The sequence below is a fragment of the Malus sylvestris genome, chromosome 2, assembly GCF_916048215.2.
Source record: "Malus sylvestris chromosome 2, drMalSylv7.2, whole genome shotgun sequence".
NCBI classification, from domain to species: Eukaryota; Viridiplantae; Streptophyta; class Magnoliopsida; order Rosales; family Rosaceae; genus Malus; species Malus sylvestris.
Window position 1 is genome coordinate 29,559,239 of NC_062261.1, and position 72,089 is coordinate 29,631,327.

The 72,089-nt window shown below is 38.7% G+C and overlaps 2 protein-coding genes, 1 long non-coding RNA gene, 1 other non-coding gene and 1 pseudogene across 5 annotated transcripts; 2 read left to right on the forward strand and 3 right to left on the reverse strand.

Annotated features, from left to right (window-relative positions):
* The first annotated feature begins 2,134 nt into the window (after positions 1-2,134).
* Positions 2,135-11,321, forward strand: LOC126589744 (uncharacterized). Its single transcript, XR_007611908.1, has 2 exons — positions 2,135-2,940; positions 11,199-11,321. It is a non-coding gene; the product is annotated as an uncharacterized LOC126589744 (long non-coding RNA).
* A 16,846-nt stretch (positions 11,322-28,167) lies between these two features.
* LOC126589718 (uncharacterized) lies at positions 28,168-30,478 on the reverse strand. Its single transcript, XM_050255103.1, has 2 exons — positions 29,480-30,478; positions 28,168-29,398 (listed from the first exon to the last, which is right to left on the reverse strand). Exons 1-2 carry the CDS (start codon positions 30,258-30,260, stop codon positions 28,746-28,748), a joined length of 1,434 nt encoding a protein of 477 aa, XP_050111060.1. The 5' UTR covers positions 30,261-30,478; the 3' UTR covers positions 28,168-28,745.
* A 4,602-nt stretch (positions 30,479-35,080) lies between these two features.
* LOC126589736 (transcriptional activator DEMETER-like) lies at positions 35,081-50,176 on the forward strand (annotated as a pseudogene).
* Positions 50,177-63,825: 13,649 nt separating this feature from the next.
* On the reverse strand, positions 63,826-63,930 carry LOC126614129 (small nucleolar RNA R71). Its single transcript, XR_007620288.1, has one exon. It is a non-coding gene; the product is annotated as a small nucleolar RNA R71 (small nucleolar RNA).
* A 2,180-nt stretch (positions 63,931-66,110) lies between these two features.
* Positions 66,111-67,878, reverse strand: LOC126585440 (uncharacterized). Of its 2 annotated transcripts, XR_007610501.1 has the most exons (4): positions 67,566-67,878; positions 67,376-67,450; positions 66,733-67,268; positions 66,111-66,641 (listed from the first exon to the last, which is right to left on the reverse strand). XR_007610501.1 is itself a non-coding variant. In XM_050249885.1 (3 exons), exons 1-3 carry the CDS (start codon positions 67,795-67,797, stop codon positions 67,261-67,263), a joined length of 315 nt encoding a protein of 104 aa, XP_050105842.1. In that variant the 5' UTR covers positions 67,798-67,878; the 3' UTR covers positions 66,111-67,260. The 2 variants fall into 2 exon arrangements, 1 of the variants encoding a protein (XP_050105842.1); XM_050249885.1 differs by having other exon boundaries at positions 66,111-67,268.
* Between the last annotated feature and the right edge of the window lie 4,211 nt (positions 67,879-72,089).

Below are 72,089 nucleotides of genomic sequence, written 5' to 3' on the forward strand. Positions count from 1 at the left end.
GAAAATTATTCGAGAAGGGCTGTGACATTACTAGCCTTTTGCAGCGTTATACCAAAAGAGAGCCTTTTGCAACCATGGAAAGAGGAGAAGAAGACTTAGCAAAACAGGAAAAAAAGAAGAAACCAAAGGATTCCTTAGTTGGAACTTGGAGAAATCCTTGCACCTAAATTAAAGAGTTTAGTATGTTAAAGAAGAAAAAAGATGAGTGGATGAGCTAGGCCAAAAACACCAAGCAGAACAAGCTTCCTCTAAGTCAGGAAACCCTGCTTCTTAAAGTGATAAACTTTCCTTTCATTTGAGCTTTCCCATAAGTTTTCCTAGCCTCTACAAAACTACGAAAACACTAGAAACCCTAGATTACCCATCCTTAACCATGCAAGCAAGCACAAGTTCTCGCTCACGCTGAACTAGTGAACTTTTAGCTTTGACCCCACAATTCACTCAGGCAAGTTAGTATTTATTGTAATTATTCAATCATTGCTAAATTGGAGTCATTCACTCTTTCAAAGTATTTCAGGATTGGGTGTCGGAAATGAACTAGGAGAGATGGGTGTCTCCATTGAGGCCAAAATCCCACTCAATCAAAAAGGTCCCCAATATGAATTCAAACCATCTCATTTCCCCTTAACATGGATTAGTTTAGAATATCGCTTTGTAATATAAAAGGATAATGCTTGTGTTCCCTCTGCGTTGGAACCTACTTTGTCCCACCATGTATGATTAATGCATCTTCTTCGAACAAACATCATAATATGAATGTTCATTCTCTTCATCATTATCTAAAGATCCTACATGCAAAAAAACTATCTTTTTTTTTAATACATTAAATTAAAGTACATTCCCTAAATCAACCACCAAATTCAATGATTTTTTTCGTAAATATGGTCTTTAGATGCTACTTGTTACTAAAATCGTCGATTGGTTTGACATGTATAGAAATCGTTTACATCTCCAAATTGAATGATTTTTTTTGCAGATATAGCCTTTAGATGATTAAGGGCTAGTTTGGTATTGCTGTGCTTTTTGAAAAAAAAAATTGTTTCTGCTGTGCTATGAGAATAAACAACTATAAAATAAAGTTAAGTGTTTCGTAAACTTTTTTTGTAAAATTTCTTTAAAAAAAAAAAAAACAGTGTCTGAAGCTTGGTAAGCTTTTATATAAATTGTTGTGAATATGTTAAATGACTAAAAAAGATATGGTATTTAATGTGATATAATAATTGTCAAAGATAATAATGTAGGAGCAAAAGTTATAATTTTGTAAAAGATGTAGGGGTATACTAGCCAGTTGAATATTTCATTAAATAAGCATTGATTACTATGCTTTCGAATTTTTTTTTTAAAAGCATGGTAAAACCCTACTTCTGCTTTTCAATTCTTTGTTGCTGTTATTGACAGTAGTTAAAAAAAAAACTTTTTTTTAGTTTTACCAAACACATTTGATGTTCCAAATTTTTTAATAAGCTGCTTTAAAAATAGCACAATCCCAAACCAGCTCTAAAAAAAGAATGAACGGTTCGATTATGATGTTTGTACAATAAAGATACAATCATAAGTGGGAATAAAATAGACTCCCACATAAAAGAAAAACAAGCATTGTCCATAAAATATTAGTACCTTAGATTTTTTTTTCTTTTGTTTTTTAACATAGGAAATAAAGAAAGATTTGAGTCTTTTCAAATAAGGATATATACCTGGGTACAAATTGGGGAGGTTCATTATATTAGTTAGATTAATATCGATATAGGACTCGTTTGAATGTAATTTTAAAATGATTAAAAATGTTTTTAGAGAAAATGTTTTTTGATTTCAAAAGCACTTAAAGTGATTTCTGCAAGAAGCACTAATTATGTGCTTCTTCCAGGAAGCACTTTAAGTGCTTTTTCATAATTTACTTACATTTTTACTAAGGATTGGTTCCAAGAATATTTTCACCAAAAGCGCTTTCATTCATTTTAAAAGCATATTCTTACAAGTACATAGTTATTTATTTACTTTTTATGGAAGAAGTGGTATTATAATTTAATAGACAAGAAGGAGAACTCAAAATTAAGCGTACAAGCTCAATTTTTTTTTTTTTAACACAACGATATATAACATTAAAGAGTGAGAAAAATAATTAATAATGAATTCGTTACAAGAACTCGAACTTAAATTAAAACGAAACTCAATCTTATAGAAGAAACGTACCAATAATGTGATGAAATGACAAAAGAGGGGGACGAAAGTTGAATATACCAACTACAACAATTAGGCATTCCACGTGTGTGCTTCTCCTACCACATCTAAGAAGCCGTGCATGTTCTCCTTATTCGATACCTAATCTATACGTTTGCACAAGATTTTTCAAACACACTGCCAGATAGTTGGCTTATTCATCAAAACTTCCTTACGAGTTTGAATGGGTTCTAGATATTACACATGGTACACATAAAACTCTCGTATTTAGTTAGCAAATCTCTCTCTCTCTCTCTCTCTCTCTCTCTCTCTCTCTCTCTCTCTCCACTTCCAGAGGATAAAGGTACTATACACCAGCTCGATTATGGCAATCAATCATCATCTGTCTCATAAAACTCTCATATTTAGTTAGCAAATTGTTCGTGGCAGAAATTTCCGTGGGGGATGCTTCCTGGCCGACGAGCACACAGCTCCCCGAGAGGTTGGCGCCGGTTGATGCTTTCTGTCGGGCTCCTGCTTTACTGGCAGGCTTGTCGGGCAAAGCCTGTCGAGCAAGGTTTGTCGGGCAAGTCTGAAAGAGAAGGACATAGTTAACTTTGAAAGGTGCCTTTGTGAGGCCTTAGGTGTAGGCCTTGAGGCTCATAATCAAGATTAACTTTTACGTGCTCAGGCGTGCCACTACCATTTTCAGCATGGCAGATGTAGAACGGATGTTTGAGTTGTAATTATATATATTCGAGAGACTATGTTAGTTATTGACAGGTGTCTTTGTGGGGCCTTAGGTGTAGGCTTTGAGGCTTCCCATTAATAACTAACTTAGTACTCGAATACATAAGGTTCATTTTCTTGATTCTATGAGTTTTATGACCATCATACTTCTGATTACCTGAGCCCGAAGAGCAGAAAGAATCCAAATAGATGCATTTGTAGGGCCTTGAATAGGCCTTGAGGCTTCCCATCAGAACTCCTTCTATACTCCACGTTCTAACCCGAGGAACATGATGAATCCAAATAGGTGCCTTTGTAGGGCCTTGAATAGGCCTTGAGGCTTCCCATCAAAATTCATTCCGTACTCGAACGTTCTATGGCAACCATAATATAACGGAAATAAAACTAAGTGATAGGTCGATTACTTGCGCCCCAAGTAACTTCGGACTTCTTGTTATCAAAGCTTGTCGTGGATGGGTTAAGTCCATATCAGGTTCTTTTTTTTATGCCTTGAGGCCAAGGACTTTTAGAGTAATCAAATCTTGTATGCCCGAGGGCTTAGAACTTAGATCTGACTTGAACTGTGAAGACATATTCAAATCGGATTCAAGCGCTGAGAGAGTCTTTTAATAGTCATATTACTAGAAATAACTTGGATACAACTTGTAGTATACAACATATTGCTAGGCTAATGAATGCAAAGACAAAAACAAAGAGGGTCGGGCAAAGCTGATCGTTTTGCAACTTCCTATCTTTGTGGTTTATCATGAGGTTTGAAAGCTTAGAAAAGGGGTTGGGAGGTGAGTTTACAGAAAGAAATCAATACTACATCAAGAGTTGAACAGGGTAGTAAAGCTATTACAAAGGGTTTATCCCGAAAGGGATGAAGGCTTGGGCTGACTACAGCTTCGTTTTGAAGGCAAATCTGGTTTTGAGCAGAGTTTGTGCTTTTGTTTGTTTGTTTGAGTGTCCTTGACTCTGATTTCTATTTCTCCTTTTATAGACATTTTGGCTTGGCCTCATGTAGCAATAATCTTGCCCGAATGCAGTTTTGAAGGATAGTGACTCATCAGCTATTTACTTGTACTGCCATCATAAAGTACTTTTGGGCTGATTAGCTGGCTGGTCTATACCACTTGGCCCTTGGGTAGGTGAGCAAATGGTACAAATGATCTACACCTAGTCGGGAAAGGCCTTTTCTGCTTTCTGGGCTTGGGCTGAGCTTTGGGCTTTCCTTCTTCTTTTTTTTTGGGCCAACTCCCTTCTAAGCCCAAAGTTTAAGTTTTAACCCAAACAGTGCCCCCTTCAATCAATATTCAGACTGGAATTCCAGGCGCCAATTTTGATTGAATATCCGCATGCTTGTATACCCGTTCTTGGAACTTGCGTTTTTTTAGACAGGATGCCTATGACCCTGCGTCTTTTGCTCTTCTCATGACCTTTGGTTTATCCTATGAGTTTTCTATAAATTCAGGCTTGATTTTGCTTTTTGCTCAGCCAACAAACCTCCTCCAGCCTTCACTTCAATTAACCCTGAGTACTTTTGCCTTCTTAGTTTTCTTCCCAAGACTGAGAAATGAGTTCTTCAAGACTCAAGCAGGGTTTCCTAAAACTCCATTTTCGTGAAAAAAAGAGTTTTCATCAGATAAACACTATCCCCAACACCCTTGGTCAGGCACCCCGCTATCTCCAACACCCTTGGTCAGGCGGTTCCTTTATGAAGACTTGCCTTCCCGCTTGTCACCATGACAAGTCAGACTTCACCATCATACATGGTGATGACTCTGCCTGAGGATCCTCTACCAGGCGCGTCTTGGCCGCACAACCCGATCACCTGATCGGATTCTATCCATGAATGTACCAGAAAACAAGTTGAGACACCATTGCACCTGGAAGGAGTCGAACGTAGCACATCGGAATTAAATTGAATTTGTTGTAAATTTCACCAGTTTGTCGAAAATGAAATAAACATTATCTTAACAATCTTGTGTCTTTCTGTCTTCTTGAATGACTGATGAATATACACTGCACTTTAGCATCCCGAAACCTGCTTTACTTTGCACCTTCTTCAATATAACAATCTCTAACATCCCATAATGTAGGACAATATTTTTTTAAGAATTTAACATTGATGGGATGTTTCTGCCAATTCCCTTCGAGGTCCGCCAAGTAATATCCCCATTTGTCTAATACTTGACTAATTATGAAAGGACCTTCCCACGTCGGGCTCCACTTTCCAAAGCCCCTAAGCTGAGTTCCTAGAGGAAGGAGTGTCTTCCACACCAAATCTCATTTTTTTAAAAGACTTTGCTTTTACCCTTTTGTTATACGCTCGGGCAACAACTCTTTTCCCTTCCTGAATCTGGTTCAGGGCTTCAATTCGGGCTACATCTAAGTCTTCAATCCCTTGACACATGGCTTCGATGTATTCTTCGCTGTGTAACCTAAACTGATTTTGAATTCTGACAGAACTTACATTGATCTCCATGGGAAGCACTGCATCTTGCCCGAAAGTTAGAGCATAAGGAGTTGTCCCTGTTCTCGCCCTCTTGGAAGTTCTGTATGCCCACAAAGTATTCCCCAGCTTTTCATGCCATTTTCTGAACTATCTGTCACCATTCTTTTGATAATGTTTACCAAAATCTTGTTGCTGGATTCTGCCTGGCCATTTGACTGCGGGTAGTAAGGATTGGATTGGATCATCTTTATTTTGTATTTGCTTGCAAATTCTTCAACTTCTTTTGAAATAAAAGATGGCCCTCGATCCGTCACTATGGTTTCGAGCACCCCAAATCTATGCAGAATCTTGGTTTCAATAAAATTTTGGACTGCAGCTGAGGTTATGGATTTTACAATCGAAGCCTCTACCAATTTGGTAAAGTAATTCGTTGCTACAATGATGAAAGTGTGCCCCTTGCTAGAAGCCGGGTAAATCTGCCTGATGAAGTCCATTGCCCATCCTCTGAAGGGCCAAGGCTTGACTACTGGATTTAAAGGCACAGAGGGTACATGTTGGAGAGGACCGTACCTTTGACATTCCTCACACCCTCGGGCATAGGACTTGCAATCTTTTTCCATGTTGGGCCAAAAATAACCATACCGCCTAAGTAACCACCTCATCTTTGTTCCCGCCTGATGTGTTCCACATACTCCTTCATGTACTTCGGCCATTACTCTCATGGATTCCTCTTGGCCTAAGCATTTCAATAATAACCCGTCTGGAGTCTTCCTTAGCAGGTCTTTCGCCCATAAGACATACTTAGTTGCTTGCTATTTATTCTTTTTGCTGGTGGATGAAGAGGGATCTTTCAAATGATGGATGATGGGCGACCTCCAATCTTCTATCTCAGTTTCCTAAACCATTACATCCAAGCTGAATCCCCTTTCCAGAATAGAAGGATGATTTCTCCTTTGAATCTCGACATCCAACCTATATCTTCTTTCCTGTATTGGCATGCCTGAGGCTAATTGTGCCATCTCGTTAGCTGCTAGGTTGGTTCACCTGGGAACATGACTCACCGATATCTCATAATCCCAATAACTCAGCAATTGCGTGGCCGCCAAGTAATATCCTGCCATGGTGATATGTCTACACTTAAACTCCCCATTTAGCTGGTTTATTACCAATTCTGAATCACCAAACACCTCAACTTCCATTGCCCCTAGATCCATCAAGATTTCCAAACCAATTATTAAGGCCTCATACTCTGCCTGATTGTTGGTATTCCCTTGATAATCCAAGAGGAATGAGTAGTAATGATAAATCCCTTGAGGGTTGATAATTACAATCCCAGCTCCTGAAGCCTTATGAGTATAGGAACCATCGAAATAGAGCTTCTAAAGAGTAATCCACAAACCAGTCACTCTTCTTATCTCCTGCTAGACCCACTCCTCTTTGCCCAAAATCCCTTTGCCTGGCGGGATCCAAACATTAGTAACTTCCAGGGTTCCTGGTATATTGATTATCTCATCTTGAGATTCCTGATGCTCCGCCAAGAAGTCAGCAATTGCTTGGCCTTTTACTGCCCTTTAGGGGACCTACTTAAAGCTGAATTCTGATAATGCTAGAATCCACTTCCCAATCCTTCCTGTTAACATCGCATTTGACAACATGTACTTTATCACATTTGTCTTGGCGATGATGTGCACGTGACAAGGTAACATGTAATGTCTCAGCTTATTGGCAGTAAAATACAGAGCTAAGCACAATCTCTCTACCGGGGAATACCTTGTTTCTACCTCGGTCAGAATTCTACTGAGGTAGTACACTGCCTGCTCCTTCCCGCCTTCATTATTTTGAGCTAGCCAACTCCCAATTGATTTATCTGAAGTGGAGATATATAGCTTTAAGGGTTTTCCCCTCTGAGGTGGTACCAACACTGGCAGAGAAGTTAAATAAGCTTTGATACTATCGAAAGCCTCTTGGTGCGGTGGTCCCCACTCGAAATTCTCCTTATCCTTCAGTCTTAATAAATGAGTCAGCAGTTGGATCTTGCCCGCTAGATTGGTAATGAATCTTCTTAAGAAATTAATTTTGCCCAGCAGCCTCTGGAGTTACACTTTGTTGGTGGGTGAAGGCGACTCCATTATCGCCTGTGCTTTGTTCTTGTCCACTTCTACCCCTCTTTGATGAACCAGGAATCCCAAGAAATTGCCCGCTCTCACTCCAAACACACACTTCTTTGGATTCATCTTCAATTTGTGGATCCTCGTTCTTGTCAATGCCTGCCTGAGGTCTATCAGGTGCTGCTCTTCTGTCTTGGATTTCACCACGATGTCATCAATATACACCTCTATATTATGGCCAATCAGATCATGAAAGATGGCATTCATCGCCCTTTGGTAGGTTGCACCAGCATTCTTGAGTCCGAAGGGCATGACCAGATATTCATATGCCCCCACATGCCCAGGGCACCTAAAAGCTGTTTTATGTATATCATCCGGAGCCATCCTTATCTGATTATACCTGGCATTTCCATCCATAAAAAGATAAGACTTTGTGTTTTGCTACTGCATCTATGGATAGATCTGCCATGGGCATGGGATACTCATCTTTAGGTGTAGCGCCATTAATATTTCTGTAATCAACACAACATCGTACTGCTTTTGTTACGGCTTTTAAAACGGGTACAATGTTGGCTAATCACTCCACATATTTGGATGGCCTGATAAATCCGGCTTTTATGAGCCTCTCAATCTCTTCTTTGACCTTCTATTCTATCTCATTCGACATCCTTCGTAGTGTTTGCTTAACCGGCTTATATCCTTCCTTAATGGGCATTATGTGTTCCACCAAGGTTGCATCTAAACCTGGCATCTCAGTGTAATGCCAAGCAAAACAATCTCTGAATTCTTGCAATAGACAGATAATCTATGCCCGATCCTCACTCTCCAACAAACCACTGATTTGTATTGGTCTTGGATCCTCCTTTGTTCCTAGCTCAATAACTTCCAAAGGATCTTGGACCTCTGGTGGTGGCTTATTAGGTTCTGCACACAAAAATTCGACTAGCTTCGGGCTCTCGGGCAATTCGTCTGGCTCATCTAGTTCATATATACACTCGGCCATTTGAATGGCCCTTTCCAATTCTTCTTGACAAGATTCCTCCTTGCTTTTATCCTGGCTGGTTGAAGCTCCTTCCTGCCATTCCTGCTCTTCTCTGTCTAAGAGCTCTTTTTCTTGTCTTCTTCCTTTCCCATACACCAACAGTCGTTTTATCAGGGATCTGACTGCCATTACCTGATCTTTCCTTTTTTGTTCTATCATTGATGGTGTAGGGGTGTTGGGATGATACAAGGTCTATCCCCTTCCTTTCTAGTAAGGAGCATTCCTTGTTCTAGAAGCTTGTGGGCCGTCACCTTGGTAGGGCGGCCGTTCTCATCTGCTCCCGAACATTTCAAGATTCCTACGTTGGGATTGTAGAAACTTGCTTCCGCTACATTGGCTGTGGGAAGAAATGGCCGTGATTCGGCCTCCACCATCTCCCAAAAGTCTGGCCCTTCTGTGTTTACCTCATGATAAACAGCCACTTGCTAATGTAGGGTGGAAGGTATAGCAAGACTTTGGTGGATCCAATCTCTTCCGAGTAAGGCTCCATAGGTGGAGGTGCAGTCCACCACAAAGAACGACAGCATGATCTGTTTAGACCCCAAATCTACTTCTAAAGGCAATATCCCAAGAGTCTTGATGATAGCTTCCGAGAAACTAGAAACTGTGAGGTCTGTAGGAATAAGATCCTCTGTGCCTCCCCAATTTTTTTATCTGCTTGGCCGGTAGTACATTAACAGCTGCCCCTTCATCAATCAAAATCTTCTTGAAGAGCACCCCCTCCAAATGAGCTGTCACATATATGGGCTTCAGATGATTGGCAAGCGAAATGTTCAGGCGGTTGAACAGTTGCCCCTCCATCAATCAAAATCCTCTTGAAGGGCACCCTCTCCAAATGAGCTGTCACATATATAGGCTTCAGATGATTGGAAAGTGAAATGTTCGGGCGGTTGAACACCATCTTGTCTGTATGGATCCTTAAAGGACCCTCTTTGGATGCTTCAGATGATGCAGCTTTTCCCGACTCTCCTTCTTCCGCCATCTCTACATTGACATGAGCCATCATCAGCTTAGTTGTTACGTAATCTCCTTCTATGTCGGCGGGCTGATTTGGTTGGGCAACAAACATGGCAGATAGCACATACGCCATGTTTATGTGAAAGTTGCTAGGCTCTGGTAGTTCCTCTTTTTTGCTTCCAATCTAGTCCATGAACTCATCCAACCAAGCCATCGCATCTGGTGGAAGCAGTGGTTTTGGTGCCTCCTTTAGTTGATTCACACCTGAACATGGTGTTTGTTTTGGAACTTCCCCGAAGGAATCCTCTAATGATAGAGAAGGTTGTTTTCTCTCAAGTGAGACCGTTCCAAAACAAATAGGCTACTCTATCTTCCATCCAGGAGTTGGCACCATAACCATATCTTCTTGAGCTCTCCTCAAGATTCTATATTTCCCAAGGTGTAGGCTTTATGGCACATGGTTTCCTTCGCCTTCAGTCTTGCTATTAGCCTTTTCCACCTCATTCTTACTTATCCAGCGGAGCTGACTACTCCCCCCAGATGACGTTTTCTCCAACTTTTGATTTTTGGATGCTTCTGACGTCGCAGGGGTTTTTAAGGAATTCATGTACACTTTGTGTTGCCTCTGAACCCTTCTGACCATGGCGGCTCCCATTTGCTTAACAGGCTGTCCATTCTTCCCGACCACATACCATTTTCGCCCGAGGCGGGCAGGATTATCTTTTGTGACAGGGTTTGTTATCCTATCATTCCTCTTGACCTCTCTTCCCATATGGCCGTACTGAGAGTGCCCTGCACTTCTCTCTTTCAGCTTCTTGGCATCTTTATCCTTTGCCTTCTCAGAAACTTCATGGTTACGAAATATCTCTGATAAAGCCCTTGGTTGGGAATCGTCTCCCAACCGCTGAAAGACACTTCGGGAGGTATCCTTTCCTGCAGTTCGCCGAGCTTTCTCTTGTGCCTCTTTTCTCTTTTGTTCTTCATTCCTCCTGATCAATTCATGATCTATGAGGGCTCCTGTGGGCGGTATTTCGAGCTCACACTTACATTGGTACTTACTGCACAACACCCTCCCTTTGATTATTGCAGCTCTTGGATATTCGGGCAAGTTAACCACCATTTTTATGGGTTTGTCAACCAGTCTTCTTTCTTCTTCTCTTGTGACCTTCTCTTTTCCCTTCTCCACCCAGGCCATACTGATCATATTTATAGGGGCTTCTGAGAAGGGATCCATATGTTTATCCGTCACCGCAGCTTCTTCTAGTTAGTTGGTCTTAACTCCCCTTTTCTCCCTATCGTCTTTCTCCCTAAGGTGAGGTAAAGACATAGGAATAGGTGGCTTTAGAACCAGATCATCTTATTTTCTGGAGCCTGCGGAGGCGTTCTCCAGTCTTTGTAGCATGTGCAACAAAGCAGTTTGCAAATCTTCTGATCCCTTTGACATACTTCTTTGATCAAAGATCCCACCGGGCGTGCCAAAACTATGTTCGTGGCTGAAATTTCTGTGGGGGATGCTTCCTGGCCGATGAGCACACAGCTCCCCGAGAGGTTGGCGCCGGTTGATGCTTTATGTCGGGCTCCTGCTTTACTGGCAGGCTTGTCGGGCAAAGCCTGTCGCGCAAGGCTGAAAGAGAAGGACATAGTTAACTTTGAAAGGTGCCTTTGTGATGCCTTAGGTGTAGGCCTTGGCGCCGGATGTTTGAGTTGTAATTATATATATTCGAGAGACTATGTTAGTTATTGACAGGTGTCTTTGTGGGGCCTTAGGTGTAGGCCTTGAGGCTTCCCATTAATAACTAACTTAGTACTCGAATACATAAGGTTCATTTTCTTGATTCTATGAGTTTTATGACCATCATACTTCTGATTACCTGAGCCCGAAGAGCAGAAAGAATCCAAATAGGTGCCTTTGTAGGGCCTTGAATAGGCCTTGAGGCTTCCCATCAGAACTTCTTCTATACTCCACGTTCTAGCCCGAGGAACAGGATGAATCCAAATAGGTGCCTTTGTAGGGCCTTGAATAGGCCTTGAGGCTTCCCATCAAAATTCATTCCGTACTCGAATGTTCTATGGCAACCATAATATAACGGAAATAAAACTAAATGATAGGTTGATTACTTGCGCCCCAAGTAACTTCGGACTTCTTGTTATCAAAGCTTGTTGTGAATGAGTTAAGTCCACATTAGGTTCTTTTTTTATGCCTTGAGGCCAAGGACTTTTAGAGTAATCAAATCTTGTATGCCCGAGGGCTTAGAACTTAGATCTGGCTTGAACTGTGAAGACATATTCAAATCGGATTCAAGCTCTGAGAAAGTCTTTTAATAGCCATATTACTAGAAATAACTTGGATACAACTTGTAGTATACAACATATTGCTAGGCTAATGAATGAAAAGAAAAAAACAAAGAGGGTCGGGCAGGGCTGATCGTCTTGCAACTTTCTATCTTTGTGGTTTATCAGGAGGTTTGAAAGCTTAGAAAAGGGGTTGGGAGGTCAGTTTACAGAAAGAAATCGATACTACAGTAAGAGTTGAATAGGGTAGCAGAGTTATTACAAAGGGTTTATCCCGAAAGGGATGAAGGCTTGGGCTGACTACAGCTTCGTTTTGAAGGCAAATCTGGCTTTGAGCAGAATTTATGCTTTTGTTTATTTGTTTGAGTGTCCTTGACTCTGATTTTGTTTGTTTGAGCAGAGTTTGTGCTTTTGTTTGTTTGTTTGTTTGAGTTTGTGCTTGTGTTTTTTTTTTGGGCCAACTCCCTTCTAAGCCAAAAGTTTAAGTTTTAACCCAAACACAAATGTTGCTCTCTCTCTCTCTCTCTCTTTCTCTCTCTCTCTCTCTCGAGAGGATAAAGGTAATATACACCAGCTCGATTATGGCAATCAATCATTATCCGTCTCAAGGCAACCAGTTGCCTTTAGTAGAAGTTGGGGGAATAGGATCCTATCTGAATTCTCTTTGTGAGGATTCCAAATATCACTTCATCGTGTCCTTTCATCTAGTGCAAGTGGGAGATTGTTGGAAATGTGCCCTAAAACTAATCATATGATGATACTTTACGAACATTTCACATATTAAACTAATCTAGTTTAATATCAAGGGCAAAGATTATGGTTTTAAGTTGTCTCATATAAATGTTATATGCTTAAAGGATAAGTCCAAGGAATATGTAATTAGGAGAATGTAATTTAAACAAGTTAGATTAATGAGACCATTCTCTTTCGTATACATATCCTAAACGTTCCTGATCATAGAATTGCCAATTGGGCATTGACAGTCCGTTAAGATCAGTACATGCTATGTCTTCTCACAGGGAGAGTGACTAGTCTCGAGTCATTGGTGTGATTGACACCAAGACAAGCATGTAGGTGCTCAATAACGAATGAGTCCACTGAACACGATCAACGAGGAGTTCTCATACTCATGTCACATGAGAACTCATGGTTGGGATAATGCAAAGTAGTCATTTGACTTGAGGCATCATAGTTGTCTTGTGGTTAGGTCCTTGATCTTTCACTATGTCAAAGTCACCCCGTCAGAGGGTGTCCACGGCATAGTTAGGGTTAAGCCACTTAGCCATGGAGGCAAGTGAATGCGCAACAAGGGATCTCTGACCTTCAAATCGTTTGAGGGAGAATACTCTATGATATGATTAAGAATCTCTGGCCAGAGTATGAATGAGATTTAGGAAGTCATTCCAAATCACATTCAAGGTAATCATATAAGTAAACGAATCACACTTGATAGTCGACATGAATAAACTATCAAACTAAACAATGTGGTCAAAAGTATTGTATTAGAGAAAAACCGTATTGCATTGTAATCCTAAACTGAATAGGTTCTCCACCTCTTCTGATTAGCTTGGGTAACCATGACATACTGCTAGGTGTCACTCATGGTTTGTGGAAGCCCTAAACGTGTATAATCACTAAAGGGAGAATTGAAAGTAAGTTTCAATTCACTATCGATTTGAAAGAGTTCTAATCGCCCACTGCCTCGCTAAAAGGAACCTAATGGATCGTACACCGTGTAAGGCAGAGATTGAAGAAACAACGGAGATGAGTAAGGATAATTAAATGGTTTAATTATTCATGGCAAGGATTAATTAATATGATTAATTAATCAAACGAATAAAGTTCGTTAAAGACCTCGGGTTAGTTTTGGGCCTTAAGGCCCAATGGGCTTCGAACGTCAAGCCCATTGACTTAAGTTGTATGACAACTTAATGACTAAATATTCACAAAGGCCCAAATAGCCCAATAACACCCTATGGCCGGCCATATTGTTAAAGGAGTGGGTTTTGGACTTAATTACAAGTTTGCCACTCAAATGAATGTAGGTATAAATATGACTTTATAGCCAAAATTCATTTAGGGTTTCTTTTAGAGAATTGGAGAGAACATATCTCTCCCTTTTCTCTCTAAGAGGCCGGCCCCCTTGGAGGAGATTAGCTAGCAATCTCTCATCCTTCAAGGTCACTCATTTCTTCTTAAAGTCTCTCCTTGGTGTGGAAAGTTAGAGGTTCTCAAATTTGGGAACTTGGAGAATTTTTTCTACCATCCTCCTCCAAGAAATCGATGGATCTAAGAAGCAAGGAATGAAGGCCCTATCTCTTGGGTGATTATCCTTTGCTTATGCAAAGAGGAATCAACAAAGGTATAAATTTCTCAACTCACTTTGTTTTGAGTTGAGTCTTGGTTCACCTAACTACTAGGCTTTGAATTTCATGGGTAATGTTTTGTTTTTAAGTGTATACAAGCATGATTCCGCCTTTTAATTGTTAATTGCATGCTATAAATGTTGCTTAAATGAACATATTTTTCACAAAATTTCTTTCAGATGAGCCCATCAAGCTCCATGAAATCTCAACCGCACTTTAAGATAACCGACCCGCTAGAAAAACTCAGACTAGTTGACTAAAAAGTCAACTGTCAATCAAAGTCGAAATCAGGGTCCATAACCCTAGAAATCTAAACCGGAAGATCTGCCAATCGGATCTCTGATCCATAACTTATTTAATAACATACTAAAATCCCACTACGATCCGACGGTCGGATCTCTACCAATCACAATTTTTTAGTGGCGGTCAATGTTTTATTTTACGAACTTACAAATCCATTTCGGGAAGATCTGTAAGTTCCAACTATCCTCAAATATTACGTTCTATAACACATTAAAGTTTAGTATCGGTCCAACAGTCAGATCGTCGATTGAAATATTGATCAAGTAATGTATCGTAATGAAACTAAGTTCAAACAATCAAACTATGTCATACATATATCAATTATGAAATAAGGGCATCTAATTGAACTTAGAAAGGCACCATCGGCCCACTGGCCCCGAGCCGCCACGGGTGGGAGTCAGCAGCCTCGACTTGCCGGAAAATTTAACTATTTTAAAAAATTACCAAATGTTACATAAATGTAGATCTCAATGAGTAGAGAAAGTTTCATACCTGTGACCAAGGCCAATTTGGCCAAGAAAGACCCCAATTTCACTCAAACCCGCATGAAACCCTATAATGGATGAGCTTTGATCTGTCATCTCTGGTGTTCCACCGCCCCTACAACTGATTGGGCTTTGCTCCAGGGATTAAGGAAAGTCTACCAATGGTGGTCGTTGACGGTGTTGCTTTCCCTACTGGCAAAATCGCTGTTTTTGTGCACCCACCAGTGCAGTTTCACCCAAAATCAAGCCAATTTTCACAATTTTTTGGGCGGAAATGGGAGGGAGAACGACTGGGTTTGAAGTAAGGATCATTTTGGCACCGGTCCTCTCGTCAACGGTGGCCAAAAATGAAAAATATGGTCGGATCGGGTCAAAAATGCAACTGGGTCGAAAGGGGTCTAGGTTCCCCTCCTTCTCCTTCCCTCATTTCCCCTCCTTTCTTCTGATTCTGATTGGTCATCTCCTCGATCATTTTCCTCCTTTCTCTCATTTCTCTTCTTGTCTTTTTATCTCAGCTGTCCACGTGTCATCACAAATAATGGCTTCAACAATCTGGAGCCTTCTAGATCAAGCCAAAATTACAAAAATGTCTCTAACCTTAAACGTTAATAACTTTTTCGTTATACCTCCGTTTCACGAACAGTTTGCGCCTATGCGTAAGATGGATCTCTATTCGAAAATATAAATTATGAACTTGAAAGGTCTATGGATTTTAAATAATTAATTTCCAAACTTCAAACTTCGTAACTAGTTTATTTAAAATCTAAATTCAAATAAATAAATCTAAATTCTTGAAAAATAATATAAAATCTTAATAATTCAATTACGTAGATTATAACAGTGAAATCTAGGAATGGAATTTCACGCTTCGTCATCTCATACTTTTAACACAATAGTGTATAATATTGATACAAAAATTGTGCAAAAAAATGAGGTAACGAATAGTCCATAAAGAATTTCATTTTTTTAAATCTCCTTACCATTTCTCTCTCAAGTTTTAATAGATGAGCCTCTGTGCCTTTGAGTGTGGGGGTACTATTCCATATCACGGTCACATGGGCAGGACATCCAAAAAATATTAACTAACAATTATAACCCAACAGAGCTACTCATAAAGAAGTGGATTGTCAAACTTTTTTTAAGACAACTAAAGGTAGTTTAGAGCTCCACTTTGTCCCATCAAACTTGTCACTTAATACTACGGTTTATTGGTATTATTTTTATTTGTAAGTGAATAGTCTTATGTTTGATTTTTACCAAAGGCGAATTTGAACCACATTATTGTTAGCCCATTGTGAGGCTCACTCTTACTCCTTAGTGTAGATAATATCGTTTATTAAAAAAAAAAAATATATATATATATAGTATTTACAAAAAAAATTATTGTGTCAAAGGTTCAATTCTTGCCATATGCGAATTTGAATCACATTATTAGCCCATTGTCAGGCTAAGCCCACTCATTCCTCCTTAGTGTAGATAATATCGTTTGTTTGCAAAAATAAAAAATTATTGTATCAAGTTTAATATGTGTCGTTTTTAAGATCTTTAATTATTCAGAGATCATTCTTACAAAGTTTCGTCCCAACTGAAAAGCATTTCGTTATCTAATTACAACAAAGAAAAATAGACTAACAGAATGTGGCTGAAAAATGAATGAAATTTTCATGGTAAAAATCAAGCAAATGGCTAAATGATTTTCAATATGGAAGAAAATTTGTAAGGATGATTATGATTGTGAAGTGGACCCAAACGCTTGGTTAACAATGTATATATTAAGTAATTAACTAGTTAGTACTTGAGCATGTGTGTGTAAATTACGAGAAACAAGAATAGACATGGTTGGGGGCTGGGCCATGAGCTTACAAGCTGTAGAAGTACTGCAACCCATTGCAATTCAACATTCATTTGTATAGGCCCAATTATAAGCTATCAGATGTTTTCTTTTAAGTGGATAACTTGAAATTTTTTACATTGAAGTAAGGGCCTAACATCATCTCTAACAGTCTCTACAAATGTGTTTTATTGTTTTTCTAATACATACGATATTACTTACATTAAGAGGTAGGGGAGGGAACAAAACTTCCAAATAATTTGGTTCGGGTTGTTTTTTATAAGAATCAAACATAAGATCTTTTATTTATAAATAAAGAAGAATACCACTAGACTGTAGTACTAAATGAAGAAGTTAAGGTTCCACCATAAAACTAAGAGGTATTTGTTGATTTGCCATATGAACTTGTATCGAGCTGCGAATTTCCCCTTGAGCTTTAATTTTAGCTGATTACACCCTTGAACTTTTATAATTAGCCAATTTCCCCATTGAACTTTCATTTTAACCGATTATCCCCCTGAACTTTTATAAATAGCCAATTCTTCTCCTGGCGTTAGATTCTAAAAACTTTTATTCAATTTTTCATCCATCCAATTTTCCATCATTTTTTCCCTTATACAGTTGTCATGTGTTGTTTTCGTGATCAAGATAGGTAGAAAATTGGATGAATTTTTTTAAAATCTAGCGCCAGGGGGAATTGGCTATTTATAAAAGTTTGGGGGGGGGGGGTAATCGGCTAAAATAAAAGTTCAAGGGGTAAATTGGCTAATTATAAAAATTCAAGGGGGTAATCCGCTAAAATTAAAGTTCAAGGGGGAAATTGGTAGCTCCATACAAGTTCAGGGGGCAAATCGACAAATATGCCTAAAACTAATTAGCAATATGGCGAGTAGCCTAATTACTTATAAGCACATGTAAGATCTCTTCTTTCTCTGATTTGGGATTGATACTTTCAACACTAAGTGACTCTTTCTTGTTTTTTTTATTCATTGATATATTTACATTATGTGTGTGTGGGAATAAATTGATTACGAAGTTGCCATTTACAAGTGAAAAGGAAAACCACTAGATTGTAGTACTTAGAGTATCTATAATCATGCTCTCTATTTCTTAGTTAAATTTTAGCAAAAGAGGCTATAAAGTTATTACTTTGGGAGATCCCTAAAAGATTCGGATAATACTTGTGTACTTACTTTCTGATTTGGTCCATGAAAAAAATGTCGCATGTTCCTTGTTTTTAAAGTCTAAGAAAAATTAAATAACATATCCGTTTTTTTTAACAATTAAACATGTGTTATAATATTATTGGATAAAATCAAAATGTGAGTTCTCCTCGCGAGTACTCAAGTATTATCAAAAAATTTCTACTCTAATTATCTTATCTGGTTTAAGAAATCATAATTGACACACCCCGACCAAAGTTGAGACGTGATGGCCGTCACGTGAGGGTGACGTAGCCAAGTGTACAATAGAAGTGCATACGATAATAAGAAAATGTGAATAAATAAAAACCAACTAAAACTTAGCTATACTAAAGATAATACTAAGTGTGAGGAAGCAACCCAGTCAAACTACAAACGTTTCAGAGAATAGGTATCACAAGTGCAGTCAAACTGAACAAGTACTAATTATACAAACTAGGGAGAAAATCCCTACACTTATTTATGGAAATATTAGACCACCGGGAAGTTCTTGTGAGCAACCAAAGATGATCAGCTACCTAGAACCTGGTGATGCGAAAATAACTTAACACACAAATTAAACCCTCTTGTTGTCAATTGTAGTAAAGAATGTAAGTAGGGATCGTTCTAGGCCGGGGATTAGGAGGGATTGCTAAAACACTTGAAACTGACTTAAATATGTGAAAACAAACTTAAAAGCATGAAATTAAACTTACAAGACTCAAAACAAAGTCACAAGACTCAAAACAGATTATAGAGACTCAAAATTGCCTAAAAACAACTCTAAGGCAGTTTCTGCCACTAACACAAAGTTTGGACGAAAATTGATGTTATCTTGACTTAAAACACTTAAAAACACAATCTAAAACAAGTACTAACTAATATGACTTAATAAAATAAAGGGGATTTTGGTTTTGGACAAAAATAAGGAAAACAAAGCAAGAACAATTTAAACAGATTCTTAGACAAATTTAGGTGAATTGATGGGTGATGGGTTAAACTATGGATGATGGGCTAGCTAGAGGGTTCTTCTCCACACATGACATACTTGCACATAAACCAATTTTTAGTTGTTCTTTCGATCAATCATGAAACTCAACACCCCAGGTTAATTAAGTCCGCTTAAATTAACCTTCAAGTTCTCCTTAAGTTATTGAATTGGATGGGAAAGCGCATACAACAATTCAAGCATTCTTCAAAAGTCCTTTACGTGAATAGCACAATAAAGATACAATCAAAGATCATTAAGCATCATGAAAACTATAAGTATTGACGAGACATTCGTTACTATGATGAGCATGAAACTCCTGCCAAGAATTCATTTAACGCGATCGTTTATAAGCGACCTCCACTACTTATGAATATAAATTTGTAACTATTAGGTGAAACTCCTTTATACTCTAGCATCATATTCATGCATGCAAACTAAGTGTGCACTCTTAATAAACATACACGAATAAGTTATCAATCAAGCAGTTAAACAAATTGAATTCACAACTTATGAAATCACAACTGAAGGTGATCAAATCATATTGCAAGTATGAACATGGTTTCAAATTCCCCCCTAGCTAAGGGGGGTTTAGTTCCTCATACTTACAAAGCAAAGATAAACAAATTTAGACATTGAAAACAAAAGAAAGAAAACACCTAAATGCTCCAACGATCCAAGTTGGACAACATGCACGTCCAAGCACTTTCCTTCCCTTCCTTTGCTACGGCACAAGGTGTTGGTGAGTGTTTGAAGGTTTGGTTGTATGAAGGAATGGATGTGAAGATGAACGGATGTGTTTGGATGAAAGTTGTATTGAATTGGGGATGAATTATCAAGCAAAAATTGAATGTAATGGCTGCCACACACACTTCCTTTTATAGAGGAAGTGCACGGCATGGAGGGATGGATGGTGGTGTGAGCAATGATTCGAAGGTGAAAGTGAAGTAATGATGCAAAGCATGAGGGGTGAAATGGAGTGGTGTTGCAGCTATGAATGCAAGTGGGGAATATGAATGATTGTGCACATCGTAGATAAAGGAAAGGGAGGTGGAATGGTGCAGAAATTAGTCATAGGTGCAGGTGGCTTCATGATGCACGGCATGGGCGAGGAAAGTGAAGGAGTGGTGCATCAATGAGTGCATGTAGTGGAGGTGAAAGTGAATGAAATATGATGGGTGAAGGGGACAAGGGATGTGCACCACTTGAGTGCAATGATTAAATGTAATGATGCATGAAAACAGAAATAATGAAGGGGACAAGGGTGAGTGTTGTGGTAATGAGTGAATGTAGTGGTGTATTTTATGCCCATGCCGTGCCTTTCCTTTGCCCATATGTGTGTGTTTCCTTTGCCCATTTGCACACACATGTTCCTCATCATTTCAACCACAAAACAAACATATTTTCTGTCCTCCAACCTATCCATGCAGTTTGCATGTGTATGAATGTCATCCTTGCATGTGTGTGAGCTGTTTGATGTCTCCTCCCTTTGCATGTGTTTGTGCCTTCTCTTTCTAGCGATGCATTTCCACTTGCTCCAAAGCCAAATGAGTGCAATCATAACCCCATTTGTTGCTAAGTGTTGATGACAAAGCAAAACACAAAACAAGTGCCTTTACTTTCTCATTTTATTAGCCAAATCTGCTTAGCCCTTTTCTGAACCTTTCAGTGTTACAATGCCCGTAACTTCTTCTAGAAAAAGGATATTAACAATCTGTAAATTGCTCCAGAAAATAGACATCCGTAGCTTTCCAAGCATATAGGGCTCATTCTCTCATTCATTCTGAGCTGTTCGTAACATGCTTCCAAAGTCAGCTAATCTGCACAGGCAGTTTTGACAAATTTGTTACTTAATATCTCACTTGTGCTATTTTTCTTTTCTTTGCTTGATAAATCACACAAAACACAAAAACATAGTAAATAGCTCAAAAATATAAGGAACTAACTAAGAAAAGACAAATGAATTTTATGTAAAATATATATAAATATGAGCTTATCACCTGGAGGCGCACAAAATAGAAGGATGAGTGAGCCAAAACAAAGCGTTTGAAACACATTTATCTTTTATGAACATAGTAACCCCTCACTGTAAAACCCATATAGTTTCCAAAAAATAATACTACACACACACACACACACATATATATATAACAATGCACAAGGGCAATGAAACCCAAAATATGCCATGTCATAACATTTCAGCTCTAAATCATGTAAGCCAGGTGTAGAATCAATATAAAATAACATGCCAACTGGAGTCACCTAATGTGACCTAGATGATTGGAATTATAACTTATCAACCTAGGCTAGCACACAAGTTAGAGTCGCCTATGTGACATGTACGACATGCTGCGTATAAATATGTATGCTCAAGTGCTACGATCACGTGAAGGCTGTGCGATAAATTGCGGGTCACCTACAAGTCGGAGGCTAACACTAGATGTCACATCCCGGCCCGGGGCGGACCACTTCCTGGGCCTACTCTACCACTGTAGCACGATGTTGTCCGCTTTGGGCCCCGACCACGCTCTCATGGTTTTGTTTCTGGGAACTCATGAGCAACTTCCCAATGGGTTACCCATCATGGGAGTGCTCTGGCCACCTTCTCACTTAACTTCGGAGTTCCGACGGAACCCTAAGCCAGTGTGCTCCCAAAAGGCCTTGTGCTAGGTAGGGATGAGAATATACATTTAAGGATCACTCCCCTGGGCGATGTGAGATGTTACACCAGACTTGGATCCAAGGTGAGCGTGCGGTGCGGGAGGTGAACGATCACGTGAAGGCTGGCTCTAGCCCCAGGCGGGAATACTAATACCGAGGTGCAGCCCCGATGAGCTATAATTAAATATAAGGAAAACTAATGAAAATGGCTTGAAAACTTTGAGTTTTAATGATAAGGACAAAATAAAGGGTAAAGTGAATAGTACCAGGATTGACTTTTTAGTGTAAAAATGTGGTTTTTCGTTAAAGTGAACAGTACCGGGTGCTTTTCGTTAAAGTTCCCTTAAATATATGCATACCAATGCAATACAATCCATTCAATCATATCATACTCACTTGAAGCTTACTTGAATCTCCGCAGCATCACACAATATAATTCACAAGTAAAGTAGTTCAATACTCAAAAGGCAACTCATTTATGACATGGCATTCAAAGCATAAATCATTTAAGAAAAACATTCTGGAAACCGTAACACACACACACACACACACACACACACACACACACATATATATAGAAAGCAAATGCCCACTCACTGATAGGTAGCAGGATCGTAGCCCCCTAGCTTTGCTTGTCCACGCTCATCCTCAGGGTACGACTCACCTATATACGAAATAACTAATTTAACGTTAATTCGATAGCACATAAACAAAACCTAGTATTCATTCCTTATACGTTGCTCAAGTGAGGTGTTTGAATATACCAACATGATCTACTCGACAACACGAACACCCCCATATTTTTAGAAAAAAATTTTGAATGTCACATGCGCCCTCACGCGCCGGCCATGCGCAGGCACATACTTGGCACACTGACGGAATCCCTAACAGCATTAGGGAATATTCTATTAAAATAGTAGAATATTTGGTTAAAAACTAATCGGGTGTTACCTGACGCCATTAGAATATTCCGTTAAAGTTAATGGAATATTCTCATTCTTCTCAGTGGAACTCATAGGAGCTGTCGTCTGTACTCGCCGATTTCTGGAAAAATTTTAAAACTTAATATCTACTTCAATTCTCAACCAAAATCTATGAAATTTATATGGCTTTGAAGGTCTTGAAGAGTAGAACATAATCGTACCTATTAAGAGTCCAAAAACCAAAGGAAAATGGTTGGAAAACCCTTGAAAAAAACCAGTCAAAACTAGAATCCTTTGAACTCGTGTGTCCCGACGTCCAACTACTCCAAACTAGCCTAGGGTCCATATAGAGTCGATTAGGAACCTCCTTGAGCCTTAAAATCTTGGAAAAAAGCCACGATCATGTCGGAGTTAAAAAACACCTCACCGAAGGTTATGGTTCCTCATGTTAAAACACGTTAACTCACCTAATGAATGGTATCATGAGATTCCAGAGCTCGAGAGGAGTGTGAAAATGGAAATCTTGAGTTCGATCTGTGAAGTTTTGGTATAGTTTGAGTGTGGGTGCTCTCGGGTGTACGTACGAAGGAGAAGGATCGAGAAGAGGTGAGAGGGTAAGGATATGCACACGTGTGTGTGTGTGTGTGTGTGTGGGATTGACTAGAATAAAATGATAATAAGCCCTGATTGGGATGCCGTGAGAAAGAAGGAGAGAGAGTTAGGTTTCAATTGGCCCAAAGGAAAAATAAAACAAACCCAAAGTCTGATTGGGCCCAATAAAGTAGGAGTTAAGGTGATTAGTGGACAAAGTATAGTCAACCCTAAAATATAATCCTACCCATTATTCGGCCCTAACTCGCATCAACGCACTTGTGACATCGAGTACGATTTAATTACGTTAGCGAGAAAATTGATTTAAAATTGTATACGTACATCCACATCACTAAGCCAACGAGGGCAATATCATCACTTTACACCCTAGGGGAGGAAATATATATAATAATTTGGGACGGATCGTCACAATAATGATTGTGGATTAATAGAATAGTATCTTTATTTAAAATATTATTATAATATTGATAATTAATGCTAATCTTCAATAATTTACAAAGTTGCATAAAATACATGAAATTATCTATGTTTCACCACTCTACAAAAGTCACATGTGAACACACCTCTCTTTGATAAGTATTTGATAAATTATCCGTTATTGCTCGCTGGTCGGGCCAACCCGAACCTGGCTCCTAGTACATTTTATGTTTTTTTAATTATTTATTATTTATAATATAATTCTTACTACACAGTGCTTAGTCAGATTAGTAGTGATCATTTAATTAGGGAATTCTTATTGACACACTAAAAATCTCATTTTGTATTCCAAACTTTCTATAACTAAAAAGAAAAATACACTTGTAAGAAGTGTAGAATGAGGTTTTTTGAGTGCTAATAACATTTTTCTTTAATTAACTCCAAAAGATGCACTAATATTGTCTCAACTAACCACCTAGTCGAAGACCTTGGGTTATAGGAGGACCGATACGTGAGGTTTTATCTTAAAATGCCTCAATAAGATTGGTAGTGACCATTTAATTTTAAACTAAGATTCTTGTTGTACTCCTTCGATGTGAGATTTTGAACATCATTCCTTTAGCTTATAAGAAGCCAAATACACCAACCATCTCCACCACGGTGACATGGTCCCTCCAACCCTTACATTTGAAAACTAGGATAAATCACAAACGAACACATGTATTTGTTGCCTGGAAAACCCACCATTTGGTAAAACTCGAAGGTCAGCAATCCGACCACGCATCCACGATCTCTCTCTCTTTTTTTTTTTTTTTTTTTTTTAATAAAAAGATGGACAACTGGTGACAAGTCACTGTTATCCACCCATTCTAGACCCGAAGAGACTAAGAAAAATTTCACCCTACCCGTGACCACAATTAAGCAAACATATCCGAGCTTGTGCAACTTGTTCTTCATACATCTCCAAGCTCAGTCTTGGCAAAAGCATGGCAGCTCCTTCATGAAATTTTCATCTGTGCAGCACAAAACACTCGAGAAAGATGGTTTGAAATGACGTGACAATGAATGTAATGCATGATCATCCCTTTGTCGAGAGGTATTTTCTTTTGATTTGAAATTTGAAATTTCATATGTCAAATTTCTCTTCAAAATATTTGAGAACTTTGAATGTGCTGAATAATTTGAAAAATACAATCGAAAGCCAAAATAAACTCTTTCCACAGATGTTATCTATACAAGCGATATTAAAATACAAAAGATTGATACTTTGTCAAGACCCCTCTAATATTCCTACAGTCCCTGGTATAACTCATTTAGAGTATGATCATTCTATTTCTATGCTTGAGAGTGTTGATCCCATAAGTTTCCCGACTATGGTTGTTGTTCCTGTTCAGTCTGATTTGAACAATTCCGCATCAGTAGTTGATGTGGGTAATATGACTTTGACTACCGAGGTGACCCCAGTTGTCGATGTGAGTACTCCGGTATTGGACCAAGTTGTGAATAATGCGACATTGGTTACAAATGTCAATTTTTTTACATCGGGTGCAGATAATATGACTCTAGTTGCAAGTCCATTAGCTGATGAAGTTGATGTTGTGGTTGCTCACATAAGGTCTAATGATGATGATGGTTTTACCCCAGTTGTCTCTAAAAGAAAGAAAAAACAATCTGGTCCTATACGTAATGAACCTCATGGCACCAGGGCCTTAATGGCTAAAACTAAGCCTTATTTATGAAGTTATTATATTGGAATGCCCGCGGGGTAGCAAAGGCTTCCACTTGTCGGGTTATAATGCGAATGGTGCGTTCTCACCATCCTGTTATGCTTTGTTTATCAAAGCCCTTTGTCTCTTTATTTTCCATTAAAGCCTGGTTTGGTACTGAGGTGATTCTGAAAAAAACTAGTATAAAAAAAAGCTGGGAGGTTTTTCGTGTTTGGTAAACATTCAGCTTCAGCTTTTTCACAGTTTTGGGTGAAAAAAGCCAAAAACAAGAAGCTGCAACACCCAGTTTTGAAAAACCGGTTTTTTTTCACATCTGTTTTACATAAAAGTTTACCAAACACTATAATACTGTTTTTTTTTTTCAAACGCATTTTTACAAAAAAACGTTTACCAAACACTCTGCTGCTTTATTTCACAGCTGCTTATTCTCACAGCACAGCAGAAACAACTTTTTTTTCAAAGCACAACAATACCAAACCAGCCCTAAGCCTTCCGTGTGGAGAACTTTGAGATTGTTTCGTGTGGCTACCAATGATCGTGGATCTCAAAAACCCAATCTTTGGTTACTTTGTCATGCTGATGTCACTTTAACTGTGCTTTCCGCAACTGCTCAACAGCTTACAGTTTCTTGTATCTTAGACTCAGTATTTTGTATTATTACTTGTGTTTATGCTAAAACAACGGTGTTTGCACGACGTCAGTTATGGTATGATCTTACTTATGTGAAGTCTTCCTTTGTTAATGGTCCATGGGATGTCATTGGTGATTTCAACTGTGTTTTGGGTGCTCATGAGAAGCGCGGGGGTGTACTGCCAAATGCTAACTCGTGCTCTGAATTTCAGATGATGTCTTCTGTTTGTGAATTGGTCCACCTTCCTACGAAAGGGTTAGCATACACTTGGGGTCATGGGGTTCACAGGAAAGTTGAGATGTGTTTAGATCGGTGCCTATGCAATTTTTCTTGGATCGATATGTGATCTATTTCAGAATGTTCTACTCTCACGCTCTTATGTTCAGATCATTATCCTTTATTATTGTCTTTTTCAAAGGTGGAGGTGGTTGCTCGATCTCCATTTCGTTTTCAAAGAGCTTGGTTCAAGCATCTTGATTTTATTACATTTGTGGCCACTGTTTGGCATGACTCCAATGTTTGTGTTATCCGCTAAGCTCTGCAACTTGAAACAAAATTTGAAAACATGGAACCAGTCATATTTTGGTAATATTCATGTGAATGTGGATTCTGCCATGAGTGATCTTGATCATATTCAAAATGAAATTGATACTTTGGGCCCTACATATGATAGATTGTCCAAGGAGGAGGAATTGCGTTTAAAGGCTCATGACGCCCTTCGGATTCAAGGTATTTTTTTAAGGGACAAATCTCGTGTTCGTTGGCTATCTGATGGTGATCGCAATACTTCTTTTTTTTCACTCCATGATTCGCTATAGGAAGCATCATCATTCTTTTTCACACATTCGTAACGGGGATGTGATGTTGGAGGATCAAAATGCTATTAAGGATCATATTATCTCTTATTTTTTTGACATGTTTGCAGTTGATAATAATGTGGTTAATATAGGTCTGGTGGAGCGCGTTATCCCCCAATTAGTTTCGGTGGATAATAATCTTGCCCTCACTATTCTTCCATCAGAAGAGGAATTTTTTAAAACAATTTGTTCAATGGATTCTTTTAGTTCGCCTGGCCCGGATGGTTTTGGAGGTTGTTTTTTTGTTAATTGCTAGAGCATTGTGGGTCTAGAGGTGGTTAGTGTTGTTTGTAGTTTTTTTTTAAGCATGGTTTGGTCCTTCCTCATTTCAATTCCAACATGATTGTGCTTATTCCTAAGATCCCAAATGCTGACTCTGTTTCCCAGATGCGGCCCATTGCCCTTGCCAATTTTTCTTTCAATATTATTACTAAAATTATTGCTGATCGTTTGAGGCCTATCACTTCTCGTATTATTTCACCTCAACAAAGTGCTTTTACAAGGGGTCGTTCAATTTCTGATTATATTATTTTAACCTCTGAATGTATGAATCTTCTTGATTGTAAATGCTTTGGTGGGAATGTTGCAATAAAATTTGACATTAAGAAGGCTTTTGATACTATAGATTGGAATTTTCTACTGTGGGTCCTTCGCTCATTTGGATTTTCTAATATTTTTGTGGACTGGGTGCAGGCTCTTTTATGCTCTGCCTATCTTTCGATATCGATCAATGGATCTCTCTCAGCCTATTTTTCTTGCTCTAAAAGTGTTCGACAGGGGGATCTGTTGTCTCCTCTTTTGTTTTGCCTAGCGGAAGAGGTATTTAGTAGAGGTCTTTCGCTTCTTGTGATGGAAGGTAAACTACTTCCAATGTCTGCTCCAAAAGGTGTTTCTCTCCCTTCTCATGTTTTATTCGCAGATGATATAATTGTTTTTTTGCGAGGCACTAAGCGTAATCTACAAATGCTAATGAGATTTGTTGAGGAGTATGGTAAAAATTCAGGGCAATTTATTAATAGGGCCAAGTCACTTGCTTTTTTGGGTCGTTTCGCTCGCCCGCGTCAAACTTCCATTCTCCGTACTCTTAGGGTAACTTTGGGGTCCTTGCCTTCACTTATATAAGGGTACCTATTTTTCAAGGTTGGCCAAAACAGCTTATTTCTAAGCTATTACAGATAGGGTGCGGATAAAGTTAGCCTCATGGAAAGGTGCCTTATTGTCTCAGGCAGGTCGTTTGGAATTGCTTTCTTCTATTATCCAAAGTTTATTGGTTTACGCTTTTCAGGTTTATGAATGGCCTTCTTTGCTTCTAAAACAAGTTCAAAGTTGGATGCGAAATTTTTTTTTGGTTCGGTGACCCAAACAATCGTGGTGTGCCACTAGTGGCCTGGCGTATATGTGTTAGAACCTAGCTCCACATCTTCTACAATTGCACAGAGAAATACTAACAGAACAACAATATCATTTCATTAACTGTCTTCCTTCTCTTACAATGTACTATTTATACTCATGCTCAACTCTAATTGTCACCACAAGATGATGCCACCTGGCATCCTAACAATACCCCCCCCTTAAAACCAATCTTACAAGTAAGATTTACAATTTCGAAGTAAGTACAATTGAAAACCAGCAATAAAACTATAACAACAACATCACAAGAATGTATTAAAGGTTCACAATTTCTGGAACTTAAGCTTCAGTCCATGGTATAGCTCTCCAATAGCATCATTCCTGAAATGGTTCTGCCATTGGACTCACTTCACTAGCAATCAGCATTGCTTCTCTAGCGTAGCAGAGTAGCTCACTGCCTTGACTCCACATTACACCCTCCAAAAAAGTTGAGCAATGGTATTGACCAAATCATTTGATCAACATAAGCGTATTGCTTGTGATGGATATGACTGCAAACCAAAAGATCCATGAACATTACTTTCAAATGTTAGTTTCTTCTGCCTATAAAACATATGAACCGGATAATCCTCCCTAACATATTTCTTCCCTGATTCGATAGCAAGATGCTTCAAAAAACCAATTTAAGTTTTCCAGGTCCTTCTATGATTGCATCAGTTGCTCGGTACTGAGCACCAAAAACATGTCTCCCAATACATGTTGGCATTGTCCAATCTGGAACAAGAAGGATAACATTTCTGCAGATAAAAGGTTCTCCAAAAACAGTACCATTTAAATGGTTCCGTATGGTCCCATTTGGACTCCTCCACATCTGTTTCAAGTGGAACTCCTTAACACGAGTTTCATCTGGAGTGATAGTTGCACACTTTATTGCGACATTGTACCAGAATTTTGAGCCACCACCCTTATCCCGAATGCCCTTGCAATAGTCACGATTGAGAACAACACGGCAAACAACACAGCAAACAATACAGCAACCATTTCCAAATCTGGAGAGAGTGAACTTGCTTTCATGTTTTCTATTCTTGTCCATACAAGCTTCTAAATGATGCAATCCTAAAATACCAGCATACTCCCCATCAATGATCATGGAAGAATCAAAACTTACCTCACGTTTGACCACCGTGGAACAATCAAAACCCCGAGCACAATCTGTATTCTTGGACTTTGAATTAAAGAGCCTCTGGCTAATTGTCCCACCCTTGTCACGAATTAACTCATGGAAACCAAGCTTCAAATGCACAATAGTAGCATTTTTCATGACTTCACCATGACAAACAAGAAATTTAGAACTATGAGCATCTTTAATTTGAACATTCGAAGTAAAGAACCTACAAAGTGTACCTCCGGTGTCAGAAATCGGCATGTGATAGCCCAACTGAAAATCACAATCTGCTGAGTGTGACCTTTCATTAAACACTTGGAGTGCAAGTGAATCAATTTTCACGAACCCATCATCAGATACGGAAATTATGAAAATGAATTCTTGGGCCAAGTCGTTCGTGCAGTGAAATTCCCGATTAGACGAAGTCGACGTCCTGAATTGATTGAATTTATCGCTAAACGCAGCAACCAATTCGTTAGGAGATGAAGAACCCAGAACGCAAGCTTGAATCTTGGATTTCATGCAATCAGAATCAAGAAATGGAGGACTTTTCACAGGGTCTTCAACTTTCTTGTCGAGTAAATCGAAAACCTTTGCATTCTTTCCAGCCAATTCACTTCGAAAAAACCCAAAAATTTCTTGAAATTTGGAACTGGAACGAAACTTTGTAGAATCATCTTTGTGGTATTTGCCGTAGTCATGCACCTTCTTGAATTTCTTCAATATGGGTCGTAGACCAGAACGAGTCTTGGGCTTGTATCTTGGACGAAATTGAGACCAGAATTCATCTCTTTTCTCACGGGCTTGAATCTTTTCGTTGTGGAAGGATTGAAGCTTGAGAACAATTTCATCCGATTTCACAACAGAGATATGAGACGCCATTTTGAAGAATGGTTGCCTCGAATTCGATATTGAATCGTGACCCTTAGCCATGAGGGACCGCAATTGAAGAAGAATCAAGTCGTGAGACTTCTTGAATTCGTCGAACTGGGCTGCCAGATTGGAAACCCTCGATTCCATGGTTTTTTTGCAAAATGTTTGCGGCGTTATACAACGGAGAAGGATTGAGAGGATCAACGCTGGCTGATACCAATGTTAGAACCTAGCTCCACATCTTCTACAATTGCACAGAGAAATACTAACAGAACAACAATATCATTTCATTAACTGTCTTCCTTCTCTTACAATGTACTATTTATACTCATGCTCAACTCTAATTGTCACCACAAGATGATGTCACCTGGCATCCTAACAATATGTTGTTGTCCGAAAGAGGAATGGGGTCTTGGTCTTCGAGACGTTATAGTAATGAATCGTTCTCTACTTCTCAAACATTGTTGGGATGTAGTTTCTTCTGATTCTCTTGCATCTATTTTCTTGAGATCTCGATTTTTGGCTAAAGGTTTCTCAATTGCTTCTTCTTATAAGAAATCTTCATTGTGGCTTGGTCTAAAGAAAATATTTTTGGATCTTTTGCCTCAACTACAATGGTTAATTGGTGATGGTTCTCAAGTTCGATTTTGGACGGATAACTCGCTTGGAGAGCCAATTGCGCATAGCTTAGGCATCCATCATCATGTGGCATCCGCTTTGAAAGCTAAGGTTTGTGATTTTATTGGTCCAAATGGTTAGGTATTGCCTACTAATTTTTCTTCATCCTTTCCTGTTATTGCTGAGACTTTCACCTCGACTCCTATTTCTTTGGAGGCGGGTGTTGATAAACTTATTTGGACAAGTTCTTCATCAGGTCTCATGACTGCTAAGGATGCTTTTTCTTATTTTAATGGTCATAATTCCCAGCTGGTTTGGGGTAAAGCCATTTGGGATTCCTCCATTTAGCCTAGGAAAAGTATTACTACTTGGAAAGCTTTGCATGGACGTCTTCTTACTGATGATCACTTTCAGCATCATGGAGTGCCTTTGGTTTCTATCTGTTGTTTTTGTTTGAATGCTGCCGAGTCAGTTTTGCACTTATTTTTGGAGTGCCCATTTATTCAAGAAATTTGGAATTGGTTGTCACTCCTTTTTAATCGACCATATGTACAACGTGGTTCCTTGGAAAATCTTTTTTCATCCCCTTTCCTTGCTGCTTTGTCTTCCTCTTCTTGCCGTTTGTGGGTGCTTGTTGTTTGTAATGCTATTTGGAGCATATGGTCTTTACAAAACAAGATTTGTTTTGAGGGTGCTAAGCTATGTATGGCTCATGTCAAGGCGAGAATTCTTACGTTTCTAAAGAATCTGCCTCTTTGGTTTTTTCTTCGGTCCCTTCTACGTCAAGTGCTCCTATTTTTCAGACTTTAGGTGTTTCTCCTTTGTTGTCTTCTACCCCACATTTCATTCCTGTTGTATGGAAACCTCCTAGGGTGGGGTACCATGGATCAAGGTGAATGTTGATGGGTCATTCAAGTCTACAGGTCGTGCAGGTTATGGTGGTGTATTTTGGGACTCTCAAGGTATTTCTTTGGGTGCTTTTGCATCATCCACGAATTTTTGTAGTTCAATTGTAGCTGAGGTTCTTGCTATAATTGAGGCTATTCGAGTTGCCTGGGTGCCTGAACGCCATCACATTTGGTTGGAGACGGACTCAACTACGGTGATTCACTACTTAAACTCTCCCTAGTTCTACTATTCCTTGGTATTTGCGTGTTGATTGGAGCAATTGCTTGTGGGAGATTAGGCATATGCATGTTTTTGTTTCCCATATTTTTTGCGAGGGCAACTGTGTAGCTGATGCCTTAGCTAACTTTGGTGCAAATCACGATGCATGTTAATGGTGGTCCAACGTTTCTTCATGTGCAGCGTCTGCTTATATTTATGATCTTTCTGCTTCTACCAGCTATTGTTTCAGATGATTTTTTTTCATATGTTTTCTTTGTAAGTGGGGTTCCCTTATCATGTTACTTGCTATGTTAGTTCCATCAGTGAGGTTTGACTTAATGTCCCCCTCATTTGTATTTCATTTTTATCTTATTAAGTTTATTTCAAAAAAAAAAAATTTATACAAACGATATTGTGGGCTTGTAGAGTCGATTCGAGGACCTTGAGTGCTGGAGTAAATGGTTGCTTTCCTTTTTGTTACTGTAAGATGAAGCTAAGCATAATATGTGGTTCAAGTTTGAGTTCCGTATCAAAAACGTAGGTTTACTCCAAATCTAGTAAGGGGAATCTATTCAATCGGAAGATAGCTCTTCATGTGTTACATGACATTACATCTCTTTATACAAAGTGACGTGCACCAAACACTTTGTACTTCTCTTTATTCAATATTGAATATAGTAAAATATTACTGGCTGAGGTTTTAATAGTTTCGAATCATCCACCCTCTTCTTAATAATAATAAATTTAAAAAGAAAAAGTTATCTCCATTAATGGACTCTTTGAATAATTTATTGAGTTAAAATTTGGAGAGAAATTACAATAACATAATTCCAACTCTGATTTCTATCAAACTTAATCCCAACTAGACTTATTTAAAAGAACAGCTTTTATCTCTGTGCAACTTGAATTTCTTCAAGTAGGGTCCGTCTGGCGGCCATGATTCCTTAGCTCTTCACATGTGGCACCAATGAGAAATGCAAATGAAATAATGTGCATATTTAAATTAAAAAAGCTAAAGCTGATTTAATCAATCGAACCCTTACAGATTGAAGAAATCAAAATAGAATCTCTACCAAAAGATCTCTGCGCAGTAGCTATGAGCTAAGTTCAACATAGGTGAAGGTCTAAAACAATTTTGCTCAAAATTTTCTGAAAACAGTTGTAGCTCATGAAATTTTTTTCGAGCTAGGGTTTTTGAAATATGTGGAAGAAGGACCAAGTCAAGTGAGCTGAGAGTTGAGACCCACTGAGCACTATTAAATTATTCTTTTCCTTTATAAACAATGCAAGGCTTTTGAATTGCTAATTTTCTTACTGAATTAGAATCAGGTGTTTTTTCAATTAGAATCAGCTGTTTCAGTTGTGAAAACTGTTCTTATATATATAATTTGTTAATTTGCTTATTGAGCTTATTGGCTTTTGAATTGTATATTTGCTTACTGAGCTTATTTGCTTTTATTGCATTTTATTTTTATTTTATTCTCAACTTAAGTACAGTTTTTTAGTATAAATAGACACTTATTTATATGATACAATGATAAATTTACTTAAATCGGCAATCCACCACCCGACTAGTATCTGACATCTTTTGGAACCATTATAATACTTAATACTAATATCATCTTTATCATTTTTGACACAAAACAAAACTAATGAAAGTCACACGCTATACCTACTACAATACCATTCTTATAGATTTGTTAATACAATAGTAGATATAGACAACATACACCCTTTCAAAATGGTAATTTCTTTTATTAGATAGAAAATATATGCATTTGAGAGTTTCGATTTATACTATCTGAAAACACATACAAGACAATCATTACCTTGTTTTTAGAAGGATTGTTTCTATGTACATGAGTAATTTCATACCACTAAATCATATGAGGCAAAGATAATACGGACATGACATAACCACCATAGAATGAGCATATAAAATTTTTATACCAACATCTAATTAAATGGGTCAACATAACGATGTGACAGTCTTTTATTTGTTCACAACGTCTCTCCGTAGTTTTATTTAATTTTAGTAAGCAATGTATGATTGATGGTTTAAGTTGAAATTTGGAAAACAAGGCTTTGGATCCCTTTATATTAATTGTTTTATTTTGGGAGGACGATCTTAGCCTCACAATGTGGTAGTAATAATGTGGTTTAAATTAGCCTTTGACCAAAATCAAACCTAAGACCTCTCTCACTTACAAGTGAAGATGAATACCACTAGATGACATGTCGAGTAGTACTATTGACAAGGCAAAAGTAAAAACTCAATATTTTTTCAATTGACCAAAAAAGATGACAAAATAGTTAAGGTAATAGCGCTTGGGCATCAGTTTACATTGAACTTTACCACATTGTCATTCAAGGCAACGTACTAAATTGAAGAAACAAACTACCAGAAGCAGTTTCTGAGCTTTTGTTAACTCATAAACCTCACCAGTGCCCACTTTGTAGACACCTGAAGTGCCCCTACTAATTTTCATCTCTCTCTCTCTCTCTCTCTCTCTCTCACACACACACACACACACACACACACATATATCTCCTGTGTTACCGAGGAAACTGACTGCATTTTCTGACATTGACTGACCCGCAAGTCACCCAGCTCCGACACTCGGCCGGCCTGGCGGCGAGCTAAGCTGCCTGCAGTGAACCATTTAACCTTTTTTGTAAGCCATTCACTTAATCCATGCATTGCATATATAGTTGTCACATTTCATTTTATATCACGAAGATTTTCTCAATATATGATCATTTGTTGCCATTTAAACCACAATTAAATAAGCCAATTTACACAGATTCAGAAGATACGTAATTTCTCAGTTACTCTGCATTTTCCTGCTTTAATTTGGTTTCTATGTCATTCATGCTTTCCATGTTTTCCATGACACAAAACATGGCTGGCCGTACCTTTTGTGGAATATCTGGTTTGCATGATTTCGAGCATTAATCACATAGATGCTGCACTGCATTTTCCAATCTCTCGAGGAAAGATTTTCTCTTGAATGTGTGTATTTATATTCTGCACTGAATGTTAGCTAGGAGGGATTTGCATTTCAGTGTTTCCGCACCCGGTGTTTCACACAATGGGGGTGAGCTGAGAAATCGGACACTTTCGTTGTTTCCACAAAACTTATCTGCTAGAGGGTGACACCAGAGTCTTATATAGAGGAAAAGAGATTAATGAAACAGAGAAGTGGAAAGAGAGAGAGTTTGTAAATTGAAGGGACTCAAGGATGAAGTTTGGAGGGGGGTTTATTCCCCAGGATGGCGATCTACGATTCAAGGATCCATGGGTACCTGTGACTCCAGATAAGCTGATTTGGGCAAAGCCTCGTCCAATACCAGTCGACCCCTGCAGGAACCTCCTGCAAGGAGCAAACTGGCAGCAACAACTGACTGGAGTTTCAAGGGAGCATGTACAGGTCGGCGCTAGCTACAATGGCATGAATCAAGCTGTTAGCCCACATGGACAGCTACTTAGAAATGGAGGGCTGTATAATTCTGATGGAAGTCTGGCTGAGAAAAGTCAGATGATCAATCACTTTGCGGACTCCTACAATGCAGGCTCATTCACACAGTTGCTCCGTGGTGACAGCTCGTGCTGGAACAACTATCCAATGACGCAACTGCTGCACAATAAGGCAGCTTACATTCCCTCTGCAAACATGAATCTGAGCAGAAGTGTTGACATAGCAGCGAACACACCGCTGATTCCTATGTTGCATCCTCAGTTGGGAAACCAAGAAAACAACACGAGAAGTTACTTGCTGACCAACCAAAATTGCAGGTCTTTGGTTATGGATTTTCCTTCCCAAGTTGATGACAGTCGGCGAGATTCCAACTCACTCCATTGGTTATTTGGCAACCAAAATCATCGCTCAAGTCCAAGCTCAAACCTGTTCAGTAATGATGACAGTTCATCCCAGATAAGTCAACGTATGTACTTTAACGCGGTTCTGATATTTATTCTGCTCTAATTTGATTTCATTGATAGAAAGTTTAGAAATGAATGCTCAATTTTGAACGAATGATCGATATGCACTATTTTTTTATGATGTCCGTCTTCTAATCTAGTCTAAAATAGGCAAAAATGCGGACTATAAGAAGAAACTAAAATCTTTGAACAAGAAAAACGAAGAAATTAATACTGAAAAATAATAAACTTGACCGAGAAACTGCTTTTCTTCACAGATGGTTTCCAACCAAGCGATGATCTAAACTCCTTGCCAAGTACAGAAGTCGACACTGCCTCAGGTGTTATCGGCCAACTCCAATTCACAACAGATGAGGCCAAGAATTTGGAGAACAACCAGCTTTCTGCAATGCTGAAATCCTTGACGGATAAATGTGATAGGAAGGAAAAAGGAAAGCAGGTCATTTTTATAGAAGATGAAGCAAATCAAACAAATGGTGACGAACTCCTGCAGAACATTGTGAAGTCATCATCTGCAGCCATTTCTAAACCTTACAACAAAAACAAAGAGTCTGACAGTGGTGGTGACAGAGGGATTGATCTGAATAAGACACCCCAGCAGAAACCACCAAAGCGAAGAAAACACAGGCCAAAGGTAATCATTGAAGGCAAGCCCAAGAGGACGCCAAAGCCTGCAACTCCAAAGAATACGAAGTCTAAGGAGACCAGACCTGCAAAGAGGAAGTTTGAAAGAATGAACGTCCAAAAGGAATCGCCAAGTCAACTGGCAGACATAACACTGGAGACAGCAGACGCTAATGCTGGAAAAGGTGCAAAATCATGCAGAAGAGTGCTGCATTTTGATTTGGAAAAGACCATGGATGAAAACCTATGCAGAGCAATCGGTCAGCAAGAGGAGACACAACAAGTGAACAAGAGGACTTTTGATTTGAATTTTGACTCTCAAGGGACACATATGGGAACTGAAACGAACCAGGTGAATGCAAAGCCAGCTGAGCGAAGTGGACTGCTGAACGAATTGTTGGTAGATAAGCAGATACCAGGTACTCTGAGTAACCCTATCCATTCCATGAGTCTTATGCCAAATAACTTTACATTTCTGCCAGAAAGGCAAGTATATGCAGCCCTACTTGCTACAACAAAAGACATGCATCTGAAAAATTCGCATGTCATGAGGAGACTTGTAGAGAATGCAGATTGTGATTTATGCCAGAAAAGATGCAGAGATGAATCCACTCCAATGCAGCAACATAGCCATGCTGGAGAAATATGCCAAGATGTCATTCGAGCAAACATTAACCATGAAAACCTTCAGAAAACTAAAGAACTTGTCAACCAGGGTGATTCTTTACTAAAACTTCTCTCCCTTCCAAGTGAAGGAAGGGAATCCAAGAAGGAATTTTTTCGAACTGCTGAGCACACTCGTCTATCTACCAACAATCCACCAAGTTCACCGTCCTTCCAAGAGATACTTCAGTTGGATGAAATTCAGAAAAACAGTGGTATTCTCAGCAATGATTTTTCAGGAAGCCGTAAGAAAAAGAAAATTGAGAATAGACACTTGAGCATTAATAATATACCTAATAAAGAGTTTGAAGACTATACTGGAGTGGGGGCAGAAGTACTTTGGGGGAGAGTAAAATATTGGGCATCTTTTTGGGCTTCGGTTACTAAAGAGTTTGATAATTGCTCTCTATCTCAAATACTGTGGGATTTGTTAGCAGCAGTTAAGTGAGCTAGGTCTAGAATTGGCTACTGTAGCCAAATCCTATTGGGATTTTCCTTTCTAATTTGTTGGTGGACTTCTTATCCACTTCTATGTTTTTCACTATTCTTTAATAAAATTGTTTCTTCTCAAAAAAAATAATATGCCTAATAAAGTTACAGCGGTTGAGGAGTGTCTAAGAAAAGTTGAAAGACGAGAGGAAAATAATGTCAATTCAAATGGATTTGCATCAAAGAACCATAAAATACTGAGTTCTTACATTGAAAATAACAAAATTATGGACAGGGAGAACAAAGAGATCAGCAAGTTTACAGGTGACAGGTACACTCACTCAATCACTTCTGGGAATGGTTTTGTACATCTGCATATCTCATCCAAATCAAATTCATGCCAAGGTTCCACAAAAGTTCTTAGCTTTTCCACCCATTCAACAAGTGAAACATGTAACCAGCAAGCCTATCACTTCCCAGAAAATCCCGTCAGATAGCAAACAAGCAGGTATCTCATGATAATACGTCAGCAAAGAAGCAGTCTGAAGGAATGACTCTATCGAAAGTTTCATCAGGTACAGATAAAGTCTGTCAAGAGAAGGATTCAGCGTATGATCACAAGCAACCTTCTGCAAAAGCAATTGGTGCAAAAGCAATTGGTACTTTCCACCTTAAGAAACATCTCAATAATGTATCATCACAATAACTGCTTTCAACTCACTCAAATGATGACATACTCTTGATTTTGATGCAGGTTATCCAATAAGAACAAGATGTACTATACCAATAGATGACATCATACATCAATTTAATGGTCTGAACCTCAATGGAAGCTTCAGCGAAATTCTAGAGCAGGAGAAAACTGCACTTGTTCCTTACAAAGGAGATGGTGTAATTGTCCCCTTTCAAGGTATTATAAAGAAACATAAGCCGCGACCAAAAGTAGAGCTTGACCCAGAAACATATAGGATATGGAATCTGTTGATGGGCAAGGAGGGAAGCGAAGGTAATGAAGGAACTGATAAAAATGAGAAGTATTGGGAAGAGGAAAGAAATGTTTTCCAAGGACGAGTTGACTCATTCATTGCGCGCATGCACCTTGTTCAAGGTAAAATACACTTTATAGCAATCTACAGCACAACATGCATTTCCAGTTCAGGCACAAAAATGCAAATTATTCAACTTGAAGTCAATACAAAAGACGTAAACTCAACCATGAAAACTCAGACTTGACGATATATAAAACATGTAAAAACAGGACAGTACTATTTTTCTTTGTGAAAGACTGCATATTAGTAGCTTTCTCAATTAGACAACATGGGTAAGAATTACTTTTTGCTTCTCATGTCTTCGCCTAAGCCGATCAAAGACAGAATATATGGAGTGCAAGTTCAGTGCAAATGGAGGCCAAAACGAGTTAGGGGTGAGGATCGGAGATCAAGAAATACCAAAGAGCGACCGTTTTCGTTACCTAGGATCTATCTTGCAAAAGAACGGAGAATTAGATGGAGATCTCAACCATAGAATACAAGCTGGATGGATGAAGTGGAAGAGTGCATCCGGCGTGTTGTGTGACCGCCGTATGCCACTGAAGCTCAAGGGAAAATTTTATAGGACGGCAATAAGGCCGGCGATGCTGTATGGCACAGAATGTTGGGCGGTGAAACATCAACACGTACACAAAATGGGTGTAGCGGAGATGAGGATGCTTCGTTGGATGTGTGGGCACACGAGAAAGGATAAGATTAGGAATGAGGATATCCGGGGTAAAGTAGGAGTAGCCGAAATTGAAGGAAAGATGAGAGAAAATCGGTTACGGTGGTTTGGACATGTGCAAAGAAGGCCTACTGACGTTCCGATTAGAAGATGCGACTATGGGACAGAGGTTCAGGGCCGAAGGGGTAGAGGAAGACCTAGGAAAACTTTGGAAGAGACTCTAAGAAAAGACTTAGAGTACTTGGATCTAACGAAGGACATGACACAGGATCGAGCACAATGGCGTTCTAAGATTCATATAGCCGATCCCACTCAGTGACTTGGATTTTCCAAGTCTCCAACCGAGAAGTTTTCCTCATTCGGGAAATTAAGAGAACACTACCCCAACCTACATGCTCCACTCAGAAAGCTTCAACATACAAGCTTTAACAAAAGAAAATTCAAAGAACTTAGCGAAGAAGGCTTTGGTGTATTTAACACAATACGTTGAAATGAAGGAAAGCTTATTTATTGATATCCCCGATAAGCTACAAATATGTAAATATACATGAGTCAAAATAAGCACACAAGAGGGAGCCTTCACAAAGGTTGCTTAGGAGAAGTCTCAGCAGTCGGTAGAGCCCCAGAAAGAGAAGGCACCGGAGGGGGATCATTTGGAGCCTCAGTACTGGACAGAACCCTAGAAGGAGGAGGCATCAGAGGTTGATCATTTGGAGCTTCATTACGCGGTACAGCCCCAGAAGACGAAGGCAATAAATGCCTTTGGAACAAACCCACAAATCTCTGATGATCAAGTAAAACCTGACCATCAGTTTCCTTCATCTGGTCAAGCTTCCTCTTCATGTTTGTAGCATAGTCATGTGCGAGCCGGTGCAACTGTTTATTCTCATGCTTGAGCCCTCTAATCTCCTGTTTGAGACTCATCACTTCAGCCGCCAATGATTCAACTTGGCGGGTTCGAGCAAATAGGCGTTGGGCCATATTAGACACAGAACCTGCACACTGAACACTGAGAGCCAGCGAATCCTTAACAGCTAACTCATCAGACCGTTTGGAAAGTAGTCTGTTATCTTTGGGAGTGAGAAGGTTCCTGGCCACCACCGCAGCGGTCATATCATTCTTCATCACGGAATCCCCAACGGTAAGAGGACCAGTAGGGGAGACGAAGGATGGGCGCCATATGTTGTCTGGAGAAGGCGGGGCTGCCTCTTCAACAAGGTTCAAGTCAAAACGACGGTCGGAGGGGCCAGACATTTTCAAAGGTGTTGAAGAGAGAAGAGGTCGGACAAATCAAGATCTTAGAAGTGCAAGAATGAAGCTTCTACTGTTGGAGATTCAAGTGTGCTTTGGAACTTAATGCCAGCCCCTATAAAAATCTGCACTCGACGAAGCTTCAGAAATCGAAGAGGCGCCTGCTCAGAAATCGAAGAGGCGGCTGCTCAGAAATCGAAGAGGCGTTTGCTTTCTCAAAAGCTGGGCTGCTTAGAGATCACGAGGGTTGATCTCAGAAATCGAAGAGGCGTTTGCTTTCTCAAAAGTTGGGCTGCTCAAAGACCACGAAGGCCGATCTCAAAAATCGAAGAGGCGCTCGCTTTCTCAAAAGCTGGGCTCCCCAGAGACCACGAGGGCCGATATCAGAAATCGAAGAGGCACCTACTTTTCCAGCCTTTTCCAGCCTTGTCAGCACCTGTCACACGCACACTCAGTTTTGCGGAAATTATGGGCATTCTGTCAAAGACTTCTGGGGAAGTAGAAAACACATGAATCTTACTGTTCAATCACCCACTTCCCACACGCAACAATAGCTCATGGGTACCACAGATAACTTTGCCAAAGTTCTCTGCCAAAGTTGAGCACGTGAAGCTTGCAGCTCCCACTACATCGCTCTGACCAAGAAGGGTAAAAGAATAGCAAAGAAACAGCACTAACAAAGTTTAGACCCATAAATTTTGAAGGTCTAGCTACCATATTATTACCCACAAGGGTAAAGGAACAGTACCACTGCTGGATAATTGGAAAGTCCCTGTGTGTCAACCTCTGTGCTTCGTGGCAAGGTAGACTAGCAAACATGCCCAACCTTTACTCACATTCGAGAAAACACTCCCAATAAGATTGCTTGCTCCAAAATCGAAGAGGCACCGTCCTCCGAATCTCGAGAGCCAGACTCCCAACATGACTACTTTCTTAAAAATCGAAGAGAGGGTAAAGGAACAGTACCATTGCTGGATAATTGGAAAGTCCCTGTGTGTCAACCTCTGTGCTTCGTGGCAAGGTAGACTAGCAAACATGCCCAACCTTTACTCACATTCGAGAAAACACTCCCAACAAGATTGCTTGCTCCAAAATCGAAGAGGCACCGCCCTCCGAATCTCGAGAGCCAGACTCCCAACATGATTACTTTCTCAAAAATCGAAGAGACACTGCTCCCCGAATCTTGAGAGCCAGACCCCCAGCATGATTGCTTTCTCAAAAATCGATGAGGCATCGTTCTCCGAATCAATCGAAGAGGCGCTCGCTTTCTCAAAAGCTGGGCTGCTCAGAGACCACGAGGGCCGATCTCAGAAATCGAAGAGGCACCTACTTTTCTAGCCTTGTCAACACCTGTCACATGCACACTCAGCTTTGCAGAAATTATGGGCATTCTGTCGAAGACTTCTAGTGAAGTAGAAAGCACATGAATCTTACTGTTCAATCACCCACTTCCCACATGCAACAATAGCTCATGGGTACCACAAATAACTTTGCCAAAGTTCTCTGCCAAAGTTGAGCACGTGAAGCTTGCAGCTCCCACTACAACGCTCTGACCAAGAAAGGTAAAAGAATAGCAAAGAAACAGCACTAACAAAAGTTTAGACACATAAATTTTGAAGGTCTAGCTACCATATTATTACCCACAACTGTAAAGGAACAGTACCACTGCTGGATAATTGGAAAGTCCCTGTGTGTCAACCTCTGTGCTTCGTGGCAAGGTAGACTAGCAAACATGCCCAACCTTTACTCACATTCGAGAAAACACTCCCAATAAGATTGCTTGCTCCAAAATCGAAGAGGCACCGTCCTCCGAATCTCGAGAGCCAGACTCCCAACATGACTACTTTCTCAAAATCGAAGAGAGGGTAAAGGAACAGTACCATTGCTGGATAATTGGAAAGTCCCTGTGTGTCAACATTTGTGCTTCGTGGCAAGGTAGACTAGCAAACATGCCCAACCTTTACTCACATTCGAGACAACACTCCCAACAAGATTGCTTGCTCCAAAATCGAAGAGGCACCACCCTCCGAATCTCGAGAGTCATACCCCCAGCATGATTGCTTTCTCAAAAATCGAAGAGGCATCGTTCTCCGAATCTCGAGAGCCAGATACCACAGACCACTTTTTCAAAGTGCTCTGACAGAGTTAAAACATGTGAAACTGGCAGCTCCCACTACCGTGCTATGACCAAGCAGGGTAAAGGAATAGCATTACTACTTGTTGTTAGGGAGACTCCTATATATGTCGACCTCCATCCCCAACGGACAGGCAGACCTGCAAAAATGCTCAACCCTTCATCATATCTGAGAGGGCACTCCCAACGAAGCCTTTCGAAATATTCAGCTTTCTTTCCCCCCGATAATACCTCTGCAAACAAGCTATACTAGAGCAAGAATATCTCATATCATCAGGGTTAAAAGCAAGAGTATCCCATATCATGCTTTTTCCCTGTCTTTTCTTTTGGCCTTGTTTTTACCTGCAAGACAAGGAGAAAGAGAACAATCAGTCAGCACTTGGAATCAAGCTTCCAGCCAGGAACTGACTGCCTGGAACCCCTTACCTGATTACTTACCTGGCATTGCTCTCGAGTACTCATCTTCAACATCTTATGTTTCCAGGGAAGATTCCGCATCTGCTTGAGGAACAGATAGGGCAAGTGCGAAGGATACAAGGAAGCATGTGGAGACAAGCGTAACAGCACACGTGCCGATACATTCATTACTCTGTCAAAAGCAAAAGTATCCCATATCAGCAGGGTGGAACGTACTCTAGATTTGATGGACTTGTTTTGACCCTCAAATTCTTCAGTCGGCCTTATACTCTGGAGGAAACCAGAAAACCCTCCAGCTCAGTTCAAGAATAAGCCTGTGGAAAGTTACTTCTTCAAAAGCAAAAGTATCTCATATCATCTCTTCTCATTTTTCTTCTCTTTATCCTTCATGCTGCTGCAAGATGGGGAGAAGGTGAACAATCAGTCGGAGCTCTGATTGCTTACCTTGTCTGTCACCTCTTTCAGCAGACCCCCTAGCTCGGCGACTTGGGGGACTCCTACTACATGGTTTGTATCGCGCTTGACCAAGCCTGAAACTACAAGTAAGCTTCAAGTGAAATTGATACATTACCTTGTGCATCTCCACCAGTTAAAGATACCACCCCTGGATGGAGGAAGAGTACTTCCAGAGAAGATGCCACATCTACCTATGAGACAGATAAGGCAAGTCAAGACGACACCACACTCCGATACTTAGAAGTTTCGTGATTACGAGATCATTCTCCCACAATATTTCCTAATGTCATTTGTACTAAATCATTCACTTGTACTCACTAAATGAGAGCTTGAACCTATGTACTTGTGTAAACCCTTCACAATTAATGAGAACTCTTCTATTCCGTGGACGTAGCCAATCTGGGTGAACCACGTACATCTTGTGTTTGCTTTCCTATCTCTATCCATTTATATACTTATCCACACTAATGACCGGAGCAATCTAGCGAAGATCACAAAAAGCGATCGTTTTCGCTACCTAGGATCTATCTTGCAAGAGAACGGAGAATTAGATGGAGATCTCAACCATAGAATACGAGCTGGATGGAAAGAGTGCATCCGGCGTGTTGTGTGACCGTCGTAGGCCACTGAAGCTCAAGGGAAAATTTTATAGGACGGCAATAAGGCTAGCGATGTTGTATGGCACAGAATGTTGGGTGGTGAAGCATCAACACGTACACAAAATGGGTGTAGCGGAGATGAGGATGCTTCGTGGGATGTGTGGGCACACGAGAAAGGATAAGATTGGGAATGAGGATATCCGAGGTAAAGTAGGAGTAGCCGAAATTGTAGGAAAGATGAGAGAAAATCGGCTCCGGTGATTTTGAACATGTGCAAAGAAGGCCGACTGACGCTCCGGTTCGAAGATGTGACTACGGGACAGAGGTTCAGGGCCGAAGGGGTAGAGGAAGACCTAGGACAACTTTGGAAGAGACTCTAAGAAAAGACTTAGAGTACTTGGATCTAACGGAGGACATGACACAAAACCGAGCGCAATGGCGTTCTAGGATTCATATAGCCGACCCCACTTAGTGGGAAAAGGCTTTGTTGTTGTTGTTGTTGTAGTGGATACGTAGTTATTAGATATCATGCACATCAAGCATTGATAAAAAATTATAATGAACAGGAGACAGACGTTTTTCAAAATGGAAAGGATCAGTTGTTGACTCGGTGATCGGAGTTTTCCTTACCCAGAATGTCTCAGACCATCTATCAAGGTATGTTAAGAATTTTGGCATGAAGAATCAACCAGATAGCCCACAATTAATGTCTTACAGTGAACAAATTTTATTTTGTTCTTTGTCTCTTGTAGCTCTGCCTTCATGTCATTGGCAGCACGGTTTCCGCTTCAGTCAAGCAATCACCAAGCTCCACACAAGGTTCGGATAAACATCTTGGTTAACGAACCAGAAGTTTTCATGACAAGTCCAGATGATGCCGCCAAATGGCATAAAGATACGTCAAGTCAACCAATCTACCGCCAGACTTCTATGACACTCCATGAATTGGCAGAAAATCAGAGGGACATTGAGAACTCATGGACAGAAAGGAACTTAGATGAGGAACATGGTCAATGTTTTGAGGAAGAATTTGTATCGTCTCAAGATTCTATTGAATCCTCAGTCACTCAAGGAGCTGTAGGAGTCAGATCGTACCCAATGTCCAACTCAAAAACAGAAGAGCCCATCACTGGATGCCGACCCAACAAGGTTCCTATTTCCATTTCAACGTATCAACAGATGTTTCAGGACTTTTACCGTCAAGTAAATGGAATCTCACTATTAGATGATGGATCCAAGAATGGGCACATGGAGTATTCACAGATAAAGACACTATCAGACAAAATCAATCATCTCACTGGCACTTCTTTCACAAATCCAATCAATCTTGACAATGAAAATATGCAAGTACCAGTTTTTCCTTCCAACAACAATCAACTGCACATGTACCCCAATTCTGGAGAACGAGAGCCATGGAGATTTGCAACTTTCAATGAGGAGAGCATATCCTCTTGGCCGTCGACTGCTTCCAGATTCGATATTGAGCAAGACAAGTGCAAGAACTTGAGAAATGAACAACTGTTAGGAAGTGTTGTTAATTCCTCTATGCAACAGAGTAGTCTGTGGAGTTCTCAAGAAATGCCATCAGTGGACCCGTATGCATTGTTCAGACAGCACTCAACAGACCTGAAAAATAGTTCTGAAAAAAGGCCAAGCACTGGACATAATTGTTCCAACTATAGTAATCAGCGTGAGGGGAACCTAACCTTCCCATTAGAAAACACGTCTGTCAGAGAGCCTGGAAAACATACTGAACCACTTATGGGAAATAAGAGTGGTAGCATGCAGCATGTCAATAATGTCAGTGAGCTCAGCAAAAAATCTATCAACGACGCTGATGGTAAGCATATACTCATGGAAAATCAATCAGTTGATTCAAATTTACAGGAGCAACTATTTTCTCATGGTCAGTCACATAATGAGACAAGTACACATACTTCAAAAAGAAGAAAAGGAAAGGCGGACAACGAGAAAAAGAATGCAGTTGACTGGGACATCTTGAGAAAGCAGGTGCAGGCCAATGGTAGGAAAAAGGAAAGAAATAAAGACACAATGGACTCACTGGATTATGAAGCACTCAAAAATGCTAATGTCAAAGAAATTTCTGAGGCAATCAAGGAACGAGGGATGAACATCATGTTAGCGGAACGGATCCAGGTACTCTACTATTAGTATTCAGTCCAAGACTTCATGCTTGTTCATTGCATCGTTAATTTTCTCCAGATAACATCACTTGATAGGTTAAGACTATCCCTCGTGATAACACTGGTTGCACAATGTTTGTAGGAATTCCTAAACCGACTGGTTAAAGAACATGGAAGCATCGATCTGGAATGGTTAAGAGATGTTCCCCCTGATAAAGCAAAGTAAGTCATTCCACAATTCATTATCTTGTAGAACGTTGCAGCTACCCTCTTTATGCCATTAACAAGGCTATTATTCATCAGGTTTTGTATACAGTTATCACTAATATTTTCCTGCAGGGATTATCTACTAAGCATACGAGGCTTGGGCTTGAAAAGTGTGGAGTGTGTCCGGCTTTTAACACTTCACCACCTTGCTTTCCCGGTAACAATTATGCGACTACTAAATACTAATTTTGTTACAAGAGCCTGGGAACATCTTATAATCAATGAAATTATATCTGTTCTTTGCTCCACATAGGTTGACACTAATGTTGGAAGGATAGCAGTAAGACTGGGATGGGTCCCCCTCCAACCATTACCTGAATCACTTCAGTTACACCTCCTAGAAATGTAAGAAATGATAGTTTGGTAAATGAATGCTTACTTTTCCAGTACTGGAAAATGCTAACCGTATTCCCCTCAAGGTACCCAATGCTGGAATCAATTCAAAAGTATCTATGGTCAAGATTATGCAAAATTGATCAACGAACCCTGTAAGCATACCTCCATAAACTTTTCATATAAATTTGAGAGCACTACTTTCAAGTGCAAAAGTTCATGTAATTTTATTTACATTTGTCGACTTATGCTTTTACTGATTAATTGACTATTGAACCATAGTTATGAGCTGCACTACCAGATGATTACATTTGGAAAGGTATGCATGCTGTTTCACCAGTTAGAAATATTATCTGTGATTAAACAAAAATAAATTAAGTACCTCATAATTTGATCGTTATGCAGGTTTTCTGCACAAAGAGTAAACCGAATTGCAATGCATGTCCAATGAGAGGAGAATGCAGACACTTTGAAAGTGCTTTTGCAAGGTTTGAACAATAATCTCTGACAATTTACATATACGTTGCTGCCACTGTGCAGGAAAAAAAAAATACATTGTAGCAAGTCATCAGAATCTCCAGATATCTCGATACACGGGATTCAGGATCAATTACATAATAATAAAATTTTTATAAGGAACTAAGAATCGTAGATAGTTTCATGGTGAATCTATAGTTGTATAACTCTACGTTTCACTAATCACGTTGAACAATTAAGAGATTGTATTGAGCAAATTGATACCAACCATGTTTGGTGCAGTGCAAGGATTGCCCTGCCAGGTCCAGAAGAAAAGAGCATTGTGAATTTAAGTGTTCCAATTGCAGCCGGGATAAACCCTACAATAGCTGTCACTCCCATGTCACTGCCTCCACCTGAAATCAACTGACTCCAGATAGCAGGTGTTGAGATTAACATGTGTGAACCAATCATTGAAGAAACAGCATCCCCAGAACAAGAGTTCATTGAGCTATCGCAAAGTGACATCGAGGACTTGTTGTACGGGGATCCAGATGAGATTCCTACCATCAAACTCAACATGGAACAGTTTACATCGACATTACAAAACTATATGCAAGAGAAGATGGAGCTTCAAGAAGGTGACATGTCCAAGGCTTTAGTTTCCTTGACTTCGGAAGCTGCTTCTATCCCTACACCCATGCTAAAGAATGTCAGTCTGACTACGAACAGAGCACCAAGTGTAATTACATTTCATCCCATAGTCACAAGCCCACATATTCCTTGCAAAACACTGAACACAAACTGAAATATAGTAGGGCCAAAGTCCACAGCATGTTCAATCTAGGAAAACAAACTTGGCGTGTAAATTTTGAATTCACAACCGTCAGAATTCTTGAACGGAATTTTAACAACTCTCTGCCTGGAGCCACATGTTCTGAGTTTTGGCACACGTATGTATACAAGCATAGCATATGTATACAGGCATAACTGTAAATCCTCTGACACCCTTACACATTCTGTGCTGGTATAATGCAGGTATGAACTACCAGATTCACATCCACTCTTAAAAGGGGTAGGTTAAAATTATATATATTATATCTACAATACATGAAGCGTTCTTATTCTCAATTAATCACTATTCAACTTTACAGATGGACAAACGGGAACCAGACGATCCAAGCCCTTACCTTCTTGCTATATGGACACCAGGTAAGCTCCAGACATAAAAGAACTGAGATACATTGTTGAGGATCTTGAGATCTATTCAAATTTAATGCATTTGATTCAGTAGACCAAGTTAGAACTTGGGATACAGATGCATGGATGGCCTAGCGCTAGCTAAATTTGACATCAGATGAATGAAGTTGAAATATTGTAATCTTACTAAGTGATACATTTATTTTATTTATATCAGGTGAGACTGCAAATTCAATTCAACCACCAGAAAGCAGGTGTGGCTCCCAAGACCAACACAAATTGTGCAATGAGAAGACATGTTTTTCATGTAATAGTATAAGAGAAGAAAATTCACAAACAGTCAGAGGGACGATTTGGTGAGAAAAATTGATTGTTGTAATATGTCAAAGACAATAAACTACATGCATTTGTTTACCGAAATTTAATTCAATTTGGTGCAGATACCTTGTAGAACAGCAATGAGAGGGAGCTTTCCACTCAACGGCACATATTTTCAAGTTAATGAGGTAAGTCTTATTGAAACTAATCTCCTTGAAGTTTATCTACAGAGCACAGTCTGGACAAAATTAATAGTGGTCCAGAATCCTTTACTCCACTTCTGTAAGCCAGAATGTTAGAGCCATTAACTTCCAGATTTATAAACAAAGTTCTATCACGATGCAGATGTTCGCAGATCATGAGTCTAGTCACAACCCAATAGATGTTCCAAGGGGATGGATATGGAATTTGCCAAGACGGACTGTATACTTTGGAACTTCTGTATCGACAATATGCAGAGGTAAGTGATATTAAGATACCAGCGTTGCGACATTCACATCCCATTTAGAGAGGTATACTTACAATGAAAATAATTATGTCCACCAGGTCTATCAACAGAGGGAATTCAATACTGCTTTTGGAGAGGTATGTGATACTAACTTCAGTTTGTCATAATAGTTTGCGATAACTATATAGAAACATAGTACAGAAGTAAAAACAAAACATAAGATCATGAGTAAACTTTTCAGGACTAGTTATATAACAAAGGTATACTTACCAATGGTTTAAGAAAAAGAAAATGTAAATGATAAACTTTGAACTAATTTGTAATTTTTGATGCAAAAGACAAATCATTGATAGTGCAATTATATGTAATTAGCCAATGAATAATTAAGATATTTGACTGATGATTTCTCGAGTGCTGAGTGTCTTCAAAAGAAGGGGAAATAAGAGGGAAATAAATCTGACGAAATTTTGGTGTAACTGTTGAAAACATTGTATTAAAGAACTGGTGTATGCAATTTAGCAGTACAAAGTGACAAACAAGTTTACTTATTGACTGATTGATTTATATGCAGGATATGTGTGTGTGGGAGGATTTGAAAGAAAAACAAGAGCACCACGACCCTTAATGCCCAGATTGCATTTTCCTGCAAGTAAGTTGACCAGGACAAAAAATGAAGGGAAGAAACAACATTGATCATGGTGCAAAGAAGATTTTCATCGGACGTATACAAGACAACTGACTGTGAGAAGAACAATGACTAACAAATTCTATTGCATTCAATTATTTTTCCTCTAGATGAGCATTGATTATATGACAGGCGGGCAGCTGATAGCAAAGTATCATGCACAATATGTGAGATCTCATGATCAGTTGATCGTAGCCTGCAAGTACATTAGTATTTTTCAATAAATGCCCAAAAAGGAGCAATCCTTCCGAAAAATGTCACATTGTCACTATCCAAAAGAAGAAGATTTCTTCGGCAGTCAATAAACAAAAAGAAAAATTACATGTATGGATGCGTGAATACAGAATATACATTAGATGAAGTGATACACAGCGGAAAAGGCAAAAGACTGAGGTAAACGAACCATCACAAGTACGGCCGGCCTATATTTAAACGAGAATGCCGTGTCGTCCAGCGGAGCCTAGAAGAAGGTGACTCGCGCAGACAGCTGACTCCTTTTCAATAGAAAGGAATAGCCAAACCAACCCAGCTGGCTGGTCAATCTCAGAAATCTTATCGGCCAGCAAACCTGAGACGCAATGCACAATTCAGAAACATATCCTAATCCCTAATACCAGTCATTTCCACATTGCAGAAGAAAAAATTTAGACAGCATTTCTCAAATTATGTCGGGGGGAAAAGTCTATCTAAGGATCATTAGTTTTTCATACGAGGCAATAACAGATGCAAGCGTACTCTCAGTCGAAATATTCGACATGCTAACAATCTTTTGCTTGTATTTTAAATCCTAGATATCTGAGGTCGTCAAGGGTATGAACAAAGTTACAGGTCATATTCAAATCATACCGAATCTCGACTGTTAAAAAGGTCTGCAAACATTTAGAACAATTTCTACACAAAGAAATATGATTAATTAAAGAATTTAATCAAATATTATACTGCTCAAGAAGGCTTCGATTCATTTAACAACCAACGTTTTGAATGAAGTTAGCTGCAACTATACTAATATTTCGAAGATAGGCAGCTACAACATTGTAAATGACATTTACCTGCAATTGTAGAATGATGATGATGAAGAAATCCTCTCAAACTTCTATTACTACATTATTTTAAAGCTGATACCACTCACAGTACTTCCGTTGAGCTAATATACCTCAAATAAAAACCTGCCTCTAAGACATTAACTTAAAATGGCATCGAGAATAATAATTGTAATATAAATGTAGTCCACAACATACACTTTATACAATACTACCATGGACTGAAACTACATAAATCGACCCCACAAAATAGAATATCGCACTTACACACATATCACAGGTTCAATTTCTACATTGCGTGAATTTAAAGGATAATTGTCAAAACACATTCAACAAAAGATATCCAAATAGTGTGATAAGTCAATTAAAATCCCATCAACAAACTTTCTATGATAAAGATCTAACTTTGAAAAAGCAATATGCAATCTGATGCGAAGCAGAGAAATCAATGAAAGACTTGCTATAAATAAAGGCACTACGTAAGGGGAATAACAACATCCTCAATACACAATTTCCTTACGATTCTACAAACACATCTCTCATCTCTCTCTCCCCTTGCCGCCGGCCCTCTCCTTCTTGTCAGATAAAATAGGCTATAACACGTTATCAACACGCTCCTACCGCTGCGCTTAGGAATCTAACATTGAAGCTTTTTCTGATTCAAACCAGTTCATCCATATCATCACGCAATCAGGTTCTTCCAAAACAACGGTTTTTATCTCGATATTTTAGCAGCCTTGACAGCATGAACATTCACCATAATGCATGACCCCAACTTTACGTTATTCAAATTTTAGATTCTACATAAATTGTGTATGCATTATATTCATAATTGTTGAATTATGTGAATTTGATATTTGCCATGAATTGTATCAAATATATGTACATGCATCAAAATTATTGAATTTCATATGCTATGAATTGAATTGAAAAAGAAAAAAAAAATCAGAAAAGGGCAACATGGGTTCTTCGAACCTGTGACCTCCATCATCCATCCATGTCCACGCCCCCCCCCCCCCCCCCCGCGAGCCAAGAACACAAACCATGGCTCCAAGCCCAAAACCTAGACCCAACACCCAGATGACCTGAAGATCATGGTGCATGGCCTGCAGCCACGCCTAGCCGTCTTGGCTACCTCCCCGACGACCTGAAGATTGTCCACCATGTAACTTGGTTGAGATTCCTTTGAATCTCATCGGATTTCTTGAAATTCCGATTCTAATTTCTAGGGTTTTGGTTGAATCGTTGAGTCTTCCAATCTCCGATCCGTAATCATGGTCGAAAACACTAAAAAAGGGTACACCCGAGTCTCCCTGTCCAAGATTTAGCCACCAGCAGTAGCGGTGCCGGTCACCTTCTCCGGCGACACCTCCTAGCTCTGCTAGGATCTAACCCGACCCCAGTTTGGGCCTGGTATGATCTTAGGCCAAAGAAATTTTTTCTTCTTTTGGGCCTATTTTTCTAGCCCAACCTGACCATTAAACCGAAAAAAAAAAAAACAAAATTTTTTTTGGGTCCACCTGCAGCGGCTTGCTTACTTGGCTCTCCCCAACTCCCGACATCAGCCCATGTAACATTGGTGTCCCCATGTTCCCACTGCCCAACCTAGCACAACCCAACCCAGAAAAGCCTGCAACTTTTCCTACATGGCTCGGCCCACCCTATTCCAGCCTATTCTTAGGCCTGGGCATTACAGTCCGGATCTACTCAACTCACCCGTGGGCTTAAGCCTTCTTTTGGGCCGCGAGTTTTCCATGCCTAATTATTTTAGGCCTAATGGGTTTTATATTTTAGCCCACACTTTAAATTTGGCCTGAAGTCCAAATAATTAATTCAATTATAATTTTAGACCTGAAGTTCTACTTGCATATTTTCTTGGTGCATATTTCTATGTATATACTTGAGTATATTTACCTTTGCTTACAGGAACATATGAACTTGAAGTTCATAATTATTTTGAAACCTGAAGTTTCTATAAAAATGTCTTGTTTGAAAACTTGAAGATTTTCATTAAAAACATCACCCATGAAAACCCAAAGCTTTTTCATGTGAATTTTAACCAATACATGTCTATTAGAACCTGAATGTTCTACTCCTATGTGAATGGATTGATTTTTCTTTCTCCATTGCACTAATCACATCTTGTACTTTATTTTGTGATAGGAAAATGTCGAATTTGAACAAACTTGACTTCACCGCTTTGGAGGTCTCTAGAAGGAACTACCTCAAATGGGTCCAAGATGTGAAACTTCACCTCACTGCAAAGAATTTGCGTCCCGCCATTGAAGATGAGATGGACAACCCTGTTGGCGAAGTTGAGAAAGTCACCGCTATGATCTTCATCCGAAGACATATCCATGACGCCCAACAAACTGAATATTTTGCTGAGGATGATCCACGAGCACTATGGGTCACTTTGGTTGATCGCTTTGATCAACAAAAGAACATCTTTTTGCCTAAAGCAAGACATGACTGACAACATTTGCGCTTCCAAGACTTTAAGTCTGTGAATGAATATAATTCTGAAGTTTGTTGAATCTGATCACTTCTCAAGTTTTGTGATGAAACTTTGACCGAAGAAGATCTTCTGGAGAAAACCTATTCGACATTCTCTGCTACTAATATTGTCATGCAACAACAATATAGAGCTCAAAAGTTCACAAAGTTCTCGGATTTGATCTCTGTTTTTCTTCTCGTTGAAAAGCAGAACTAGCTGTTGATGAAGAATCATCAAGCTCGACCTATTAGGGCGATTGTTGTGCTTGAAGCACACTATATCACAAACCAACGCCCAAAAAGCCAAAAGAGGCGTGGTAGGGGCCGCCAAAAGCCACCTCGCCAAGGTCAACAGAGTCAAGGCCCATCTAAAGGAGGAAACAAAGCCCATAAATGCCCTAACCTCGCTCCCAAGGCCCCAAACCTCAAGAATAAGGGCAAAGCACCTGAAACCATGGATGCGGATATGTGCTATCGATGTGGTTCAAAGGACCATTGGTCCTGTATTTTTTCGAGCTCCCTAAAAAGTTGTAGTTAAATATCATTCTAGTCGTAAGAAGTTGAATCAAACTTTATGCAAGTGGACGAACCGGAAACTTCGAAGATGGAAGTCTTTGACTTTCAAGAGGCTATCACACCTATGGAAGATTAGAATCTTAGATATAAACTTATTTTTTAGTTGAAATAAGACCATGGGGCCGAATTCCACAGTAGTGGCCGAACCCCCTTGTTTTTTGGTTAAATTTTGAACAATTTTCCTTTATGTTTGGATTATTTGTTGGTGATTTGTTTTTGGATATTAAAGTTTTTAAATTAATTTCCGTCCTTGAATACTTAAAATTATTTTGAATGGATATTTGTGTTTAGAACTTTTATGCATGTGACCAATTCAAATTAATTTTTCATTCTAGGTATGACTAGTGGGGAAGTTAGTTGTCTGGCAGATAGTGCAACCACGCACACCGTTTTGCATAAACGCATCTATTTCACTAACTTCATACCTAAGAATGCACATTTGACAACCCTCTCAGGCCCATCCAACCTGATCGAAGGATACAGTAAGGCACATATAATGATGTCCAATGGTACAACCATTGATGAGGCTCTTTATTCTCCACGTTTCGGAAGAATGTTGCTGAGCTTTAAGGACATTAGAGATAACAATTACCACCCTGAAACCCACGTAGAAAACGGAGTTAAATTTATGTGCATAACTTCCTACGAATATGGCCAGAAGCGTATTCTAAAGAAGATGAAGCGTATCCCGAGTGGTGTGTATACTATGACCATACGCCCCATATAATGCCACTATATGGCTAGCCCTACCTCTGGGACCACGCACGAAATTACACTTTGGCATGACCAGGGACATCCTGGATGAATAGCAATACGCCATATCCTCAAATCATCACACGGGCATCCACTAACCCGAAGTTTAGGTTCGATTCAAGGACTCGCATGTCAAACATGTTGTATGGGAAAGCTTATTACTAAGCCTTCTTATGACAAGATTCGTTCGAATCCTTCCATTTTTCTACAACAGATTCAGGGGGACATTTGTGGACCAATTCACACTTCATGCGAACCATTTAGATATTTTATGGTTTTGGTTTACGCTTTTACACGTTGGTCATATATGTGCTTGTTGTCCACAAGGAACGCCGCATTCTCCAAACTGTTGGCTCAGGTTATCAAGCTTAGGCTCACTACCTTGATTATCCGATCAAATATATTCAATTGGATAATGCTGGAGAATTCACATCTAAAACTTTTGATGACTATTGCATGTCGGTTGAGGTTGAAGTTGAACATCCAGTATCCCATGTTCACACCCAGAACGGCTAGGCAGAGGCATTCATTAAGCGCTTACAAATGATTGCTCGATTGTTGGTCATACGTACTAAGCTCCCGATCGTTGCTTGGGGCCATGCAATATTGCACACAGCCATGTTGGTCCTCTGAGGCCTGTTGCAACCCAACCATATAATGCCTTTCAGTTGGTTACCGGATACGAACCCGACATATCGCATCTGCGCGTTTTTTGTTGTGTTGTCTATATGCTGATTTCGCTGCCCTTGTGTACAAAAATGGGGCCTCAGCGAAGGATGGGAATCTATGTCGGATATGATTCTCCCTCGATTATTCTTTACTTAGAACCTTTGAAAGGCAATCTGTTTACCACTTGTTTCGTGGATTATCACTTCCATGAGACAGTCTTCCCGTTGTTAGGGGGAGATAAGAACATCAATGTTCCTGAAGAACGACGCGAATTATCATGGATGACTCCCACTTTGTCTCATTTAGATCCTCGAACCGCTCAGTCTGAAACTGAAGTGCAATGCATATTAGATCTCCAGAGCATAGCTTAGAGCATGCCAGTTACTGAGATCATGTTGAGCAATCACTGTGTTTCGTTGATGAATGTCGACGTAGAACTTATTGGTTAAACTAGAAACAAGCAATCCAAGTCTAACTCGATTCGCTTGCGAAAGTAAGGTGTTTAGACCTGTAGCTCATACTCCTCTATATGTGAAGCTCGTTGGCTACAAGTAGGTTTTCGTTTGGAAGCGTAATGAGAAGAATGAAATTATGCGTTACAAAGCTCGTCTTGTTGCACAAGGCTTTTCACAACGCCCCGGGATTGACTATGACGAAACTTATTCACCCGTTATGTATGTGATTACTTTTCGCTACCTTATCAGTTTGGTAGTTTTTGAAAAACTGAGTATGCAGCTGATGGATGTAGTAACTGCATATCTCTATGGGGATCTTGATATGGAAATTTATATGAAAGTTCCTGAAGGACTTACACTGCATATCTCTATGGGGATCTTGATATGGAAATTTATATGAAAGTTCCCGAAGGACTTACACTGATTGGATTAAATATTTCCAAAGCCCGGAACACGCTATCAATTCGGCTGAGGCGTTCACTTTACGATTCGAAGCAAACTAGAAGAATGTGGCATAACTGTCTGAGTGAGTATTTGACTAGTCAGGGATATGTGAACAACGAACTATGCCCTTGTGTGTTTATTAAAAAGTCATATTTCAGATTTGCGATAGCTGCAGTATATGTCGATGGCATGAACCTTCTCGAAACTCTAAAGAGCTCGCGAAAACTGCCTCGCACCTGAAGTCAGAATTTTAGATGAAAAATCTAGGTAAGACTATTGGAAATGTGCCCTAAAACTAATCATATGATGATACTTTACGTACATTTCACATGTTAAACTAATCTCATTTAATATAAAGGGCAAAGATTATTGTTTAAATCCGTCTCATATAAATGTTATATGCTTAAACGATAAGTCCAAGAAATATGTAATTGGGAGAATGTGATCTAAAGAAGTTAGATTCATGAGACCATTCTCTTTCGTATACATATCCTAAACGTTCCTGATCATAGGATTGCCAATTGGGCATTGACAGTCCGTTAAGATCAGTACGTGCTATGTCTTTTCTTAGGGAGAGTGACTGGTCTCGAGTCATTAGTGTGACTGACACCAAGACAAGTACGTAGGTGCTCAATAGAGAATGAGTCCACTGAACGCGATCAACAATGAGTTCTTATACTCATGTCACATGAGAACTCATGGTTGAGATAATGCAAAGTAGTCATTTGACCTGAGGCATCATAGTTGTCTTACGGTTAGGTCCTTGATCTTTGACTATGTCAAAGTCACTTCATAAGAGGGTGTCCACGGCAGAGTTAGGGTTAAGCCACTTAGTCATGGAGGTAGGTGAATGCACAACAAGGGATCTCTAACCTTCAAATCGTTTGAGGGAGAATACTCTATGATATGATTAAGAATCTCTGGCTAGAGTATGAATGAGATTTAGGAAGTTGTTCCAAATCACATTCAAGGTGATCATATAAGTAAGAGAATCACATTGAATAGTAGGCATGAATAAACTATCAAACTAAACAATGTGGTCAAGAGTATTATATTAGAGAAAAACCGTATTGCATTGTAATCCCAAACTGAATAGGTTCTCCAACCCCTTCTGATTAGGTTGGATAGCCATGACATACTGCTAGGTGTCACTCATGGTTTGTGGAAGCCCTAAAGGTGTATAATCACTAAAGGGAGAATTGAAAGGAAGTTTCAATTCACAATCGATTTGAAGAGTTATAATCGCCCACTGCCTCGCTAAAATGAACTTAATGGATTGCACACCGTGTAAGGTAATGTTTGAAGGATTTGACGGAGATGAGTAAGTACAATTAAATGGTTTAATTGTTTATGGCAATGATTAATTCATATGTTAATTAATCAAACGAATAAGTTCGTTTTAAAACTTGAGTTAGTGTTGGGCCTTAAAGCCCAATGGGCTTCGAATCGTCAAGCCCGTTAGCTTAAGTTGTATGACAACTTAACAACCAAAATTCAAGAAGCCCAAAACAGCCCAAAGGCTTGGGAAAACCTGCAATAGAGAGAGGAAGGGCCTTTTAGTCCAATATGCACACAAAAGTTGAAAGCATAAAAGGGGTATCTTTGCTCCATCCTCATTAGGGTTTTTTCAAGGATGAAAAGTGAGAACAACTCTCTCTCTCTCTTTTCTCTCTAGAATGGCCGGCAACCATGGGAGAGTTTACTAACATCTAACTCTTCCATGGTCACTCATCTTCTTCCTCAACCATCCTTGGTGTTGGAACTTAGAAGTCTCTAACTTTGGGGACTTTTGGAGAAACCAATTCTTCTATCCATATCCAAGAAGGCATGGAGCGAAGAAGCAAAGTTCCTCCATCCACATCTATGGAGCCAAGGAGCAAGGTGATAAAGGAAAGAAGGCCCTCACATGGGTTATTAACCTTTGCTAAGCAAAGAGGTGCTTCAAAGGTATAAAGAAATCTCAACTCTTTCTCTAAGATCTTGAGTTGAGTCTTGGTTCACCATAACTACTAGGCTTTGAATTTCATGGGTGCATGTTGTAGATGTTGCTCAAATGAACATGTTTTCACAAATATTTCCTTCAAGTGGTATCAAGAGCCTAGGTTTAGTAGTTGGTGAATCCTTTTGGGTTTTGTAGTTCATAGTCTTTGATTTGAATGTTGTAAAGGTTACAAGCTTTATTCTTGCTTCTTTGAATGTAAATTTTGTTTGAAAATTTGTCATATCAAATGTTGTAGATGTAGTTCATATGAGCATGAATTTTGGAGCTAAAATTTGGTGCCATGTTTATGGGGAAATTCGGCCAAATCTAAAGGGTGGATTTTGGCTTCATGTTTGTCTTGTTAAAAGTGTTTTAAAGTAACATTAGGTACCCCCTAAGTACCCTAGTATGGTAATATGTTATTTCCCTTAAGTTTGAGAGTTTTTGGGGTGTTTTTGGGTGAAAAATGTTCACGGAGCTCTTATGGGTTTTCATGGATGTTCTTCATTGTTCTTGTTATGTTCTTAGCAAGAACAAAAATGTTGAGAATTTTTATTCAAAAAGGTGTTTGGTTGTTTATTTGTTTTTGTTAGTGATGGATGGTATGATTTTTCAAACAACACCCATACTTCTTTTACTATTCACACCATACCAATCACTTACAACTTTCAATCACCTTTCAAACCTAAAAATCAACTCACGCACATCACTCACACTCTCACCCAAACCGGCCACCCTACATGTAGGGTACTATTGGGCCTTTTATGCAATTACATAAAGTTTTGATACTTTTGTGTATTTGCACTTTGACCCGAAAGTTTACGTTTTTACGTAAAGGCCCAAAATCACTAAAGGACAAATTGTTTTGCTCCTTTAATGAAGTTTTTGTGTTTGTTGAAATTTTTGGGTTCTAGTTGTAATTACATGAAGTAGTGGACTTTTGTGATTTTACAAAGTGACCCCAAAAGTTTGTGTTTTGCAATATAATTATTGTAATTTTGGCCCAAATTAGTTGAGAACAAAATAGTTTTGTATCTTTAAATGAGAATTAGATTTTCATTTCATTTAGCTCCATCTAAATAAATTCTATGGATACAAAACCAAATGACAATGTTGCATTCAAGTTTAATTAGTTAAAGCGTTAATTAATTAAAGAAAGGGTGATTATGAACCTAAGCCTACGATAATTGGGCTATGTGAAATGCCGTCTCTTAAATTTGTTTGAACCATGGGAATGTGTAGATTAGATTTTGGTTGTAATTTAATATGATCAAATGTTGTAAAAGAGCATAAGCTCTTCTTTACTTTGAAGTACTCCTTTTCTTGTTTTATTTGATATGCATGAAATTGGAGTAGTAGGGTCCAACGCCCAATAAGAAAACATGCCTTAATGTGATTATACGCGTAACTAAAATCAATCACCATCCCTAGACCGGGATCCAACACTAAGCTCGTCTTGGATCGAATCAAAGGTTCATAGTCATCCTAAGGCCTAAGGCAACTATATAGTCCATCAATGAATGCAAAACCTATGTTGGTAGTACTATATACTCTTGCTTTAAAAACCGTTTTACAAGCATAGTGGGAGTATCATATACTACTAAATCAATCACATGGACCAATAGTTGTAATAGGATCAAATTGTTTTAATAAGATTAAAATGCGTGCGTATATGTGATGAGACCTAAAAACCCTCAACCAAACCGTTATTAAGCGTGAGAGTGCTTTGAACACTCTTTCGTGGCCTTCCACCGTGGTAGGCTTCAATCGTTTGTGACTCATACACCGACTTCACCCTATCATGGGGGAGTACAAAGCATGTGCTTACACTTAGAAGGAGTCTTATATGCATACATGATGTTGTGAAGGTAGGCAATGAGAATGATCAACATCATATCATTGTGAGGTTGTTCTTGAACCCCTACCTGAACTTGCATGGTGGAAATGACTTAACTAATTGCAATAGAGCCAACATCATATCATTGTGAGACATCATTCTCTAGAGGCCAAATAAGATGGGTACTTGCATGAGTTGCAAATGAGTAAGCGTACTCTCTCATTATTACTGATGCTGGTCAACATCATATCATTGTGAGGTGGGCTTGGTAATAGTGAGCCTCCAATACCCTACTAAGAGTTTCCTCCAAAACTCTCGAATTCTGATAAAGGATATGGAATTTGCCAAAAATAGTGGGTGGTGTTATTTGATTTAAAGATCCAGATCAAATAGCTTAAAATCAATCAATTTATATTCGTTATGTATTTATTTACCGATATATTGTGAACGTTATCCAAAACTTGACAAAGAAAAGCCGAAGGCTTTTTAGTTTCCGAACTTGGTACAACAATCCCATAGATTGTCTTGAATGGATTGTATATGTACCTAAGTAGTCTCATCCTCACAATTTTCCTATTGATAATGTATCATTGGAAGAACATGTTAGATAAGTCTATCATAAAGAGGACAACACTTTAAGTCATTGATTCTTCCATTACAAATTGTTGTATGAAGAAATAAGAGTTGCTTTGAACAACCCTTAGTTAACACAAACACTAGTGCTTGTTTCTTTGTTAAATGAACAAGGAACTTAAGAAGAAAGCACAAGGGCATCGACACTTTATGTGCCATGATTCTTCACTTAAAATTTTTTGTATGAAGAAATGAGAGTTGCCTTGAACAACTCTTGAAAGTTTGTAATCATGTTTAGAACATAATGGTTGATTGACAAAAATAGTCCATCAACATGGACTTATGATGATTTTGAATCATTGAGTGTTGAAGTGTTAAACCACTTTAGGAGATGGAAACTAGGCAAGGACTTCACCTTTGTGTCCCTATCCAAATGGTTCACTAAGTTTATTGTAAACTATATAGTGAACAATAACCACACGCTCTCCAAATCATTTAATGTGTATAACACAATTGAAATAAGTTTCAAGAGAGATAGTGGGAGTTTAAGGACTATGACTATTGTAGTCAAGGGAGAAGTCAAATGAAGAAGGTGAAATAACTCCAAGGGAACAAACTTTCTTTATGAAAGGATGGACATTGGAAGGGGTATTTGCAAGAAATGTCTTGTAAGTGTGAAGAACGCACCTTTCGAAGGTGTTGTAAATTGTTCTTGAATAGTTCAAAACAGTTGGTTCTTCTATTTGAATGCCTGATTCTGTATTAGTAACTATGTTTTACAATTGTTGTAAAAGTGTGGCTAATAAGAAGTAGAAGATTAATGAGATAAGAGAAAGTACTTCACATTCGGAACGTGAATAAAATATAGATCTCTGCGAAAGCAGATAATACTTCCTCATATGAACTACCAAAGAAATTGGAAAAACAAAGATTGTCTTTACATTCTGATGAGTATATTTTATATTATATATTTTACCCTAATCTTAGTATATTTTGGTTAATATATTAGAAGAATTTTGATACTTTGAATTGTATTTTCAATATAGGACTTTCGACTTCCTCTGGAGCAAAACAGGACCAAATTGACGAATTTTGGAGTAATTCCAGTTGGAGGACATTTGTGAGTCACTGAGCTTGATCGTATCAAAAATTGGGATTTTTCCACCAAGCGGTTATTTTCTGACGATGAAATAAAGAAGCAGTGCGCAGTGCAGGAAAGTGACGTTTTTGGGCTTAAATTGCGTTTTTGGAGCCCAAAATGACCTCGGATGGGTTCGTGGCCTTCTGGAAAAGTGTTCAGAATATTCCAAACATTAAATCTAGCTATATTGGGCCAGTTTTGGAGCAGCTTATGGGTCAAAACGTGGCTGCTCAGATTTTAGACGAATTTTATCATTTAATTTAGGGTTATGTTTCCTAGGGTTTTGGTGGTGGCTTGGCAAATATATTGCTTAGCTGTCTACAGTTTTATGGTACGCTTTCTTTTATGCAACTTTGGAGACAGAGGGAAGTGTTAGGGTTTTGAAGATTTTCTACTTGAAGGTGTTTTCAATCCTTTTCTTGAATATATTTTCTATGATTTCAATTATGAATATGCAGAACTAATTTGTTTTGCTAGGGTGAAGCCTTGAGCCTTAGCATGAATATGTGATTTTTATTTAATTTCTTATGATTGATTGCATGCATACTTTGAATTGTTAATCACCGAGATAAAAACTATCTAATTGTTTTAATGTCTGATCATCATTAGGATTTTTAGAAAGGTAATTTGATGCAATTTTGGTCGGAAGGTTCCCTGAAATTGACGCTGGCTTCTTGTGATTAATAATTGTAATTTCACTTAGGATGAATATCACGTCTTAAGGATTGCATGGTTTTTCAAAGGATTTTCATAAAGCATAATGAGTCTTTCATGTTCAGATTTGATCCGAACGTCCGGACGGGTTGCATGTTAGATATACGTTCTATGTTGGAGGTTCCAAGTAGAATATGAATTAGGAAAATCTAACCTTCAAAGTAGCATGTATATAAGTAAGGGGTAAAAATTCATAGGATTGCTAGGTGATGGTGGAACCCTAGTGCTTTCTTAATTTGATTTTCTCAGAACTGTTTTCTTCTCTCTAGTCCTAATATTGCAGGTTGTTTATTTTAATTCATTCATTTCGATTTTATTTTATTTAGGTTATAAAATCAATCACTTCAATTTCTACTTTACAATAATTAAATAGAATCTGATTAGTTCAAATTATTTAATTATCCATGTGGAGACGACCTTGCGAAATCCGTTTATACTACAATAACCTTGTGATTCTTGCAAGTAAAATAGGAGATTTAAGCCCGTTCACATTAGTAAAAATACTATCAAGAAAATGGCGCCGTTGCCGGGGATTATTTAACATAATTCCTACGAATCAGATATTCAATTAGTTATTGTTGTTCATACATATATATAAAAAAAAAACTTTAATTAACGTTTTTATTTTATTTTTACAGATTACAACAGTACAACAGTGCAAATTTCAGAAATTTGTGCATGATCAGCACCCGTTCAACAGTGCAGAAATTGATTCCATTTGATCCAGAACTTGAGCATAATTTAAGGAGGAAACGCAGGGAGCAAACTTTGCAGAAGGTTCGTCCTCTACAGGAGACATTTCTGCAATCAGACTTTTCTGGGGACCTGCACAACAAAGAAAAAATGGCATTTGTAATTCCAGAGGCGGGTCTGCCTCTAGGTGATTCACTGACAGCCCATGCCACAAATATACCAAGTTGAATTACATATCCGGCAGTGGAGGAAGGGACTGCATTTGAAATAAAACAGCACATGTTAAATATATTCTACCTACGGGTTATCATCTGATGATCCTAACCGGCACATTGCAGAATTTTTAATGGGGTGCAAAAACATTTTGGTAAGAGGATTTTCAACCGAATCTAGTAAGCTGCGGTTATTTCCATACACACTAAAAGATCAAGCAAGGAGATGACTCCTCACACTCCCATCTGGAAGCATTAGCACTTGGACCCAACTTAGCGAAATTTTTTTAAATAAGTATTATCCGGCTTCTAAGACCCTTGACATGAGAACTCAGATTTTATCTTTTGCCCAAAAACCGAATGAGGAGTTTCTTGAGGCGTGGGAGCGGTTCAAATAGTTGATTAGAAAATGTCGGCATTCGGGTATTAACACTACTGATCAAATACATATATTTTTCAGAGGGTTGAATATGACTACAAACACTCTTGTGAACGCTTCATGCAGATGTTCGTACAAAGACAAAAATGCACAAGAGGCTTGTTTGTTATTTGAAAAAATGGCAGCGGATACACAACAGTGGGCAGTTAAGTAGCCACAATCTAGGTCTGTTTTTGAGATGTCTAACAGCTCTCCATATGTTACAGCACAAATTGAAAAAATGGAGAAAAGGCTTGACGCAAAATTTGACATGTTATTACACAGAATGCCAGATTTTCAGGTTGCTATACAGCAGCCATTACAAGCTGCCTGCAGCATTTGCAACATGATAACTCACGATTTTATGAGCTGCCCACATAGAGATGTTTCTCCAGATTTTACAGCAGAGCAGGTTAATACATTTAACAATTTCCAGTGTCCCCGATTGGAGTGATCATCCTAATCTAAGGTGGGACAAAGAACAACACACTAGGCCTCAATTTCAACAGCAGTTACAGCAACCTGCTGCACCAAAGGCTGCTTGGGAGGTTGCAATTGAAAAATTAGCAAATACTACCATTCAAGCAATCCAAAATCTGCATGCATCAATGAAAAATATGGAAAAACAAATTGGGCAGATTGCTTTACAGGTTTCAGAAAGGGCACCGGGTACATTTCCTAGTCAAACAGTACCTAATCCAGGAGGACGAGAAGAATGCAATGCTATACGGACTATACGGTCTGGCAAAAGTTACAACAGCAGACATGAAAATTCTGTTGGAAATTCGCAGGCAGCAGAACTGCCTCAAACTAAATTTGCAAATTTTGCAGATTCTGAAATTTCTGCAGATTCTGGGCAGTCCCAAGACAAATCCAAAAATACTGCAGAAACTACCACAAAAACTGCAGAACGTGTTTATGAGCCTCCTATGCCTTATCCAGAAAGGTTGATGCCTAAAGCTAAAGATCAACAGTTGAAAGATTTTATGAAAACTTTGGCTGAAGTTCAAATTAATCTTCCATTAATTGATGCAATCAAGAACAATCCATCTTATTCCAAGTTTTTCAAGGACGTTTGTACAAAGAAAAAGAAGCTTGTGGATTCCGAAAAAGTGATTCTAACAGAACAATGCAGTGCGGTCTTATTGCATAAATTGCCTCCAAAGAAAAAAGATCCAAGGAGTTTTACTATCTCTTGCACCATTGGAAATTGTGATTTTAGTAGTGCTTTAATTGATTTAGGTGCTAGTGTAAACTTAATGCCTTATTCTGTTTTCAAACGTTTAGGTGAAGGTGAGCTGAAACCAACCTCCAGTATTATTCAATTGGCTGACTGTTAATTTACCTACCCTAGAGGAGTCATTGAAGATGTTATTGTGAAAGTTGACAATTTATATTTACCGGCTGATTTTATGGTGTTGGACATGGATGAGGATTTGACAACGCCCATTATTTTGGGCCGCCCATTTCTAGCAACAGCCCGGACTCTTATTGACGTTGAAGCTAGAACACTCACATTTCGGGTTGAAGATCAAACTATGGTTTTCAAGTTGTTTGAAGCAAGCATACATTCAGGTGACAAGCAAGAATGCATGCGTGTTGATGTATTAAATGGTTTACCACATGCCAATTTTGTGACCACATCATCTACTAGCAAGCTGCCTATAAAGACTCAAAATATGATTTGCCACCAGGTTGACCAAAAACACTTGAATGTCAAGGGCAATAAAAAATTACGAAGCAGTCCAATTTGTGCAAGAATACAGCCTAGTAAAAAAGTGTGGTTGTTAAGTTCTTATTTCAAATCATCTCCAGGGAAACAAAAGTCTCGATGGAAAGGTCCTTTTCTAGTTACTAAAGTTTTTCAGAATGGTAATGTGGACATCAAGGCTGAGGGCACAGATTTGTCATTCAAGGTTACCAAACATCAACTAAAACCATGCATAGAGAAATTTGGTGTAGGCGAGTCATCAACTCTGAAGTCACCAGTGATCTAGCCACTGGACTTCCGCAACGTCTAGCTACAGACTTAAAATAAAGCGCTTATTGGGAGGCAACCCAATTTTTCTAAACTCTTTCCTAATTTTAATTTTCGTTTGATTTTCTCTTTAATATATATATATATATATATAAAAGCATACATAAAAAATATATATATATATATAAAAGGAAAAAAAAAACGAAAAATTCAAAAATGGAAGATTGCAAGTTGATTTTATTTACCCAGTTTATTTGATTTTATTTTAATTTATTTTTTTTAAAACGCATATTGGTTAATTGCAGGTTGAGAACGTGGAAAATAAAGCGCGTCCTATGCTGGAATCCTGCACCCAGCAGCAAGTCTAACGTTCACATCAACCACATCTACACTATGCTGGAAATTTAAAGCAGTCAACATAAAAAGTCATTCACGGATGCAAGTTTGGGGGAGATTGTTGCAGATCCAGCACAGAGACATAATTTTCAGCAGTTAATTTTCTGCAGCTCAGTTTTGCGATGCATGGAGGAGAACCACAGTTAAATCACAGATCCATACACCACAAAACTGAGTACATCTTTTATTACCAGATCTACAACAATTCAACTTGCAAGGATATGAAATTTTACCTCCCAGATGCACCGATCTGGGCTCTTGGAAGCTTGTGCCGTTAGTTTATTGAAGCTGATGTTTGTCCATCCATATTTCTTCCCATGGGCTCGATCATGAATCCGCATTCCCTGCAGCACAGAGCAACACAATGAAACCATGCTGGGACATAAATATCATGTTTACATATCAAGACACATCCCAACCCCGGACTAGTTTTACCTTCGTCTGGGAGGCGGATCTGTGATGTCCGAGCTGTCCTGTTTTCTTCCTTTGTTCCGGGATCAGATTGTCGTCTTGCACAGTTCACAACAGAAAGACTAATGACACTTTGATTTTCATGATCCAGGTTCTATATCACTTAACACACACAAAATTGTGAAAATCATTCTAGGTCTGCAGGAAGTATCCTTTTTGTTTAGTTGTTCCTCAAATCTGGAGTCCTCCCCCTTTTATGTTTTTCCTTTTTCTTGGTCATATGAATTGTTTTTATTTCTCATTCCTTTAAGTTCACCTTCGTAATATTAATTTTTGTTCGTATGTTATTAGTCTAATCCATGGTAAAACAAGAATATACATGATAGGGTTTTTGCTAACATTTTTTGAACAATGTTTGATGAATTTAATACTGACATTTAAACAAGAGCAGGGATGAGTTTATACCTTCATAATCGATAGATCAAGACTTTCATGATGAGCCATGCTTTATGTCCAGTGGATTTTCAGTTTGAGAGTTCTTTCTCGGGTCTGTCACGGATCTGAGTGTTGTGCACAAATACCACACCATTATAATTATATGCAGAGGTGATGAAGCTATTTTTTTACATCATGGGGTTCATTAACCTACGGATGACAAGATTTTTACCTTTTGCAGGAACCAGTTCTGCATTGTAGCTGGTTTGCATTTTTCTTGGCATGGTTAAGCTTACAGATCGAGGACCTGTGCCCACAAACGAAATACACATAAGTATACACATGCAGTACGGAGTATCTGAGACATGAAAACAACCGTATTGAGCTGCTTGAGTAAAGTTAAATAGATGCACAGATCCTACCTTCCCATTTCCATGGCAGCGGCTGAAGGGTTTTGGGTTTCAGCAGAGACCAGCGAGGGGTGTCGATCGGCTCGGATTTGCAATCATTAGGGGTCCTCACACCGATAAAACCACATGCATGTGTTAGTTTTTGTTCCAGTTCTCTAAAACACATAAATCTGAACAGGAAATCCACAAGATTTGAGCAGGGATTTACCTTCCTGCCTATCAGTTTTTCCACTCCTGTCACCATGGTTGTGTTCGAGAAACACGAAGGTGTGTAGATAGCTGGGCTGTTAGTTGCAACACGGATGCCACGTTTAGCAGGGATGAAGAAGCAGTTGTGGAAAGGAGGAAAAAAATGTGGGGGAAAGAGGTATTTTTCGTTTTACAGAGACATGGATCTGAAAGAAATGAGAAAAACAATAAATGGGAGGAAGAAGGAGTTGCTGTGAAATGGAGACAGTAAAAGCATTTTCAGACTTTCTAGAGAGAGCTAGATGGACAAATGGGTTTATCTAAACCTTTTATTTGGAATCCTAAGGCGTGGTGAAACGAATGCGCGACACGTGTGCCTATCTTCAGCTTCAGGTGCTACCCGAGAAGGATGGTTTTGCATTGGTAGAGAGCCGTTGGCTCTGTGGTATAAAATAAAAACAAAATTAAAAAAAAAAAAAACCGAGGACTGATAGGGACTTTTCTTTTTCTAACATGAGACATTGCACAAGTCATATTCAAATTTGAATGCCAGATGCATTCCATTTAACTATCTCATAGTTTCTTTTATATAATCCTATAGACGCCAAGCTGCCCGGGTTCCCGTGATTTGTCAGACAGGTGGGGTTTTGAAAATGAAAAGACAGAGAGCCGTTTGGGCTCTGTGTTTGATGATTGACAGAGACATCAACCTGACGCCAGCTGCACGCCACTTTGACACGGCATGCCAATTGCATGCCTTTCCAAGAAGAGTTATCTCATAGTTTCTTTAATCTTATAGACGCCAGCTGCACGTCACCTTCCACTTGCATGCCAATTGCATGCCTTTCCAAGAAAGGAATCCAATGTTCCTTTGCGAGTGGGCTGACATACATGCAGATGTTCTTCTTTCTTTGATTTTTGTTTTGTTTGTTATTTTATTTTATTTTATTTTATTTTATTTTTTATTATTTTTTTATTTTATCTTATAGTGTTGTCATTTTTTTTTAAAGTGTCCACTAGAGTTTTTGTGTTTTATTCTTTAGTTCATTTAGTTTCTTTTATTTTAGTTTCCACACCTTGAGGACAAAATGTGAAATAAGTTTGGGGGTGGGAAAGTAAATTTTAGTTTTTATTATTGTGTCAGTTTAAAAATTTTCATTCTTGCTAAGTTAATATCCATAGATTATTTTAAACGTTAGAACAAATGGACATGGTGAAGGTTAATCCCACATTAGAGTCTTTGCTATTTATCGTTGCTTAGACACTAATTCATGAATTATACTTTGAACTTTGCACATCACACCAACATGGTTTGTGGGGAGTGAGATTGAAACATTTACTTTTAGTCTAAGTTTATTTTTAATTTTTGTTTTAAGTAAAGTCAGTTATTATTGTGAAAAAAGTAATAATTGTCTCACCCGAGGTTTTGCCTAGTAACCGGGCCAGTCTTGCCTAATCAGCAGTGATTCTCGCGTCAAACGGTAGAGTTTTGGCATGAGGCAAGGTGGTTAGTTGGTTTCGTAGCCTTTTCAGCTCGGGTTAATAAGTCCTTATGGGTGTTCTACACCTAGTGCCCTAAAGCCCTAGTGATTTGGAAGTCATTGACCTAAAGCTCGCTACATGGGTTGGATCGAAAGCTTAAGTAAACCGACATTGCACGACCACTACTGTTACTGAAAAGAAAAAAAAATGTTATACATGAGAAAAAAAAGAAGAAAAAGAAAAAAAATTGAAAAAAAAATGAAAGAAAAATAGTTATATTTAAAGTTAGTACGTGTGAAATAAAGAAGGACGAGAGGTAAGGGTTTTAGTCGAGTCTCTTTAACTATGTTGATTCACTTTACACCAAAGGAAGTTTGTGAATTCTTTTCTAATTGATTCTAAATGGTTTAGACTCTATGGTGGGATTGGTTGGAACTTTTGAAAAGATATTCTAGTTTTTAAAATTTGCTATGGATTGCAACTTTGAAGGTGAAAATTTTTGTCAGTTAATTTTAGCTAGTTAGTTTGTTAAGTTTTTATTTTTGTTTGAGTCTTGTTTTGCTTGAGGACAAGCAAAAAGCTAAGTTTGGGGGTATTTGATGAGTATATTTTATATTATATATTTTACTCTAATCTTAGTATATTTTGGTTAATATATTGGAAGAATTTTGATACTTTGAATTGTATTTTCAATATAGGACTTTCGACTTCCTCTAGAGAAAAACAGGACCAAATGGACGAATTTTGGAGTAATTCCAGTTGGAGGACGTTTGTGAGTCACTGAGCTTGATCATATAAAAAATTGGGATTTTTCCACCAAGCGGTTATTTTCTGACGATGAAATAAAGAAGCAGTGCGCAGTACTGGAAAGTGACGTTTTTTGGCTTAAATTGCGTTTTTGGAGCCCAAAATGACATCGGATGGGCTCGTGGCCTTCTGGAAAAGTGTTCAGAATATTCCAAACATTAAATCCAGCTATATTGGGCCAGTTTTGGAGCAGCTTATGGATCAAAACGTGGCTGTTCAGATTTTAGACGAATTTTATCATTTAATTTAGGGTTATGTTTTCTAGGGTTTTGGTGGTGGCTTGGCAAATATATTGCTTAGCCGTCTACAGTTTTATGGTACGCTTTCTTTTATGCAACTTTGGAGACAGAGAGAAGTGCTAGGGTTTTGAAGATTTTCTACTTGAAGGTGTTTTCAATCCTTTTCTTGAATATATTTTCTATGATTTCAATTATGAATATGCGGAACTAATTTGTTTGGCTAGGGTGAAGCCTTGAGCCTTAGCTGAATATGTGATTTTTATTTAATTTCTTATGATTGATTGCATGCATACTTTGAATTGTTAATCACCGGGATAAAAACTATCTAATTGTTTTAATGCCTGATCACCATTAGGATTTTTAGAAAAGTAATTTGATGCAATTTTGGTCGGAAGGTTCCCTGAAATTGACGTTGGCTTCTTGTGATTAATAATTGTAATTTCACTTAGGATGAATATCACGTCTTAAGGATTGCATGGTTTTTCAAAGGATTTTCATAAAGCATAATGAGTCTTTCATGTTCAGATTTGATCCGAACGTCCGAACGGGTTGCATGTTAGATATACGTTATATGTTGGAGGTTCCAAGTAGAATATGAATTAGGAAAATCTAACCTTCAAAGTAGCATGTATAGATTATAAGGGGTAAAAATTCATAGGATTGCTAGGTGATGGTGGAACCCTAGTGCTTTCTTAATTTGATTTTCTCAGAACTGTTTTCTTCTCTCTAGTCCTAATATTGCAGGTTGTTTATTTTAATTCATTAATTTCGTTTTTATTTTATTTAGGTTATAAAATCAATCACTTCAATTTCTACTTTACAATAATTAAATGGAATCTGATTAGTTCGAATTATTTAATAATCCCTGTGGAGACGACCTTGCGAAATCCGTTTATACTACAATAACCTTGTGATTCTTGCAAGTAAAATAGGAGATTTAAACCCGTTCACATGAGTAGTAAAAATCCTATCACGTTCCAATTAGAATAAGGAACTTAATTCCGTCACTATAAGAGATGGATGAATGTTTTGTTTGACAAAACATTGTTTTTATTAATGAATGATTGAATTATTGTAATATGATTAATTGTCTTTATAGTAGAGATGATATGGTAGTGTTAACTGTTTAGAATATAACGATGCTTAAAACTCAAAAGTTTACAAGGTAGTGACTAACCCTACTGAGTTGTGACACCTTTAAAACATAAATTATAAGTTGGTCATAGATGGATGCTTTGGATCGTTAGATCTGGATCCAATGCCTTTTTGTTAAACTTGTATAGAGGCGAAATGTTCGAATCTTTATTCTTTTGGAAAGAAGAAAGAGTCACAAAGTTGTTGAGGTTAATTCACTTAGATGTTAGTGGCACTTATCCACAACATAATACTACTCATGTTGTATGACACTCACCAAAGATTGTTCTCGGTTGGACTATCATTTATTTTGAATAAACACAAGTCCGAATACTTTGTAAAAGGTTTCAAAGAATTCAAGAATGTAAGTTGATGAGTAAGACGTCTAAAGTATTTACCTCCTTAGATTTGATCCAAGGAAAATTAACGCTTTAGAAGAGTTTCCTTGAAAGATATCAAGGAAAGTAGCATCAAATACCCATATATAGGATATATTCTTCTAAGACAATATGATTGTCAATTAGAAAATCTTCCAAAATTTTCATGACTCCATAGGATGTAGTTGGAAAGAAAGACAAGTCTTAAGCATGTTAAGATTTGGGGTTGTGTGCTAATGAGCAATATTTGTTTGAGAACAATCTTGTGGGATATCCTTAAATTAACCTTTGGATATCACTTCTATAAA

Bases quoted from the DNA above. Each gene is read 5' to 3' on its own strand.
- LOC126589718 (XM_050255103.1), bottom strand. From the start codon at position 30,260: ATGGAATCGAGGGTTTCCAATCTGGCAGCCCAGTTCGACGAATTCAAG. The intron at 29,399-29,479 runs GTACACTTTGTA...GTCATGGTGAAG, and splicing joins GCCGATTTCTGACACCGGAG to TCATGAAAAATGCTACTATT.
- LOC126585440 (XM_050249885.1), bottom strand. From the start codon at position 67,797: ATGGTGACAGGAGTGGAAAAACTGATAGGCAGGAAGGTAAATCCCTGC. The intron at 67,451-67,565 runs GTAGGATCTGTG...TTGTGGGCACAG, and splicing joins GCTGCCATGGAAATGGGAAG to GTCCTCGATCTGTAAGCTTA.